The sequence below is a fragment of the Suricata suricatta genome, chromosome 4 (genome assembly GCF_006229205.1).
Source record: "Suricata suricatta isolate VVHF042 chromosome 4, meerkat_22Aug2017_6uvM2_HiC, whole genome shotgun sequence".
NCBI classification, from domain to species: domain Eukaryota; kingdom Metazoa; phylum Chordata; class Mammalia; order Carnivora; family Herpestidae; genus Suricata; species Suricata suricatta.
The window spans coordinates 30674759-30746847 of record NC_043703.1 but is presented as its reverse complement, the minus strand read 5'-3'; the positions used below and the strand labels follow the sequence as shown (position 1 = coordinate 30746847).

The window sequence follows — 72089 nt, the reverse complement described above, 5'->3', positions numbered from 1 at the left end:
GGGGCCGCCGGGCTCCGGCGCGATCAGCCCTGCTCAGGAAGGGCGGGCGGGAACTGTTCCGCTGGAAAATAACAAGACCAAAACGTGGCCACGCTGGGCCGCTCCCCCAGCGGTCGCCGCGGCCCAGCTCGCTGCTCGTCGCCCCGACTGCTCCCGTCCCTCTCGCTCCTTCCTTCCTTCCAGGCTGCGACTTTAATCGAGCTGCTACCCCGCCTCCCGTCCAGCGGGCAGAGAGCCCGGCCCGTGAAAGCTTTTCCGTGAAGTCACCTCTCCGCCTCCTCCTCCGTCCCTCCTCCGGCCCCTCCAGCCCGCCCCTCCAGTCCGTGCCCGGGGCAGCGACCCCGCTGCGGGCCCGACCGCTGCCCGAGCCACTCGGCCTCTCCCAAGCCGCCGACTTCTCGGTCCTCCCGCGCGTCTCTGCTGCCCCCTGGAGAGGGGGTCCTCCTCTCCAGAGGGCGTTGGGATTTGTTTGGTGTGTTTTGTTTTGTTTTGAACAGTATTTGTTTGCATGGTTTCAATTCTTTCTGAAGCCTGCATAATAATTTCTGCATCTTATTTCCAAACAATATCCAATAGAATCTTATTTTTTCATTCTGTATACCCAGTTCAGAGGTAGAGATTCCTCACTCTTTAATAGTAATACATATTTCCAACGAATTCAAAAGACACTTAAGGGATAATTTGATCACTCGAACTTTAAAACAGAAAGAGAAGTATTTTTTTTTCATTTTAGCAAATTAGATTCTCGTTATTTCTTACTCTTACTGAATTATAGTGAAGAATTCAGTAAGAGGTAAACAAAATAAATGGGAAACACTAAAAGTTCCCAACTTTCTCCAAAGTACTTATAGGAAGAATGAAAATCCAAAACCCAAAGGTTTCTGACTGTTTTTAGTTTACTGGTATTCTCACTTTCTATAAAGCCTTGGAACTATTTTTTAGCCTATTTATGTAAGATGACTATGTTCAAACGCCATTTTTCCTTAATTTCTGGATACATCCTAATGATTCTTGTGTAAATGAGCATCTGAGCTCCAAGTTGAAGACGTTATCAATTATTTAGGTTTAGTCATTTTATTTAACCACTCTACCACATCTTTATGCAAAATAGACCTAGGTCCTCAAGAAGCAGAAAAACTCTTGGAATGTGGATTGAAACCTTCCAGAACTTGACCAGTAACTCTCTTATACAGATCCCATTTTCCTAGGCAACATATCTGGGATCCATAAAAGAGAGAGGGTGGGAAACAAAGATCTGGGGAGAGCATGGTTCTCCCAAGTCAACCAGTTGGGATTGAATTTGAAGCCCCAGCAGAGCATTGCCTACTGGTCAAAGAAAGTGAAGCAATAAACTTTCACTCATTGATAGAAAAACAGAAGAATTAATTCTCTTTTATCACGTGACATCCTAACTGTGATTGCCTCCTGCTCTGAAAGCCTTTAGCCTTTTCTCTGTAACTTTTGTGTGATGCTTATCTTATACGCATCAAGTATTATTACTGCTTACCAGGATCTGATCCACACTGCATGCTGACACAAGAGAAGGCAGCTCTTCTCAGCCCCTTAAAGTAAGACGTGGTCATAAAACTTGTTTTGGCAGTGATGAATTGGGTCACATCTTAAGCAGAAGCATTTAATTGCCAGAAGGTCTGCTCCAGCCCACTCTTCCCCTCCAGAGGTCGTCATGGAAACGTGTCCATATGGAGGTTGCTTGTGATCAAAGCAGCCCAGAATGCTGCTATGGCACAAAAAGGAGAGCTGTACTGCAAGAAGTATCTCCTGAATAGTCTTAGAGGCACCACCCCCATGATATCCAAGAGTGAACCCTGATATTAAACCAAAAAAAAGTGTTCTTCTAACATCCTAATCCAAATTAATGAGAAGTGGTAAGATCCGGTCAAATCCTAGTTAAAAAACTTACACCCCCTGAGGAATGTGAGGTCCTGGGCTAGTGGGATGGTGTAAGATCTGAAAAGTTTGTTGCAATCGCTTAGCTGGGTTCCTTGCTGCTACACCCAGGTGTGCGCTCTGTCTCTCTGACTCTTTCTTCCACTTGGTGCCTCCACCCAACATCTACATTTCTTCCCTGCTTGCAAAAAAATCTTAGAATGAATATACATTTTCTGAAGCTCAAAAACAAATATTTCTAGTCTTATACCTGTGGCTCCCGTGTCCCCTGCCCCCACATCCAGACAGCAGACAGCACTCCGTCCCCAACGGCATATGGTCCTCACTCTCCACGGGGCTTCATAGGTGCCTTCCTCTCTATTGCTCTTCTTCCTGTCACCCCACAACTTGAACTTCCCTCATCCTTCACTACTTGAGTCTCCAATTATTAGACCTAACTCAAAAGTCCGTCTTCTGTGAAGATGTTTCTTACCAATCCAGTCAGAGTCCGTGGCCCTGTCTTTGCTCTTTTTCAATGCATTCCACTATTATAGCTCTTCACGCATTCTTTGTAATTTTCGAGTGACTCATCTGTGTCCCCCACCACAAACAGGACATCTTGAGAGAGGGATTATTTTTTGGTCTATATTTTTCTCCAGCAAGGTAGGTGACATGTAATGGGTTCTTAATAAATGTTGAATGAATGAATGAAGAGCAAATTCGAATTTAAGAACCCAACGATTAAAAAGAGAGTTTTAATATCATAGAGGTGCTATACCAAGTGGTTTAATTAGCTAATTTCATAAACATATTAAATGTATCTAGCAGCTAATTATAAAGTACTAGAAAATAATAAGATGCCTCCCAACAATTGTAATGGAGCTCTGAATGGAGTGCTGAATAGAGCACAGGCATTCGTGACTGAATAAAATTTTGAGATAATAATAGGGTTTTTCCTCTATTGTCCCTTTGTTCCCTGTGACCTTCCCTCAGCTCCGGCAGCCAGGGCACTGCATCTTCTGTGCTCCAGAGGAAGGATGACACAGCAGAATACAGATAACAAAAGAGTCCATTCTTAGTCTTCGGGGTTCAAAAACTAAAGACCTGGCAAAGGCAAAAGATTTAGAGTATCTGCTCGGAGTCAGTTTCTCTTGCTCTAGATACTTAGAAAAGTTTTCCCAAACTTGAAAGATGGAAATGAAGAAGGAATAAATAAGAAGTAACTACTAGGAAACCAAAATACAATGTATGACTTTCAAACCAGTAGAATATTTATCCATTTGGTAGAAAAGGAAAGAGAAGAAAAAGAAAAAAAAAAACAATGAAACAAAAATCAAGAGTGATAAATAGAAAATGTAAAATAGTATGGCTAAAGTAACTCCAAAGAGTAATTATAATGTAAATTAGTTAGTCTAACCCACCAAAAGATGACAACTTAAAGTTATCCAGGAATTGGTTGTTTACAGAATCACTTTTATTTTTGTTAATGTTTATTTATTTATTTTGAAAGAGAGCGCGAAGGGGGAGGGCAGAGAGAAAGGAGAGAGAATCTCAAGCAGGCTCCACTCTACCCCAAATTCAGGCATCATGAATCATGACAAAGCCAGAATCAATAGTTGGAAGCTTAATGGACAGAGCCATGCAGGTGCCCCCACGAAACCACTTTTAAAATACAATCATACAGAGAGATGCCTGGGTGGCTCAGGTGGTTAAACATGGGCCTCTTGATTATAGCTCAGGTCGTGATCTGAAGGACTAAGCCCTGCTAGGGGACTCTGTGCTGATGGCTGGAAGTCTGCTTGGTGTCTCTCCCTTCCTCTCTCTCTCTCTCTCTCTGTGTCTCTCAAAATAAATAATAAACATTAAAAATAATTAACAATCATATAGAAAGAGTACGATAAATAAATTGAAGAAAATATATGAGGCATAGATGAATGAAAAGAAAGCTGGGGTAGTGGTTTCAATATCAACTTAAATGAAAAGCAAGGCTAATGAGAAAACTGCCAGGAAAAGTTCTAAGAAGATATTATTTTTTTAATGCCTGTACACTAAGGAAATTGCTTCCAAATACATAAAACAACTTAAGAGTGACAGGAAAAATAAATACATCATTTTTAGTTGGTGACTTTAAAAAACCATTTTCAGATATGGTAAAATTAAATAAACTAAGAATAATCAAATCTATAAGTTTGATGAATAGAGAATGCAAAATTTTTATAGAGCACCTGTGAAAGAAACAAAATTGGCAGTGCACCGCGTCACACAGAAATCCATAAATTCCGAAGAATTGCTATCATATAGATCATGTTTTCTGACTATTATTCAAGGTAGATTAAAAACAAAAACATAGATTTAAAAACCATATGTCTGAAGATTAAAAACATAATGTTGAATAATTCTGATCAAAAAGAAAATTATGAAAGAAAATTTTATTACATGGAATTAAATGATAAAAGTAATTTTATGTCAACACTTGTCAAATACAAGTAAATGTATTGATTAAAATAAATAAAAATAAAACCAAAATTAAAAAGAAAATGAATGAAAGTAAATGAACTAAAAATTCAACCTAAAAAAAATAGAAAAATATCATGGAGAAGCCCAAAGAAATAATTAAGAAGAAAGTATTAGGGATCAATTTAGAAATTAGGCAAATAAAAAATGGGAAAGTAATAAAAATTAATAACAAATAATCTCTTTATGTCTATAAATCATCTGTATTTCTCCGTGAAGCATTTGGTGCTTATATCTTTGCCTTTTTTCTTAATGTTTTATTTGTATGTTTGTTTGTTTTTGAGAGAGAGAGAGCAGGGGAGGGGCAGAGAGAGAGTGAGAGACAGAGAATCCAAAGCAGGCTCCATACTATCAGCATAGAGCCCAACGTGGGTCTCGAACTCACAAAAGAACTCACAAACTGTGAGATCATGACCTGACCTGAAGTTGAACACTTAACTTACTGAGCCACCCAGGCCTTTTTTTTTAAGCTTCGGTCAAATTATAGAATTACCCTGTATGTGATATTAAGGATAATAACATTTTATCCAAAATATATTTCATGTGTTTTTCCCAATTTATCATTTATCTTTTTGGAACGTAACAAAAAGAAGGAATACAGATTTTTTTTTTCAAACACTCATGGAATATTCAAAGAAATTAACTACAACTTTCCTTTTGACATTAAGATGTCTTGACAAAAATTGAGACAATTATTCATTTATGTCAGCCCACACATCAAATATCAGCATTACTTATTAATACTCTTGACAGATAAATGGATGGTAAGAATTATAAAAGTGCCATTTTTTTTAAGTTAGGAAACTGAAGCACAAACTAAGTGGGAAATGAGAGTAATATGACAGAATATGAGTGGAGTGCATGGCAACTGACAGCTAACTACATGCACAGTCCTTTGCACACAGAAAGGGATTAATAAATGACTAGTGAAGGAAGGGTTTACAGCTCTCTCAAATGCCAAAGAACAGAATCAGTTAGTTCCAGAAGTTAAAAATTTCTACAGAGGCAACAGATTTTTCTTCTACCATAAGGCTGGGATAATTTTACAATAGCTATTTTTGTCTTACTGTCTAATTCAAAAGTGCCTCAAGTGGTCTGAAAAACGCTGTTGTCATAAAACCTGTTTGAAGAGTAAAAGGAAACAGGATTAAAAAGAACATTTATTTAGTGCACACTTTCAAGTCAGACAGCTTCACCTCAACCAAGCGTATGAAATGAACCACAGGTTTTGAAGTACTGTATATTTGAGTGAGGATATTACTGTAGCAAGATTAAACATTTTCCCCACTAAACACTCCTTTATCATAGAATGAAATTTCACATTTATGCTCTTCAGACTTATGTAGTTTATACTGGTATAATTGACTGTTTTGTTTTGGATTTAGTGTATTTTTTAATGTTTATTCATTTTTGAGAGACAGAGAGAGACTGAGTGCAAGTTGGGGAGGGAGAAGGGAGAGAGGGAGACACAGAATCTGAAGCAGGCTCCAGGCTCTGAGCTGTTAGCACAGAACCCGACGTGGGGCTTGAACTCATGAACCCTGAGATCATGACTTAGTGAATTTTTTTGTAAGCCAAAGGCTATTAATACTGAAATAAAACTATCTGCCCGTAAGAAGACTTCTTGTTTAATTACTATTTCTAATTGGACCTAAGCAGCTTAAAAGAAATCTATTTTAAATCTGTCATGAATGAATTTTGGTTCAGATAAGGGCCAGTGCTCATATTTGTATAGGTTGTATCAAATAGGTAGTAAATTAAAGAGAACAGTTAAGAAAAAACTAGCTGAATTAGAGTAACAGTTTATATGCTAATAGAGATTTGATAAAACTCACAATGATGCCCTAAAAGCATCTTTAGCAAATAAGAGTGACTTTATTTACTTATTAATATTTATTGAATACCTACTGTGGTCCAGACATTGGAGACATACTTGCCATCTCCATGGCATTTGTCCAGTGAAGGTTGCAGATGAGTGAAATGGGCACATGGGATGAAGCCATAACAAAACTCTAAAGTGTGTGACTTGATTCCAGGACGATGTGGCACATAGGAAGGAAACTGTTAGTGGAGGTTGGAAAAATACCAAGATAATTATTTTTGGAGACTGAAGAAATGGTGAGGAGACTGTGATAGAAGCTTAAAAAATAGTGATTCATGTTATGTAATGGTAAAGGCATCCCCTGTTGCATGTAACATGAGAGATAGTGTCTTGATGGACTTTGGAGTTGGAGCAAGGAGATTTCCAGGCAGAAAATTGAGAGTATTAGCCAGTTTATACTATCGGAAGTGTAAGGTCTCTATGAGTCCAGGCTGGCAGTACTTTTGCTTATACAATTCCCTTCAAGAAAAAGATGGACTTAGAAAAGAACTGGCCAGGGGCGCCTGGGTGGTGCAGTTGGTTAAGCGTCCAGCTTCAGCTCAGGTCATGATCTCATGGTTCGTGGGTTCTAGCCCCACATTGGGCTCTATGCTGACAGCTAGCTCAGAGCCTGGAGCCTGCTTCTGATTCTGTGTCTCCCTCTCTCTCTGACCCTCCCCTGCTCACACTGTGTGTGTCTCTCTTTCTCTCAAAAATAAATCAACCTTAAAAAATTAAAAAAGAAAAGAGCTGGCCAATTTTTAAGCAAAATCTAGAGATTACAGAGAGGCTAGAACCTGCCATTCTGGTATATAATTTGTCTCTTATTTACAGCTTCTCAAGCAAATAGGATTCTCAAATTAAGACAACCCCCAAGGATAAAGGTCAAATCAAAAGTATGGCTGTAAGACACATTTTTAAGGCTCCTATGGAATTAAAAATCTTTTTTTGAATGCTTATTCATTTTTTGAGAGCAAGAGAGAGACAGAGCATGAGTCGGGGAGGGGCAGAGAGAGAGAAGGAGACACAATCTGAAGCAGGCTCAGCACAGCTGAGCGGTCAGCGTCCAGAGCCTGATGTGGGGCTCCAACTCACAAACCGTGGTGAGATACCTGGCCAAAGTCTAATGCTTAATTGACTGAACCACCCAGGTGTCCTGAGGCTTCTAAGGAATTTAAATTGTTGTTTTCTCAGCTATCTTGAAAGATTAAAGATGTAATCCCATAGAAGCCTGATTCCAAAGTAGCAGTAAATCAGTCTAAAAGGAGAAAACTGTCTTGGAAACTATTGTGGCTTTGGCTTCTAGAGCATGGAGGGGGCTTTGATCTGTTATATAGAAAACCCCCAAAGTTCTTTAGGGAATTGTATAAGCAAAAGTACTGCCAGCTATTCAGATGGTAAAGAGGTTTCTGGGCCCCTAACTTTACACAGACAGGAACCAGGAACAGGCAGGGAAGCTGTTCAAAGGGCATTTGGGGAGATGCAATGGAATTTTAAGTAACTGTGGGATATTAGAGTAGAGAAATCAGAGGATATTAAAGAAGAGAAATCATATAGTTCAGAACCTTGAGAGACAGATCTGGGCTCCATATATAAATTTGAGAGTCATTAGCACATAGTAAAAACAAAAAAGTACAAACCAAGCTTTCAGCCTCAGTTGAAGTATAGGCAAAATCTGGGGACTCCAGATCACATTATTCAACGAGAATCTAATAGAAGCAGAACACGGCTGACACAAGTGAGAATGCAAGGCACTGGGCTGGTTTTACAACACAGTCATATCAGTCAGGTTCCTGGAAAGAAAAAAAATCACCCTAAGTGAGCCCAAAATAAGACTTGAATGAAAGGAGTAACAAAGGTGTGGGCAGATATGATGGAAAAAACAGAATTTCAAGGCATGGAGAGACTTGCAACTCTGGGAAACCATTATTACACCCAGGACCAAAAGGTCCTTTTATAAAATTCCACTCCTTTCTCAGCTACCCATTAGGATATTCCATTTTAAAGTAATTCTCCTTGGGACCCCTGGGTGGCTCAGTCAGTTAAGCTTCTGACTTCAGCTCAGGTCATGATATCGTAGTTTATGAGTTCAAGCCTCAGGTCAGGCTCTGTGCTGCCAGCTCAGTGCTTGGAGCCTGCTTCAGATTCTGTGTCTCCCTCTCTCTCTCTGCCCCTCCCTCGCTCATGCTCTGTGTCTCAAAAGTAAACATTAAAATAAATAAATAAAGTAATGCTCCTTTTCTAAGTAATCCATTGCTTTCCTCAAAAACAAACAAAAAAAAAAGGCAGTAAGAGGCAGGTCTCTAAAAGAGATCTTCCTCTTCTCCTTTTCCTTCTTTTTCTTGTTCCTCTTCCTCTTCTTCTTGTTACTTTGTAACAACAGAAGGATTCCTGGAATACGGATGCTAGAAAATCTATTTTTTTGAACTTCCCCCATTGTAAGAGTGTGTGAAAACTGATTTCATTTTCCAAACAAGCATTTTCCAAACAATTGCGGCCAAATTTCATCCAAAAAATTATAAGAAAAAAAAGGAATAAGGAGCCGAATAAAATCCCCACATGCTCTGATGAAAACTCTTCAGAAAGATATGCCAACACATTGTGAAACTGTAAAATCTAATATTTCCAAATAAGCTAAAACATTTTTTAAGAAAAATACAGAAGCCATTAAAAAAAACATAAATTAGCATTAGAAAGACTCAAAAACTGCAAAACAAGAACCTGGGGTTATAAAGCAAGGACACCGAGATTCCTGCTCCTGCTAAGCTTCTTTCACCTGGCCCTTCAAAGATCTGTTTGAGGTTATCTTCTCTAGGCTCGCCTGGCCTGTGCCTGCGATAGCAGATCAAGCACATGATAGCCTTCATTGAACAGGAAGTCAGTGAGAAAGCAGAAGGAAAAGAGGCAAAGGCAAAGGAAATGTAGAACATTAGAAAGCTGCAATCTTGTGCAAACAAAAGGACTGAACGTTGCCAACTATTATGAAAGGGAAAAATGGAGATTGTGTAGCAGGAGGGAATTTAAATGTCCAACTTGAATCAAGAAAATTTGGAAGTCCTCTGAGCCAGAAATGACCTTATTACGGACCTAAGAGAAGCGAAACAGATGCTCACTAAGGTGGCAGAAGGTACACGGCACCGCGTGCTGGAAGCGCTGGTCCTCAAGGATTTATACCAGTTGCTACAGCTTCTAGTGACTGTTCGCTGCAGAAATCGGGATCTCCTCCCTGTAAAGGCTGAAGTGCAAAAAATGATCCCTATACACAAAATTGCCCCCAGAAAGATGCTGAGGTCTAAACTGATCAGGAGGCCTGTGTGTCTGACTAAACAGCTGGCAGTGTTGAAATCCATGATGAGGTCACAAAATAAAGGTTTCCAATACCCTGAAAAGCCAGCTGGATCTCTTAGGTTCAGGAATGACGCCAGAAGTACGATGAGCCTTGTTGGGCATGAATAGCAACAGAAAGGTTTTGGATTGAGCCTTTGGGAGGTGGAGCTTCTCCACTGCATATGACTATCATAATAAAGCATCTGATATTTGAAAAAACAGGATTTTCTATGTCACTTCCTTTTTGATGTTCTGATACAGTTCGCTATTCGTTAGTGGAATACCTCTTTCATAGAGATTGCCTTTGTTCAGTCATTAACATGGGGAGAATGTGCCCATAAATAAACAGGAACATGCCTCCAATTCTAGAAGTGATGAAACTTTCAGGGGTTTTGAGCGTGAGATAGAGGAGATCAGACAATGGTTGTATGACTTTCATCCAGCGTTCTGCCCTTTGTCTACTTCCAGAGATCTAATTCAGAGAATTTTACATGAGACAGACCAGGGACGAGACTGGAGTCCCCTCTGTCCTGGCCACAAAACCCAGTGTTCCTGGAGAGCTGAAGCCCTATGCCTGTTGAGTAGCATGTTTGCAGAAATGCAGAAGCAGGGTGCTTACCAAAGAAGGGATTCCACTAGGAAGAGTGGCAAAGACCCAACCAGGCTGCGAGAGGGTGGACTCTAATGCTGACCTTTCAACTATTTGTTCCCTCATTACAATACTAAAAATCACACCCAGAGGTGGGATTTAATATGCTAAGAGACACGTGGTACTTGATGAAGCATGTTTGGTCCACTGTACCTGCATTCGGATCTTCCTGTATCTCCCCACCCCTACATGTTTAGACGTCACTCCTTTCCCTCCTCAGTCTCTAAAACCTTGACTCACCCTTGTTTAGAGAGCCAGCACGAAGGACCTTTGTGCTATCTCCTTTGCAGGGGAGAATGAGCCCCGATAAAAGCTGTGCCTGGAAATTCCAGCTTGGCCTCCAGTAAATTTCTATTGCCTTGGAGAGCCCAAGGTCTTGAGTAGACGACATCAGAACCTTTAAGTCTCTGCTCTTTTGACTTAAATGCACGTGGCAAGCATTCGTTGTAGCAGCAGTAGTAGCTTCACCGTTATTTGGGCCTAGTAGTTTTCCTCATAAGTAAATGTGAAACAAAAAGGTTTATGTGAGGAGAAAAATGAAAGAACTCAGGACTTTTTAAGGAGCATAAACAAGAAGGAACACAAGAGAAAAACAACAAACTATGTCTTAACAGAAATAGAACTGTAAGAGGAGGGAAATGTCAAAAATCAAATAGAAATGAAGAAAGAGGTGAAAAGGATTTGAGAGAAAGTAATAGATAAAGAAGACAAAGAAAGTTCCTACATACGTATGCCAGAAATACAGAAGAAAGAGAACCAGAGCAATAGAACAGAACAAATGTAAAAATAATGTAAGAAAAATTTCCTGGCCCACACAAAACAAACAACAACAAAAGTTTGAAAATATACTGAAAAGCAAACCATGTGCCTGAAAAAACTGACCCAAAAATGGCCAACATCAAGGATTACTCTAGTAAGACTAATGAATTTTAAATGTTTATTTATTTATTTTGAGAGAGAGAGTGAGCCACGAGGGGTGGGAGTGGGGGTCAGAGAGAGAGAGAGAGAGAGAGAGAGAGGAAGAGAGAAAGAATCCTAAGCAGGCTCTGCACTGTCAGCAAAAAGCCTGACACGGGGCTCAATCCCACAAACCATGAGATCATTACCTGAGCCCAAATCATATCAGATGCTTAACTTACTAAACCATCCATGCACCCCACTAATGAATTTTAAAGAATAACTTTAAATAAATTTTTGTATCAAGGCAAACCCCCCCCCCCAAAAAAACCAAAAATGCAGTCACTTATAAGAGAAATGATATCAATTGCCAGGTCTTTCTACCTCAACCCTTTATGCATTAAAGATAGTAGAATGACATTTTTATCACACTCAAGGCAAAAAATTATGACCCTAAGGGTTCTGTACCATGCAAACTTACATTCAAGTATAAAGACCATAGAGAAATTGTTATGAACAATTGTGAACTAAACAAATATTGTTTCCATGCCTGTTTCTAAGGTATCTACCAGAGAATAAGCTTCCAACAACCAAAATGACTAGACAGACATCAACATCAGGACTGGTGGGAAGCATTACATATATATTGATTTATGGAACTAAGACAGAATGGTGGATGTAAAGGACAGCATATAATATGTTATCGGTCACATGCTCTCATAAGGTGGAGAGTACAATTATCAAACATAGGAGCAGGGGGTGTGAAATGGGGAGAACATATGAGAAGTAGAACAGGCAAGCTGATTGTCTTATAGTTCTTACCTAGTAAGAAAATATTACTTCACATCAGATTCTGGGAGAGAGGAAGAGGAGGGACAGAGAAGAGGTGGTCCTCCAATTTTGATTATTTCTCATAGTAGAGAATAAATAGAAAATTACTGACAGTATGATATAATGGTATTAGTTTATGAGCAGCCATCCAAGCAAAAACACAAATTTTATCAGTAAAAGAAAAGCTGGGCGAGAGAGAGAGAGAGATGGAAGGAGAGAGGAAACAAAGATTATTTGTATAAAGCACTTAATATGTATCTATTAATAGAATATAAAGATAATATGGCAGTGTAAGAGCCCTTGGCAGGGCAATTAGGCAAGAAATAGAAATGAAAGTCATCAAAAAATTGGAAGGAAAGAAGTAAAGCTGTTATTATTTGCGGATGAAATGATATTATATCTAGAAAATCCTAAAGACTCCATCAAAAAACTATTTGAAATAATAAAATTCAGTAAAGTTGCAGGACACAAAAGTAATATACAAAACTCTGTTGCATTTTTATGCACTAGTAGTGAACTATCAGAAAGAGAAATTAAGAAAATAATCTCATTTGCAGTTGCATCAAAAAAAGAATCAAATACCTAGGGATAAATTTAACCAAGGAAGTGATAGACTTCTACACTGAAAAATATAAGACATTAATGAAAGAAGTTGAAGAAGGCACAAATAAATGGGAAGATGTTCTATGCTCATGGATTAGAATAATTAATATTGTTAAAATGTAATACTAACCAAAGCAACCTATAGATTCAGTGCAATTTTTATCAAAATTCCAACAGTATTTGTCACAGAAATAGAACAAACAATCCTAAAATTTGGTATGGAGCCACAAAAAACCCTGAATAGTCAAAACAATCTTGAGAAAAAATAAAGTTGGAGGCATCACACCCCTTGATTTCAAACTACAACAAAGCTATAGTAATCAAAACAGTGCAGGATTGGCATAAAAAGAGACGAGTAGATCAATGGAACAGAATAGGAACTACAGAAATAAACCCACATCCGCATGGTCAATTAACAAAGGAGGCAAGAATATAAAATGGGAAAGGGACAATCTCTTCAATATATGGTACTGGGAAAACTGGACAGTCACGTGAACAGGAATAAAGCTGGATCAGCACCTTATACCATACACAACAGTGAACTCATAATGGATTAAAGATTTGAACCTAAGGCTCATAACCATAAACCTAACAATCCTCTGCAGTTCTTTTCTTGATGGTAACAGTTTTTTAATGGCACATCTTAAATATTCCTTTGCCCTTCCCCTGGCACAAGAATGTAAAATCCAATAAGACATGGAAGCACTTTCCTTTCATCAGTGTTCTTCGTGTGCTGAAATAGTAACCAGCCAAAGATTAATAGCTTTCTTCTAGGGCACTTGTAATTCAAAAGAACATAAATCAAAATCAAGTTAATCAAGCTATGCAGTCCATTATATTTGGTATTTGTGTTATGAAATGGTGGTTAAATCCACAGCTGGAATATCCCCCTTATCACGTAAAGGCTCTGGTGAAATCCTCATAATTGAGAATGACACATTAAATTATAAAATTCCATTTAACCTATTTCATACATAAGAAGTTTCTTATTCAAATTCAAAACATAATATTGAAATTCCGAAGTTCTTGATTGGTGAGTTCTTAATCAGTATGGTAGAATATAGGCTAAATTTACACTAGTATCATTCATTACTTGAGAACGAATAAAATTAATATCAATGAACTAGCACTAAAGCAGGTGGATTTTTTCTTTAGGCGCTATATAGTTATCTCCAGAGTGTTTAGAGAAGTTTAATTATTTGGGTGTGGAAAAAAGTTAACATAGCAGTCCTAACCGCTTGTACTTTAAAAGTCCTCCTTGGGACGCCTGGGTGGCTCAGTCGGTTAAACATCAGACTTCGGCTCAGGGCATGATCTCACAGTTCATGAGTTTGAGCCCTGCATCAGGCTCTCTGCTGACAGCCCAGAGCCTGAAGCCTGCTCAGATTCTGTGTCTCCCTCTCTCTCCTCCTCTTCCCTGCTCACTCACTCTCTCTCTCCCCAAAATATATATGCATAATACATACATACATTAAAAAAATAAAAATCCTCCTTACAAGTTTGGCCCTTAGCTGGCATCTGGGCACATGGATGTCAGGAAGCTTCCGATCAGTAACCAGTAATAGTGGCTCACAGCGGCTAAACTATTTGCACAAATAAGATCGTTTCTGCTTGTCTTCTAAGAGATTGAAATTTAGGTACGTGCCAGATAGGGGGTAATATGATCAGACCCCAATAAAAACCCTGATTGTTCAGTCTCTAATGAGTTTCCCTGATTGGCAACATTTCCCACAGTTTGTCTCAACTTGTTGCTTGAGGAATTAAGCACATCCTGTGTGATTTCACTGGAAAGGGAATCTTGAAGTTTACACCTGGTTTACTTAGCCCCATGTCCCTTTTCTCTTTGCTGGTTATGCTCTCTATCCTTCCACTGTAATAAATCATAACCATGGTATGACTAGATGTTGAGTCCTGGGAGCTCTCCTAATGAGGTACCAAAACTCAGAAAGGTCTGGAGGACTCCCAACACAATGCCTAATCTACTTTTACAAGAATCATTCAATTTGAGGATTAGTTGTTTCTACCTCGACATAGTAAATTACTTCTACATGCATTATACGAATAAAAACGGAGGGATTCCCTAAGCACTACAAATCAAGAAATCTACACAATTGATTGTAACTGTAACTTATGAGTTTGGTTACAGTGGTGTAACCAATGTTAGGAACCATTGGTAAGAAATTCTCTTTCAGCTGTTGTCAGGATGTTATCTAAGATGACATCCTGACTTACTCTAGAGTACCCTCTGTATTAGGTGGGAGCCCTGGGAAAATTCACATCTCTTTTGACTAAATCATGCTTACCTTGAAATAATGTTTTGCTTTTACATTATAGTGACTCTAATAAGTGGTTGAGGGTTGTTTTTTTGTTTTTTTAAACTTTAAAAAAGTCAAATTGCAATCCAATCTAAACCACTGTACAAGATGGTATCCTATGTGTTTCTCCGCACTAAACTAAGCTATACTTTTTTTTTCTGACTTGTATTTTTTTAAGTGTGTTTACTTTGAGAGAGACAGACAGACAGACAGACAGACAGAGAATCCCAAGCAGATTCTACACTGCCAGCACAGAGCTTGATGTGGGGCTTGAAATCACAAATCATGAGATCATGACCTGAGCCGAAACCAAGAGTCAGATGCTTAACTGACTGAGCCACCCAGGCCCCTGTTTTCTGATCTGCATTTTTAATGTGACCTAAATTCCTCAGTATTTTTCTAACTCTCACTGTTTGTCTTACTGCCAGACATTCCAAAACTTTTCAGATGAGCCTTGCAGGAAGGAACTTTTCAGATAAGCCACACAGGAAGGAAGAAAAGGAGTTGAATCTGTAAAACATCCAAGGAAAGATTAGTGGAAAAAAACAGCAAGCAGTTAATCCTGGAAAATGGGAACCAAAGACTGAAAAGTCTAAGTGACTAAACACTTTTAAAATCAAGGCAGCATGTTGGAAGTTTCATTTTCCATATTCCATAAAATATTCCATATTCCAAGTTTCGTATTCCATAAAATAAATGTGACTACTTTACCTTCTTTACTCATAAATCGGACACTTATGCTAACTCGGCTCAGTAGCAGAATATATGAAAACACTTGTGTTTTGCCTGACAAGCTCAAGGGCAGTCAAGGGCAACATACTCCAACTTAAGAAAAAGTTTTCTTTTTCCCAAAAGTTTACATTTAAGAGCAAGTGTTTGAAACTTGAAACCCATTTTCCCACAGAAATGTTATTACAATCAGTGGTTAATTCCCAGGCCATCCCAGTGAACTCATTAAGCTCATAAAGAAAAAAGTAGACATTTGCAATGAAAATAGTGTAAAACTGTATTATGAGGAAAACCTTGCCTTTTAAATTCAAAAGTTAAATTTAAACATGCAATTTAAATTGAAAATGGTGTAGCCAATGTTACACAGTGAGCAGGGTCTCACTTCGGGCCTCTGCATGTCCTTAAACATCACTAGTGGGGAGGGAAGTGAAAGGTTTGAACTCAGGTGAGACCTGGAGAGACCCTATGTAGAGCCTGGGAAGGCAGGCAGGTTGCATTTACCCAGATCTGGGTGGGGGCAGTTTCTGCTCCGATTTCTGGGAGTACAATGATGTTGGCAGGCCATAGGAGAGTAAAAGGAATGGAAAGCGGGTTTTGGCTTCTCAGAATCCTAGAATCATCAATGTGCTAATATCTAGAGTGGGGGGAATAGGGAATTATCTGCAGGTAGCTGGTAAGCCTGAATGACCAGTGGGCGAACTCTTCAGACAGGTAGGACCTAAGTAGCCAGGTGGGTAGCCGCTGGCAGCGGACCCGGGCCTCTCTAGCAGAGGACACACACAGTGGATTCACACAGGGGACCTGTGAAAATGCTGACGGCGTGAAGAAGACCTAAATAACCAACATGGAAGATCAGAAGAGGAGACAAAGGTATAAAAGGTGTTTTCTGCATGGCACCAGCCAAGACGTTAGCCCCAGCTGGCCTCACCATTTCTAAAGCAGGGCTAGGCCCGGGTTCGTTGTATTTCAGGTTTGTCTATCCTGGTTTGGGGAGGCACTTTGGAGGTAATCCGCCTTGCAAACACTACACATTTGTTAATTTAAAATAAAATATTATACCATGAAAAGGATTATAAGAACTTTTCAAAAGCATATTTAAAACAAATATTTTTTAAAATCCTGTATTTTCAGGGCACCTGGGTGGCTCAGTTGGTTAAGCCTCTGACTCTTGATTTTGCCTCAGGTCATGCTCTCCTAGTTCATGAGTTCAAGCTCTGCATCAGGCTCTGTGTAGATAGCATGGAGCCTGTTTGGGATTCTGTGTCTCCCCCCACCCCCCAACCTCTCTTAAAATTAATAAACATTTTCTTAAAAATCCTGTTTTCAAGTACTTTTAAAATGTTTTTATGTTTGTTTTTGAGAGAGAGAGAGAGACTGAGCTGGAGAAAGGGAGAGGGGGAGACACAGAATCCAAAGCAGGCTCCAGGCTCTGAGCTGTCCACACAGAGCCTGACATGGGCTTGAACTCATGAACCGCAATATCATGACCTGAGCCCAAATCAGACACTTCACCAACTAAGCCATCCAGTTGCCCCTTAAGTATTTTTCTTAAAACCATACTTACTTATAATGAATAAATGTTTACCCTGCTCTCTCTCCCCCTCCCCAGACGCCCTCCACTAATGCTTACAAGCTGGCAGACATCTTTCCGAACACTTGTAATTTCCCACGAAGTATTCAAATACACGAGTGCAATTTTGTGCCATAAGACATAACCATATTACTGGTAATATCTTAAAGGCAAATCTTAGTAGATGTATGAGATTCTGCTGTTTATTCATTTGTTATGCTTTTTAGATTCCACATGAGTGAAATCATGTATTTGTGTTTTTCAGTCTTATTTCACTTAGCAGATTCCACTCTAGGTCCATCCATGTTGTCACAAATGGCATAACGTCCTATTTGATGGCTGCATAATATTTGCATACACATACTCACATACACACACACACACACACTTTTATCCATTTGTCTACTGACAGACACTTCAGTTGCTTCCATTTTTTGACTATTGTAAATCATGCTGCAATAAACAGAAGGGTGCATATATCTCTTCAAGTTAGTGTTTTAGTTTTCTTTGGGTAAATACCCAGTAGTAAAGTTATTGGATCATATGGTGTTCCTATCTTAAATTTTTGAGGAGTTTCCGTACTGTTTTCCACAGTGGCCATCCCACTTGGCATTTCTACCATCAGTGCATGGGAGTTCCTTGTCCACATCTTTGTCTCTTGTTATTTTTTGCCTTTCTGATGTGAGTCATTCTGACAGGTGTGATACTGTGATTTTGATCTGCATTTCTCTGATGATTAGTGATTTGAGCATTTTTTCATGTCTGTTGGCCAGAAGATGAGAAGGATTTATGACGAAAACTGGATGTGGCTTAGGATGCGTCTGCCCAGATTCCACTGGCTACAACCCAATCCTGAGATCCTAACTGCAAAGGGAAGCTGGAAAATGCAGTCTGCCTGTGGGCGCAGAGGAAATGGATGAGCATTCAACCACTTTTGCCAAGTACCTTTACATACTCGTAACTTTATTTCAAAGTTTATTTCTGGACTGACATCTCTGGACTATGAAATTTCTCTGTGGTCTGTGCGATCACTTTGCAAAAGGGCCGTAATAACTCCCACTTCTGTTGGCCGAGTAAAAGCACTCAGCACCATCCTTGCTGTTCTAAATCTCCCCTCTTTAGGTGCCAGAAGACTAGAAACTGAATTGGCCTGTTTCTTAGGTTAACAGGGTCCTGGTTTAACTTCTGCCAATAAAGGCATTCTCACTGTGAAATTAGGAAGGGCAAAGAAAGCAAGCAGCCTTTATTTCTTGGACATGTGACAGCAGAGATGGCACATACAGTGGCTTCCAGGTAATGTCCTGCATTGTGCAGAGATTATTGGCAATGGTTTTCCCTGAAATTCCTACACCACTGGATTTCTAGAAGCCAGCAGGAATTTCTACTGACTTGTTCCCTCAGTCTGACAGTTTAGGGGGCATCTCATATCTTGTATAATAGCTCTTCCTACTTGAAATATTTAAAGTAATTTCCTCTCCAGACCAAGAAGTAACTTCTACATTAAATCAGCACGTCCTTTGTCTTTAATGACCTTTTTTTCCCCACATGTAATTTTTTAATGCTTATATTTTAAATATATCTATATTGTATGTTATAGTTGTGGGGTTGCTTACTTTAGTTAACATACATATTCTGTAAAACTTCTAATTTTTATGGTCATTTAATCCATCTGGAATTTACTTTTGTCTACGTTGTAACTGCGAATATAATTCATTAAGTCAGTCACATTTTCCCATCCAACTGAAATACCATCCATGTCCCAAAGGTCTTGATCTCTTTCTAGGTCACCTAGTTCATTCTAATGACCTATTTGTTTATTCCTAAGCAAGGCCACACAGTGTTGACTGCTTTGGCTTTATGAAATATTTTCACATCTGGCTTACAAATTTATATTTAACAGAAATCATCTAACGCAGTAATTTGTGCTACCAGGCAGGTTAACTCAGTTTTATAGAGAGCTTACAATAAAGCTTCTTTTCCCTATGCCTCAGCATGTATTTGAACTTCCTACAAATGTTAGTAACAGAAACAACTGTTATAAGTCAGCAATGATCAGTCCTAACCTGATCTAAATGCTTGAGCAGGAGCAGGCTCACTTTCTCACTGATTGGTGTTGTTATAAGTGAAGGTGGAAAAATTGAATTTGTAATATTATAATAATCAAATAGTACCTTTTTAAAAACTTATATATGTTTTATATGTAGGACTCCACAAAAGATTGTTTATAAAATGGGTAGCATTATTAATAAAATTTAAAACAGTTGATCTAATACATAAACTTGTGTTGCCTTCAAAATCAATCATTCAACTCTTTGATTTTTTTATTGAGATATAGTTTTATAACACTTCAAAGTGTTCAACTGAGTAGCTTTTAGTACATTCACAAAGTTTTGCATTGATCACCACTATCTAATTCCTGTTTATATGATTTTTTATTAAAAAATGGAAAAACAAAAGTACAATTTTCATTCAATAAATATCATTTGATCCATATACAGTTTTGTTACAGAAAATGAAGTCCATGATTTTAGAATGATGGCCATAACTTATCAAGCATGTAATCAGTTTTCACACAGTTTCAATAACTGCAGCAATTTCCTTGAACTGTCTGTAGAAATTCTGCAGAGAAAAAGGAAAAATATTAACTTAGCTTTTAAAGGATAGGTAAGTAGTTCTTTTACTTACTTATATCTGACCACTAGGAACTATAGGACATATTAAGTTTATATGTTAATGTTTATATCACTATTATTATTAGAAAATTATAAAAAACAGATGCAATTTGGTACCACAGCCAAAATACTATTGTAGAGTTGGATAATTAGCTCATGATTAAACTTTTTAGAGGGGCACCTGGGAGGCCCCATCAGTTTAGTGTCAGACTTTTGATTTTCAGCTCAGGTCATGATCTTAGGGTCATGAGATTGAGCCCTGCCTTGGGTTCCATGCTAGGTAAGGAGCCTATTTAAGATTCTCTCTCTTTCTCTCTCTCTCTCAAAAATAATAAATAATAAAAATAAAGTGCAAAAGAAAAATCTTTTGAGATTATACCAGAAAGGGTTATTAAATACCAACACTGTAGTAGGCAATGAAGATAAAAACAAAAACGACAGTTTGGGGAGCACCTGGCTGGCTCAGTCAGTACAACATACAATTCCTGATCTCGGGGTTATAAGTCTGAGACCCAACACCATGTTGGGTATAGACATTATTTAAAAATAAAATCTTTTAAAAAAATGACAGTTTGGTTCCCAGGCTTCAAACCATTTTAAATCTGGTGAAAGCCTATATTTCAGAATGATAGGAGCCATCTTGTTTAAGATATGGGTTTAGTTACAATAAGAGAAACCCAACAATGACAATGGCTTAAATGGCAGAAGCATATTTCTATGGTTGTTCTATAAAGTCATCTTCTTTTTTCCATCCCCCAAATCTCCAATATGAGAGGAAGGAAGTAAATTCTCTTCTTTCTTCTCCTCTACCTGCCAGGAAGCTAGGAGCAAATATGAAACTTAACCTCAGCAATTAGGATGCTCTCTAGTGATTTACATATTTGCATTTTTCTTCTTATTCGGTGTATTTTAGTACTTGAGTATATATATATCATTTTAATTTATATGTAAAGTCATGGAAATAAGTTGGATGTCACTATTTTTTTAAGTTTATTCACTTATTTTGAGAGAGAGAGCGCAGGAGAGAAAGCAAGTAGGGAAGAGCGGAGAGACAGAGAGAGGGAGAAAGAGAATCCCAAGCAGGTGTGGAGCCTATTTCAAAGATAAGATTCATCTAAGCTTATCATTCTTGAACTTAAGTCTAGAAAGAATAAGAATAAAACAGTTAAGTGGAAAGTAAATATCCTGCCAGAGAAGATGAAAATTTTCTAAATATATTGTCAGGGGAGTACTGTGAAAGTGATCAAATGTGACAACACAAAAGTACTGAAATTTATCAAATTCCCAAAGAAAACAAATTTAGATCTTTTGTGTCTACTAATAAATACACATCAAAACAACTGGAAATAAAAGCAATTAAAAATTTCCCTTAAGAAGGACTTCATGTTCAAGTAGCAATTACAGAACCATGAACTACAAGTGAATGAGTGGAATTACAAACCTGAAACTGTGGAATTGTCATTTCAAAGGACTTGTTCTTCACTTGGCCTGAGGGATCCGCCACTTTCAGCAACACCGAGACATAAGGATACTTAAGAGATCTGCAGCTGTCTGAGCTCACAGCCATCCCCAGTTTCCACTGAAAATCTACAAGCTGTAATGAAACATTACAGAACAATACATTGGTAATCACAGTGCCATGAATGCAGATACTTATTCAATTTTACTGCGCTCACTTTGAACTTTTAGTTTCAGTGCTGGTCAGAGTAAAAGAAAATATCTTCATTTAATACTGTTATGGGAACAATAATCAAATGAAAATGGAGGAAGGCAATCAGGAATATAAAGAACTAGAAAACAATACTGTTATAATTACAACAGTAAACACACACATACACACACACACACACACACACACACACGCACACACAAATCTTCCCCAGATGTAAAATGGAAGTAGAAGGAAGATGTGGTATTCCTGGTTTTCCTTGCATTTTGCTCTGGCATTTAAGGAGACTACCAATGCTTTGTGGCCTCTCTTAGCTCACGCTCTCCTGCTCCATATACGCTTTCTCCCATTCCACAACTCAAAAGTCCTGAAATGGAAGATGAGTTATATGCCATCTCCTTATGTGACTGACACTCACATGGGAATCATTCCAGTTTCCTTCTTCACCAGGATCCTCAGCCTGCAGCCTTCCACTGGCATACACACTGGGTGATCGTGTGGTTTTAGATTTCATCAGTGTTGATGAAATCTGGATGATGAACACTTGTCAGGTGAGGTACTAGATAGTTTACATGTACTAAATGCCTCGCTGAATCATCATAATATGACACACTATTATTTCTATTTTGCAGATGACAAAACTGAATTTCTGAGAGCTTAGATAATGTGTGCAAGGTCACACACTTCTGTGATCAGAACTGAAACCAAAGTCTCTTTGACTCCAAAGATTACATGCTTATTGACTATTGGCTGTCTTTATGCTTTTAATCTAAGTTCTATCAACGACTGCTCAGTGCTGCTGTGGCATAAAACAAGATTAGATAAATGCCCCTAGATAAACTGACTCTAGGGGCACCTGGGTGGCTCAGTTGGTTGGGTGTCCAACTTCTGCTCAGGTCATGATCTCATAGTTCATGGGTTGGAGCCCCGCATTGGGCTCTGCATTGGGCTCTGTACTGATGACAGCTCAGAGCTTGGAGCCTGTTTCAGATTCTGTGTCTCCTCTCTCTGACCCTCCCCAACTCACCTCTGTCTCTCCTCAAAAATAAATAAACATTAAAAAAGTTAAAACAACAACAACAACAACTGATTCTAGAACAGTTTGAGTTGAGGAATTCTGTTTCCTGTTTTCAAAGCTTAGACAAGTAAATGGTACACAGCAGGCACTCACAAAAATACTTGGTGATTGACCGTTGGTTTTTTTTTTTTTTGTGAGAGAAGTTGAGTGTGCATGTGCACATGCACAAACACTCCCATGGGGGCGGCGGGGGGGGGGGGCAAAAGAAGAGGAAGACAGACATTTAAGCAGGCTCCATGCTCAGCACAGAGCCTGACGCAGGTCTCGATTTCGTCACCATGAGATCATGATATATGCTGAAATCAAGAATTGTATGCTTAGCCAACTAAACCACCAGGTACCCCTAAATGATACTTTTTGCTACCAAATTAATGCTGATAGGGCAAAAATCTTTCCTTGTCAATAAATCTCTTATAAAATTTGAGACCTTTTATATACAAGACTCATCTATATACCACCTACGAGAGACATTCTCTAGAGGTAAGAAGGCAAACAGACTGAAAATGAGGGGATGGAAAAAGATACTCCATGCAGATAGAAACCAAAGAAATCTGATAATATGATAATATATATGCATAATATAATATCAGACAAATACAAAAACAAAGATTGTAATAAGAAACAAAAAGGAAGTTACATAATGATAAAGCAATCAAACCAACAAGAATATATTTGTAAATATTTATGCACCCAACACAGGAATACCTAGATATACAAAGCAAATATTAACAGACATACAGGGAGAAATAGACAGCAATATAATAATAGGAGACTTTAATACCCTTCTTATATCAGTGGATAGAACATCCAGACAGAAAATCAATAAAGAAACATCAGCTTTAAATAACTTGTTAGACCAGATGGACTTAACAGTTATTTACAGAACAGTCCATCCAAAAGCAACAGAATACACATTCTTCTCAAGTGCACATGGAATATTTGCCAAGACAGATCATTTGTTAGGACATAAAAAAGTCTTAAATTTAGGAAGATTAAAATCCTCTGAAGGATCTTTTCCAACCACAATGGTATGAAACTAAACATTAATTACAAGAAAAAAACTAGAAAATCCACAAGTATGTGGAGACATAACAATATGCTACTGAATAATCAGTGGGTCAAAGAAGAAATGAAACAAAGAAAAATGAAAATGTAGCATACCAAAATTTGTGGGATGCAGCAAAAGCAGTTGTAAAATAGAAATTCACAGTGATAAATGCCTACATCAAGAAAAAAGAAGAATCTCAAATAAACAAGCTAAGTTTATATCTCAAGAAAATAAAACAAGAAGAGACACCTAAAGTTAGCAGAAGGAAGGATAAAACAAAGATTAGAATAGAAATAGAGACTAAAAAGACAATAGAAAAGAAGAAAACTAAAAACTGGTTCTGCAAAAAGATAAAATTTAACATTTAACTTAAAGATAAAAAAAATTAAGACTTTAGCTGGACTTACCAAGAAAAGAGAGGAAAATAAAATCCAAAATGAAAGAGATGTTACAACTGATTCAATAGAAATACATAGGCTCATAAGATACCACTATGAACAACTGCATACCAACAAACTGAATGACCCAGAATAAATGGAAAACTTCCTAAAAACATACAAACCACCAAGCATGAATCAGGATGAATTAGGAAATATGAATAGACCAACTACTAGCAAGGAGAGTCAATCAGTAATCAGACTTCCCAACAAAGGAAAGTCAGACACCAGATCACTCCACTGATGAATTGTACCAAACATTCAAATAAGAATTAATAAGAATCCTTCTTAAACTCTTACACACACACACACACACACACACACACACACCACCACCACCACCACCATCACCACCACCACCACCACCACCACCACCAACATAACAAAAAACCAGAGAGAACTTTTCCAAACAAATTTATGAGGCCAACATTACCCTGATACTAAGGAGACAGCTTTGCTACAAGAACAGAAAATTACAGGCCAATGTTCCTGATGAACATAAATACAAAAATCCTCAACAAAACATCAGCAAACTAAATTCAACAGTATATTTATTAATAGGATCACATGCCCTGATCAAGTCAGTTATTCCAGGGATGCAAGGATGGCTTAACATCTATAAACCAGTCAATGTGATACACATTTAAAATAATGAAAGATAAAAATCATATATAATCATCTCAATAGAAGCATAAAAAAGCCTCTGACAATATTCAATATCCATACATAATAAAACAAAACTCTAAACAAAGGAGCATGATAATGATGAAAAGCTAAAAGCTTTTCCTTTCAGATCAGGAACATGATGATCTCCATCCTCACCAACTTTACAAAATTAGAAGTCCTAGTCAGAGCAATTAGGCAAGAAAAAGAAATAAAAGACATCCAAATTGAAGGGAAAGAAGTAAAACTATCACTATTTGCAGATGACATACAAAGGAAACCTTAAGGATTTCATTAAAAAAAAAACACAGAACTAATAAACTCAGTAAAGTAGGATACAAAAGGAATCTATAAAAATATTTTTATACACTAATTTTATACACTAATAATGAATTATCTGAAAGAGAATTTTTTTTATGTTTTTCTCAATTTATTTTGAGAGCAAGAGAGACAGAGCATGAGTGGGAGAAGAGCAGAGAGAGGGAGACACAGAATCTGAAACAGGACTCAGGTTCTGAGCTGTCAGCACGGAACCCAATGCAAGGCAGGAACTCACATACTGTGAGATCATGACCTGAGCCAAAGTTGGACACTTAACCAACAGAGCCACCCAGGTGCCCCAAGAGAAATGTTTTCTTAATTTCTCTTTCAGATATCTCATTAGAAAACAATCCCATTTATGAGTGCATCAAAAAGAATAAAATACCTAGGAATAAATTTAACCAAGGAGGTGAAAGACCTATATACACTGAAAAATACAAGACATTAATGAAAGGAATTGTAGACACAAATAAATGGAAAGACATTCTGTGCTATGGACTGGAAGAAATAATATTGTTCTTTTTTTTTTTTAACAAAATTCACATTTTATTTAGGTTGAAATAAACTATACAAAATTGATTTTCTTCACCAAAAATAACAGTAATATTTTCTGGATTATTCCTAGATAAATCACAAAACACTTGTTTTTGTAGGTTTTCCAGGTTTTGTTTATAAATCAAGACAAGGCAGTAAATATAGTCATGGAAAAAGAGGGAAACAGACAAATCAGTTGTCAATATCCATGGCCTCTGATCCTGTCTTGACCATGAAACAGAGGTGTTCAACAAATACCTGCTAAAAATCTTATGGAGATGTAGGCTCAACAAAGGAATGTAAACAGCAACCACCCAATGTGCACTGACAATGGCAGGCTCGCCCATTTAAACAGTAACTGTAACTTGTTCCTTTAAGTTCATTTGATAAAGACAAAATCTACACTGAAATCCTTGCTTGGCAAGTTCACGGTTTCTGTTTTCTCTCTCTCTAGCTGTCTGATAACTCCCTTAACTGTCCGTTACAGATTTTTAACATATCTAACACTACAGGTCACTCATGAGCTTCACTGTAACATTTTATAAAATGTATTCCTTTTCACCACACCTCTTCAAAATCTATTTCTCCTAAGAACTGATAACTCAATACCCGACAATTGGATCCAGTGATAATAAATGTTATTTCTAAAATACCCTAACTAACTCAATTCCAAAGTGCCATTAGCAGGGCTTCCACAGAAATGTAATGCTGCACTTTCAATGCTATCTTCTGGAAGAACAGTTATGTCTCCAAAGTGTAAGAGTTCAAACAGGGGCCATTTAAATAGGCAGATTATCAATGGCTAATGTACTCAATGAAGAGGTCAACAGGTCAAGATACTCAGTGATTAAGTGGCCTACATACACCTGACAGCTTTTCTGTAAGATGTTTTAAAATTTCTTACAGATTTTTCCAAATATCAAACAAGAGAAATCCCACCATAAAAGTCTCCTAGGTATTTTCAATGGTTTCTGAGTTATCTGTAGGAAGCTCTGACTTAGTTGTATAGAGTTTGATATAGGTGTCCACCATTAAATCCAAATCATGTTTTATATCAAAATTTATGTTAAGCAAAGCCAAATTACTTGACCTTTGGTCTGTCAAAGTGTTCCATGGTATGCTTTGAGACCCTTTCGCCCATTTTCATAGCGTTCATTCTCAACCTTCATCACAGGAAGAATGCATAGGACTTTCAGCAATGCATAAACATTAGGAAAAACCTTGATGTCTGGCAGATGCAGGGCTTCATAAATGGTGGAAATCTGTGTTTCCACTTGATCCTCCAACAATGCAGCTCAGCTGACAGCGTGTCAGGATTGGGTAAGTCACTTCTGTACCTGTCAGCATGGTGCTCCTCCGATGTATTAAATTTAGCTGTCCCATGACAGAGGGTGCCAGAGATAAGCATTTAAGAGCTTTGAGGTGCTGTTCTGAGACTATATCTTTCAGTTCCTGAATACTGTGTTCCACTGTTGGGACACTTAGAGTTTCTTTATAGTAACTCTCAGAGGTTAGCTGAGACTCCAGGTTACCTTGCTGGGCTCTGCGGAACTTCCCAGGGAGTTTCATCTGAATATCAAGTTTAGTTGCCAAATTTGTTGCTTCTTCAAACCAAAACTCATGATAAACTTCAATATTTTCCATCACTTCATTTAGTGAATGCCGCACTGCAGTCAAGCTACTAGCTGCAAAGAAGACATCGGAGGTTTGCCTCTGGAGGTTTTTCCCAAAGGCTCTTGTAAAAGATAGGACATTTTTAAGAACACTGGTAATGATGAAATCAAAATCTGTTACTGCACTACAGAGTACAAACACTCTGCCGGCTATATAGTTATTCCATCTAATGACTGTGTCACTACTTATACCATCTAAACATAAAACAAGTGCTTGTAGGAGGTCCACTAAAATTTCAAAAGCATCATGCCTGCCTGTTCACTGAGAATGGCAAATTTCCTTGAGTTCTTTACTCTTTTCCTCACTGTTCTGAAAGAGGACAGAAATGACATTGTCAAGCTCTAAAAGCAGTTGTGGAGATCGATGGAAGAAAGAACAGACTTCCTCAATGGTTCCTAATGCAACAGATACTCCCACAACAGGCATGGATTTTGCCAACCATATATTTAAGGCACAGGAAGAGCAAAGTGTGTAGACAGCTTGGGGATATTTCTCTAAAGCCCAGAAGCAACAACTTTCATTTTGGAAGAAAATCCACTGGACACAATGTAAGCCTGGCCACAACAATACTCCATGTTCAATCCCCACTTCTCAGTTATTGTGGTGTGAAACTTCACAGCCAAAATTTCTGCATCAGCTTCATAAGGCAGGAATCCCACAAATTCCTCTCTCAGGTTATGAGACTCATCCACAAACCTCACCAACACAGGCAAGTGCTCCTCCCCCACTAGGTCCCCGACATCGTCAGTGATGATGGAGAAGTGGGAGTCTCTCACTTCCCTGAGGGTTTCCTCCTGAAGGCAGCTCTCGCAGATCTCTAGCATCTGCTTCTGCTGTGTTTTCGAGCAGAACAACGTGCTAACTGCTGTTGTCTCAAAGCGCTTTCTCAGAACCTCTTCGCCAGAACTGATCCGGCACTCCAGCAGTGCTTGGAAGTTATCAGGAATAGAGTCCCTCTGGGAGCCCATCAATTTCGTGCCCATCCAGAGGGATGTTTTGTTTTCCCATAAGAATCAAAATTTCAAATAAAGATTTTAAGTATTCTTTGCTTTCTTTCTCTTCAAGGGTCAAAGGTAAAATGTCTTCATCCTGTTCTTCACCCCCTTCTTCTGCACTGGTGTTCTGAGCGTTGCTGTTGTTGATTTCCTTATGTTTTTGTTCCTGTTCAGAAGTTTCATCAATTTTTTTCTGTTTCAGTGTCCTGATTTCATCTTCACTCAATTCTTTTATTCGTTTTCTGTGTCTACTATGTGGATTGTTCAAATGACTGGTAAGATCAAATATTGTTGGTATTGCATTATCTCAAAGAACTGTCCTATAAGGACTCTCCCAATTACTTCACAAGCATCTGCTTCAATTAATTTTGAGAAATAAAATAACCCAATCATTCTTTAGTTTTCTGATGCCTCTGATGCAAAATGTATAGTTCTGCAGATCATAGAGGTCTCAAAGTGTTTGGCACATAATCGATAATGTTTATTGAGTTGATCAGGTGTTTTATCTTCTAAGTCTGCTCTCCTACAATTCTCCACCCACTTCTGGCATCTGGCCTGATCCCGCGGGAACCTGAAGAAGGCCAGGTCCCACTGCGTGCTCTTCCTCGTGCAGTTGGGGGCAGCGCAGAAGTTAGGCATCGTCACCCACCTGCCGGCGGCCCAGCCCACCCCTCTCCGCCTCCTCAGGGCAGCCCACCCGTCTGGGCCGGGAAGGGGAGCCAGGCCTGCCAGCCGGCTCGCCATTGTTCTTAATACCCAAACCAATCTACAGATTCTATGCAATCCCTATTCTATTCAAAATTCTAATTCTATGCAAAAATTCCAATAATAATTTTCACAGAAATAGAAAAAACATCCTAAAACAAGTATGAAGCCACAGAAGACACCAAATAGCCAAAGCAATTTTAGAAAAAACAAAGCTGGAGGAATCATGCCTTCTGGTTTCAAACTATATTACAAAGGTATAATAGTTTTGAAAGTATGGTATTGGTGTGAAAACAGACACATAGTTGAGTGGAACATAATTGAGAGCTCACAGAAATAAACCCATGCATATAAGGTTAATTAGCTTATGACAAAGGAGGCAAGAATATAGAGCAGTGAAAAGACAGTGTCTTCAATAAATAATACTGGGAAAACTGGAGTCACATGCAAAAGAAGGAAACTTGGCCACTATCTTATACCATCCATAAAAATGTACTCTGAATGGATTAACAACTTGAAAATAAGACCTGAAACCATAAAATTCCTTGAAGAAAATGTAAGCAGTAAGCTCCCTGACATAGAAGTTTTGGCAACAGTATTTTGAGTTTGACACCAAAAGCAAAAGCAACAAAAGCAAAAGTATACAAGTGATACTACATTAAATTACAAAGCTTCTGCAGAGCAAAGGAAATAACCAACAAAATGAAAAAGTGCCTGGATGGCTCAGTTGAGTGCTGGACTTCAGCTCAGGTCATGATCTCATGGTTCCTGGGTTCGAGCCCTGCACTGGGTTCCTCACAGACAGTGTGGAGCCTGCTTGGGATTCTCTCTCTCTCTCTCTCTCTCTCTCTCTCTCTTTTTTCTCTCTCAATAAACAATCTTACCAAAAAAAAAAAAAAAAGGCAACCTATTGAATGGGAGAATATAACTGCAAATCATATAAATGACAAGGGGCTAATATCCAAAAAATGTAAGGGACTCATACAACTTGATAACAAACAAACAAACAAACAAACAAACATAAATTTGATTTAAAAATGAGCAGAAGAGGCTCCTGAGTAGTTCAGTCAGTTGACCAACTGACTCTTGGTTTCGGGCTCAGGTCATGACGTCACAGTTTGTAGATTCGAGCCCCATGTCAGTGTACAGCCTTGGGATTCTCTCTCTCCATCTCTCTGCCCCTCCCCTGTTCATTCTTCTCTGTCTCTAATTAAGTAAATAACAAAGATGAGCAGAAAGGCTAAATAGACATTTTTCCAAAGAAGACATACAAGTCACCAATAGGTACATGAAAAGATCCTCAACATCATTAATCGTCAGGGAAATACACATCAAAGTCATAATGAGATGTCACCCCACCTCTGTTAGAAATGCTATTATTAAAAAAGAAAACACAAGAAAGGCAGTATGAAGCTTCCTCAATAATTTAGAAATAGAACTACCAAATGATCTAGCATTTCCACCTCTGGGTAGTTATCTGAAGAAAATGAAAACACTAATTCAAAAAAAAATATCTGCACTCCCACGTTCATTGTAGCACTGTACACTAACCAAGATACGGAAACAGCCTAAGTGTCCAGATCAGTGGATACTGGATAAGGAAAATGTACTATATACAAACAGTGGAAGATTATTCAGCCATAAGAAATACTGCCAACTGCAACAAAATAGATAGATCTCGAGAACATTATGCTAGGTAAAGAAGTCAGAAAGAAAAAGACAACTATTGTATGATCTCGTATATGTGGAATCTAAAAAAGAAAACAAAACGACAACAAAGAAAACCCAAGCACATAAAAAAGGGAACAGGCTGGTGGTTGCAAGAGGGAGATGGGGGGAGTGGGAGAAATGGGTGAAATTTTTCATTAGTTTAAATAAACTGAACATTTAAAAATTTAGTTAAAATAAAAGGAGGGACTGGTGTGGGAGACCAAATTTTTTCCTGTTTCAGACGGACTTTGGGCTACTCTGCTACTACAGTAAAGACAGGCTAGTCCTATAGAAGGTTAACATCTTTGATAGGTAAAAAGATTGCGTAATTCCATTTTAAATAAAAGCTCTCGATATAAAAATAAAGAAGATAACAGAAGAACTACATATGGTTAATAAACTTATGGAAAGGTACTCACTTTCATTATGAAACAGGGAAATGCACATTTGACCTCAATAAGATACCACTACGCACCTACCAAAATGGCAAAAATCTTTAATCTGCCAGTTCTAAGTACTGACAACGAAGTATGTGTCACATGCTATTGATGGAAGTCTATATTGGGCCAATGTTGGGGCACCTGGGTGGCTCAGTTAAGCAGCCGACCTCAGCTTAGGTCATGATCCTGAACTTTGTGGGTTGGAGCCCCACATCAGGCTCTGTGCTGACAGCTCAGAACCTGCAGCCTGCTTGAGATACTGACTGTGTCTCCCTCTCTGTCTCTGCTCCTCCCCCACTCCTGCTCTGTCTCTCTCTCTCTCTCAAAAGTAAGTAAACATTAAAAAAATTTTTTAATAAAAAATTAATAAATTGGGCCAATGTTTTGGAAAACTGGTTTTATCTAGTAAAACCAAAGTTATGAATACCCTCTGATCCAACAATTCAATTACTAGAGATATAGCCTAGAAAAACTTGTGTATATGTACACAGAATACATGTATGTTCTGAGTAACTATATCCCTAATAGCCCAAAACTGAAACCACCCAGATATTCATCAGTAGTAATATGGATAAACGAAATATGTACAGCAATGAACTTCAGCTACCACTTAACACCAAAAATGTTGAAAAAAACAAGTCAAAACTTATGTGATTCCATTCACTTAAACTTGAGAAATAGGAAGTATAATATTGTTTAAGTTGCATACACAGGTGAGAAAACTATACAGAGACCAGAATATGATTACCACAAAAGGATCATCATTTGCTGTAGGGAGGAAGGACGGGAGAGGGCTGACTGGGGAAGGGCATGTGGTATTTTCTGGGACACTGGTAGTGCTCCATCTCTTGAACTTGATTGTAATCACGAAGGTGTTCACTTTAAAATTATTCATTAAGCTGTCCATGACAATGCACTTTTTTTGCCTATGTTATCTTGTAGGTATCAGGTGTAGGAAGTGAACATAAATCAGTGAGTTCCAAATTTCTGGAAAAGAAAAATTTACTGTAGGCTACAGTGACCAAGGGAATGCTTTACACAGAGCATAAGCTTTCAGCTCAGTTTTGAAGATTAAATAGAACTGAATGAGAGGAAAATGTGTCTTCTTTCTATATTCCATAAATATATACCTAACAAAGAATAAATGATTAATAATATTAAGCTGAACCAACTAGAGATGGAGATAGTATCCGTTGTAAGAGAGCATGTAACTGCCTTACATATGGAAGGCTCCTATGAGGAAGTATGGAACACAAAGCTCACAAAAGAGGTTGAGAAGCCAATAAATCTTTTCAAACTCTTGAGTTTTCAGAGGTTTTTCAAAGTATTCTCATATACTTTATCTCATGGAAAATATATTGGGTCATTTAAACATTTCCTGTATGCAGTGGGGACTCACTGACACTTCTTCAGTAAAGGGAATGATATGAAAGTACTGATTTAAAAAAATATTCAGCTGGTGGCAGCTGAATATAATGGAGGTATGAGGTTTTAACTGCCTGAGTTGAGGCAGTAAGAGGTAAGATTAAGCTGGCAAAGAGTGAATCAGTAGGCCTTGATGATGTTCCTCATAACTATGGGAGAGATCAAAGACAACTATGGAAAACCATGAGTGCAGATGATGGGGAGAATGCTGACATCACATATCAATCAGACTTTATATATTTTAAGTCCAAATATATTATCAAGTGCTGATAGAGGATATTTAAATATGAATGTTTAGTAAGTGGGTTAAAATCCAGGAACAGAATTTGAGTTCATGATTACAGTTTTTATATTGGATCAATGGTGATACCCATTCTTAAACTTACTAAGCCTGTACAATTCCTTGTTGCTTTACTGTCTACAGGAAAATGGTACAGAAAAATCATTACTTATTTGACTTTGTCCGAAATAAAACTCTGGATTATTTAGAACATTTCAAACCGAAAAGCAATTATAGAATATAATGTTAGAATCCACCAATCACTGCAACGGTGAAACTACAGGTTTCACCTGCTATCCAGACACGTATTGTGCAAAATGAGTATTCCTAAATAAAAGAAAATCTGGGGTTAGGTTTATGAGATGAGAATTTCTCAAATCCGAAACTGAACATTTAAATGCAAATTAAAAGCAAACGTTATAGGGGTACCTGGGTGGCTCAGCTGGTTAAGCATCCAACTTCAGCTCAGTTCATGATCTCATGGTTTGCATGTTCAAGTTCCACGTCCAGCTCTGTGCTGACAGCTCAGAGCCTGGAGCCAGCTTCAGATTCTGTGTCTCCTTCTCTCTCTGTCCCTCTGCTCTGCTCACACTCTCTCTCAAAAATTAATAAATGTAAAACGATAAAATTTTTTAAAAAGCAAGCCATCTAATAAATGTGGTTTAGCCTTAAATAGGAATTAACTATATTGGGGATTTTAATAAGAACAAAAGAGAAAAAAATCACAACAGAACATATTTGCCATCATGAAGAATATTAAGAATGAAGTCATAGAGCCCAAAAACTCTTATAGAAGAAAATGATTTAAAAAGGAAAATGTACAAACTAGTACATGATTAGTAAAAAAAAAGAAAAAGAAAAAGAAAACATCCCAAAGGAAAATGAATACAAAGAAAAAAAAATCACAAAACAAATATTAAAAAGGTAAAAAAGAAACTACCTCTAGTCAGTCACACTAAAAACTGATATGGCACCTGCAATTACTAACACAGAACATCACATAAAAACTGTCTATAAAGAAAAATAGTGATAAAGGCCACTTCAGTTTAAATTTAATTTTTATTTTTTCAAAATACAACATAGACTATTAGGAAAACAGTCATATACAACTCCATCCTAGAAACTGTTTTCTTATTCCTGGACCCCCATTTCTAGTCCTTGTATGTAATTTTACAGAGTTATAAAATACACATTTTATGGCCTCTCCTTTTTTAAGTGAAAGTTTACCAAAGGAAGGAATGCTAAGTATTCTGCACACATTCATCTCTCCCAAAAGTATTAAAAGGAAAAGACTGGTAAACACTCATCCAATGATCCAAACTAATATAGCTGTTATTCCAACCCTAATTTGTCTGATGCCATATCCTATGCAGTTTTCATTATACCTAGCTGCTACATGATTATTTGGAATTAAATTAAGTTATAGTGGGTCAAGAAAGCAAATAGCTCTAGGGTGGCATTGAGAACGTTTATCATCTTCTAAATATTAGACCTGAGCTGTTTAACATGGTGGGCATTACCCAAATGTGACTATTTAAATTAATAAAAAGAAAACATTTTCAGTTCCTCAGTTGTGCTAGTCATACATCAAGTGCTCCATAGCCACATGTGGCTACTGCTCCCATACTGGAGAGTGCCAACATAGAACATTTCCACCATCACAGAAAGTTCTATTGGACAGCACTATGCCACACCCTGTGTTTATATGTAGAAATTGATTAAGGCAGGAGTTAGCAAATTTCTACTTAAGAATTCATATTAGTCTAGTCAATGTATACATTTTCTAAAAAAATTTTTTTTTAAGTTTATTTATTTATTTAATTTCTTTAGCGAGTGCATACACACAAGCAGGGGAGAAACAGAGAGAGGGAGAGAGAGAATCCCAAGCAGGGACTGGGTTGCACTGACAGCACATAGCCTGAACCTGAACTGGGGCTGGATCTCACGAACCAGAAGGTCATGACATGAGCTGAAATCGAGAGTTTGACAGTTAACCGACTGAGCCACCCAGGCTTCCCCTTCCTCATCTTGTTCACAGGCACCTTCATCCATTCTCTTTTTAATGTTCTCAGCAGACTCATCATTATCTGAAATTACTATGGTTTCTTATTTATTACCTGTCTCCCTAAGTAAATGCAAACTTCCTAAGCACAAGAGCACTGTCGATCTAGTTAACTACTAAATCTACTAGAACAATATTTGGTACAAAGTGAATGTTCAAATAAGTATTTGTTGAACTAGTATGTCTGGAACTTCTCGGGCATGTGGTCACTGGTCTCTAAAGAGGGCTTCCAACAATTAGTGTCACCCCTCCCTGGATATACATGTCACTCCTCACACTGAGGGGAGCTTATTTTCCTCCTGTACCAATCTGAGCTGTCCCTGTGATTGCCTCGAGCAACAGAATATAACAGAAGGGCTTTCTGGAATCTTTGAGCCTAGGCCTTAGGAGAACTGGGATTATCTGCCTCCTTCTTCATGGAATGCTGGCTCTTGGGACTCTCCCTCTCGGAACCCGGCCTCCCTAATTCGAGTAGCCACGTAGGAAGAATCAAGTCACTCCACTTATTAACTCTAGCTGAGCTCTTAGCCGATGTTATCACTAGCTATGTGAGTGAGCATTTCCCACTCAATTACACTCCTAAATGACAGGAAGGAGAAGCTAGCTAAGCCCAGGTAACCCACAGAGTCCTGGAAAATCATTAAACTGTTGTTTCAAAGTCACTAAGTTTTGGTAGTTTGTTACGTAGCAATAGATAACTAAAGCAGTGTATACACAATCGACTGAGAATAACTTTGTCAATAAACTTAATGTAGGACATCAAAACTGTATTCTCATGGGCAGAAGACAGGAACAGGCATTTTCCCAAAGAAGACACCCAGATGGCTGACAGGCATGCTCAACCTCACTCACTGTCAGGGAAATACAAATCAAACCCACGAGGAGACTCCAGCTCACACCAGTCAGAATGGCTAAAATTAACAACACAATAAACAACAGATGTTGGCAACAGAAAAGGGAACCCTCTTGCACTGTTGGTGGGAATGCAAACTGGTGCAGCCACTCTGGAAAACAGTATGGAGGTTCCTCAAAAAGTTAAAAATAGAGCTACCCTACAATCCAGCAACTGCACTACCAGGTATTTACCCAAAGTATACCAAAATACAGAGTCAAAGGAGTACATGCACCCTGATGTTTATAGCAGCACTATCAACAATAGTCAAACTATGCAAAGAGTCCAAGTGTCCAATGACTAATAAATGGATAAAGAAGTTGTGGTATATATCTATGGATTATTAATCAGTCATCAAAAAGAATGAAATCTTGCCATGTGCCATGACATGGATGAAGACAGAGTGTATTATGATAAATGAAATAAGTCAGAGAAAGACAAATAGCATGTGATTTCACTCATATGTGGAATTAAAGAAACAAAACATATGAACATATGGGGGGAGAGTGGAAAACAAACCATAAGAGACTCTTAAAGACAGAGAACAAACTGAGGGTTGAGGGAGGGAGGCGGAGGTGGGGTGGGCTAGATAGGTGATGGGTATTAGGAGGGCACCTGTTGTGATGAGCACTGGGTGTTACATGCAAGTGATAGACAAGTCACTGACTTCTACTCCTGAAACTACCACTGCACTACATGTTAACTAACTAGAATTTAAGTAAAAATTGGAAAAAAATGTATTCTCATAATCATATAATCTGAAATATATTAGTTTCTAGAAATTCTGGCAAAAACAACTAAAAGATATTTCATATTTGGTTAGTGTAACCTGTTACTACCTCTGAGAGATGCTTATACCTCCAGTAAAAATAGTACAGAAAAATAGCGCCTTTCCCATTAAGCATGTTCTCTAATAAATTCATAGTACATGCACCTTCCACCACCAGACATACATCATCTTCCCTCAAAAATGTTTTTCATCCTCATTTCATTTCTACTAATGAATGCCATTCCCCGAGTGTCATAGATTTTAAAGAGTGGTCAACTGATTTTTCTCTCTTCCTTACTCAAAATATGTAAGAATTGATAGGCATTCAAGATTTTATTTCAGCTGATGCCAACATTTATTCCCATCTTCTGAGGCTCACTGCTATAGACCTACACAAAGGTTGTTTTTTTTGTTTTTTTTTTTAATTTTACTGCAGCCTCATAATTAGTTTCTTGCCTACAGTCTTTGTTGGCTCTAATCCAGATTAGAGTCTCTAAATACTGTTTATAGATGAACCAACTCTAATAGTACACCTCACAACCTGTAAAGTCTACTGCCTCGTGAGCTAGTTACCAACCGGGCACCTGAGTCATCACCTGACACAGTCCCAATTTTCCCACCCATACCCAGACTGGACTGCATCCCCTCTTCAGATTCTCATTTGGCCTTTACACTTGTGTCATACTGCTCATTCCTCCTGCAACAGAATTCTCAAACATCTACTTAAAACTCCTCTCTAAGGGCAGGCCTAGAAATAGAAGCTATAGGTAATCAGTTATTGCTTAAGGCTAGTTACACCCTATGTGAGGGTCCTGGGTCCTGGGTCTACTCTGTGATTGGTTAACACTCTAAATGTTGTAATTGGATAAACCTGCTGTCAATAATATTGTGTAATAATGATTGGACCACTGTACCTATGTCACAATTTCCTGTAACTCCCCCTTCCCAAACTCATAAAAGCCCTGCCCCACCTTTGTTCGGGGCTCTCAGCATGGATCCACCACACCAGTAAAGTCTGTGAGCCCAAGTTTAGGCCCCGGCGAGCCTAAACCCGTAATAAAGCCCTTTGCTTTTGCATGCATGAAAAAAAAAATAAAATAAAAAATAAATAAAATAAAATAAAACTCCTCTCAAAGTCTACCTGCTCCATGAAGTCTTGCCTGATTTAGTCAACCTTTCTATGAATATTCCCGTCATTTCTTACACTTGACCATCTAGAACATTCTACCTTGTACAGGAGTCATTTGTGGATTTGTCTCCCACCTCTCCATTCACTAGACTGCAAACTTGAGGGCGGTTCATACATCCAACACAATACACAGAAGAATAAAAAGTCATACATTTATGAGCCCCTATACAAAATGTACAATAGTTTAAGTCACTATGTCTCATATATGGGAAGAGGGAAAGTGGCACAAGATAGTTAGTGTCAATAAAATATTTTACCTTGATTTATACCATACAACTGCTAAGAAGGAAAGCAATAAAATGTGGAAGCAGTAGGAATAATCATCTATGAAGAAGAGTTCTAATTAGACATCTAAAGGAAAATCATGAACTACTTTGAAACACTATCAGAATTTATAGTAATGGATAATTTGAGACCTCTGGTGCTGGGTCATATATAGCACTATGGTTTGTTAAATTTAACAAGCTCAGATTCTGAAGTCAGACAGACTGGAGTTTGAATCCCAGCTCTGCTACCTTCTAACAATGTAGTTTTGGACAAGTTACTATATTGCTATTCTCTAATATTCAATAAGAATTTACTAAACAATACTATTTTCTAAGCACAGGGGATATGAAAAAGAATAAAACAAAGTTCCTGACCTCAAGACCTTAACTTCTAGTGGGGAAGGCAGACAATAAACAAATAAATATTAACAACAATAAATATAAGAAGTGTAAAAAAAATGCATACTAAAGGGACAGAATGACTAGGAAGGCTATTTAGGCAGAGCCTGGGGGAGATGAGGAGTGGCTTTTGAGTAGAAAGGGAAAGAAAAAGCACACAGACCTCTGGAAGAAAGAGCATTCTGGACAGAGGGAGAAGCATGCCTGACACGTCAGGGAACAACAATGTGGCCCACGAAGCCGGCGTGGCGTGAGCTAGAAGAGGTGAAAGATCAGTTTTTGAATGGCCCCACATGCCATGGTCAATGCAGAAGACTTTTTTTCTGCTGTGACAGGAATCACTTAAAAGACTGAGCAGGGGAAAGACCTGGTCTAACTTAAATTGCAAAAGGCTCACCCAAATTGCTGGACAGAGCAATATAAGAAGGAAAGCAAGAACCTAATTTGGAGCCCACTCTAGTAGTCGAGGCAAGAAGATGGAGGCTTGGACTTAGGTGGCGGCAGGGGAAGATGAATTTAGAGTATATTTTAAAGGTGGAGAGAACAGTTGCTGATGGTTGATAGACAGTACTGGGGGGCGGGGGGGGTGAACTCTCACTGGAGGTACGATCCCAATTAACCTGGTTAATTCATACACGAGTGAGAAATATTTAAAGAACAAGAGAAGGCATTATAGCTCAAGCCTAAATATTAGCTATATCTGGTACATTTTAAAAAGTATATGCTATAAACATAAATGACTTATGGCTGGGTAATAGATTTTTCCTTCAATGATATTTTTGAATAGTCTTTTTCCCCCTAGCATTATATTTAGAACCACATCATCAACTATGAATTAAAATGTTTAACTTAGGAATTCCTGGAGATAAAACTCGCATAAGTATGAGGGTGCCTGAGATTCTAATTCTCAGACTTGTCCACACTGAGCCTCTAGCAATTTATCAATTACAGTCTGGATTTTCCTACCCAGGCACTGGTTTCCACAGAGATTTTCACTCCAGCACGTTATAATTCTCTGTATTCACCTCTCTCTCCAATTTGGGGGCAGCAGTCTGCCCTGTGATCTCACTTCTCTGACGGATCCAAGGCTTGTTCATCCTTCAGTTTGTTCAGCTTCTTACTCACTTTTAGGATGAAGTGACATCTCCCATATTCCAAGGTCCACACGTGCCAAACTAGAAACCAGCAGCTTAGTTCCCATCATGATTTTCCTCATAAAGATTTTAAACATCTTTTGTTAGATTTATTGCAAAGTATTTTATAATTTGTTATAAATGATGTCTCTTAAAACATATTTTTCAGCTCTGTGTCTGAATTAAACAAATAGAATCACTTTGCTAAAGTCTCATAATAATTCTAATGTTTGTAAGTTATCTTGGCTTTTTCTATGTAAACAATCATGGAACTCATGAACGATTGCACGGAAGGAATGAGTAGTAGGCTGAAAACAGCCCACCTCCCCGACCAAACGGTTTCATTCCAATCCCAGAAACCTGGGAATATGTCATCTTATATGGCAAAACAGACTCTGCAGATAGGACGAAATTAAGGATCTTGAGGTTGGGATAGTTTCCTGAATTATCCAGGTGAGCCCAATATAGTCATAAGGAGGCAAAAGGTTCAAAGTCACAGGAAAGAGTTGTGGTGATGGCAGCAGAGTTTGGAATGCTGTGCTTTGAAGGCAGGAATAAAGGCCACAAGCCAAGGAGTGCAGACAGCCTCTAGAAGCCAGAAAAGGAAAGGAAAGAAAATCTTCCCCAGAGCTCCCAAAATAAATACAGCCCAGCCAGCACTGGGACTTTAGCCCCACAAAACTCATTTCAGACTTCCACCTTCCAGAACCGTTATAAATCTGTGTTGTTTTAAACACCAACCCCTCCCCCAAAAGGTTCAATTTATTAAAGCTCTATAATCAATATAATTCTGTTTCAGGACATCTTACTCAACTAAACATGTGATTTGGTGTAAGTGATAGGATACAATGATTTATGAGAGACTGAATCAAAGTGCACTAACTCAAAAACTTGGAGCAAAGCCAGATAAGGGGGTTGATTAATCTTTCTGAGTGCCCCCCACTTCCCGGGAATCCTCAAAAGCAATAGCAGTTGGAGACAGAAGACAGAGAGCAGTCAATGGGCATCCCTCTGCCCTTGTACTCTCATTATTTCTTATCTCACCTCTTTCTTATATTTTGTTTGGGCCTGGGAAACTCCTGAACTAAAATGCACTAGTTTTATTACTGGTCCTCTGGAAAATGTGTTATGAAGTTATCTGTCTAAAAATGATTTCTTACCTGAAACGGGACGGGAACACTTAGAACAAAGAGGCATAAGATATACTTAAAAACTCAAATTCTTATTTCTGGCATAAAAAAGGCAGACATTGAAAGGTTAAGAGGTATACTTTCCATCTTTGAAATAACTTTTCTAAAGACTATGACCATGTGTGCAGCGCTATCTTTGTAAATTTTAACAATTTCTTCTCTTTATATATCACACGCTACAATACTGTGTACCTGGCTTTGAATAAACGCTCAGCAAGAATAGTAATTGCTCTGTCCTCTTTGGGCTTGAGTGGGTGGCGCAGGTTCAGCACCCAACGACAGCAGCTACCGCGTCCGGTGCAAAGTGGAAAGAGCAATTCTGGGTGGCGGGACGAAAGTCAAAGACTCCCAGACACAGGCCTTGGACTGGGGAGACAGGGGGAAAGGCTCAGGGGGGCTTGGTCCCCAGGCTGCTGGAGGCAGGAGGAGGGCCAGGTGCTACCGCCCGCCGCTGGCCCAGCTGACGCCAGCTGAGGGCGGGGCGGCCATTCACTCACCTGGCTGGTGACCTGAAATGGAAGCAGAGAACACAATTTAGGGAAAGATCTCTCTAACTCCAGAGCCCCGCTGTCCCAGCTCCTCTCAGGACAGGCCTTACCTTGGACTTGGCATCCAGCTGCGGCTCACTACAGCCCTCCATTCCTAGCCGTTAGGGCTCACACCACCGCCCGATCAGGTGGTCCGTCCCCGGCCGCCAGCACTTCCGCTTCCTCCTCCCGCCCCTCGCGGACCGGCGCACGCAGCGGATGGAGGGGGAGCTGAAACAAACATATTTGTGTAACTCATCCTGAGTGTAATTAAATATTGGTTTCAAGGAAACACTCAGCAATAAGGAAATTTCTGTGGGAGAAAGGGTCTGAAGATTTTGGAGATACCTTGTGAGGGACAGATTAACTTCAATATGCCTCCTTCCCCTTCTGACTTGTACTCGTGGACTCTTCCCTGCGGGGCCCGCTGCGCGAGCGGAGTGCGGGAGCGGGGCCGCGCTCGTACTTGATCCCCACCAAGTTTGAAAACAGTTGGGCCATCACCCTTTTCTGCATAAGAGTCGTTGGGCAGGGAGATGCCAATGGGATCTACACTTACATATATAGTTGTATGATTATCTCTTGTAACTCAGATTGACTGCACTCGCCCAGGTGCGTGTGGGGTGAGAAAGGTTTTCTTTATTACGCTGCCCCTGTCCTACTCCAGCCCTCAACCTGACCACGGGGATAACTTCTCAGCTGGTGTTCTTTCCCCCTACGCAACTCACATTCATTTTGCACAGTATCTAAAGCGGTTTATTTCCTCGCCAAGTTATTTTTAAAAAACGAGTTTTTGAGAAAAGTTGCAAAAGCAGTTCAGTGAACATCTGTATACCCTTAATCCAGATTCACCAACTTAACATTTTACCCATTTGCTTTACCCCTAGCTACATAGACAGTAATGATGGCGTTTCATCTCTAAATACTTGTGCATGTCACGCATTTCCTAAGGGATCACAACAGTACCACACTTGGGAGATTTAACACTGACAAAATACTGCGATCTAACACATGGAGCAAGTTCAAATTTCTCCAGTGGTCTCAACAGCATTCTTCAAAACTACCCTACCCACCCCCAGAATCTAATCAAGAACCACTCATTGAATTTAGTTATTGTGTCTGCTTAGTCTCTTCAAATCTAGAAGCACACTAGCGAAGGGCCCGTGGTACTGCAATGGTTCTTCAGTGGAGACGCTGAGGGAGAATCTGTTCCCGGTTGTTGTCAGAACTCAGTTCTAAGTAGGCTCCACTTCCTTGCTAGCTTTTGGGTGGGGGTTCACAGTGTCTAAAGGACATCAGCATTCTTTGGCTTGTGGTCCTTTCCCTCCGTCTTCAAAGCCATTAATGGTAGGTCAAGTCCTCCCCGCACTTTGACTCATTCTGACCTCCTCTTCTGCATCGTCTGTCCTCTGTTGTCTTCTTTCACCAATCTCTGACTCCAGCTTGAGTAACTTCTGTCTTTAAGGTCTCAAATGATTAGATTGAGCATAGTCAAATAATCCAGGATAATCGCTGTATCGCAAGGTCCATGACCTTAAATAATATCTGCACAATCCTTTCGGAGCAGTACCCAGATTAGTGTCAGATGGAATAACCAGGGGAGGAGACTCTTAGGGGGAGGAGCATCTTTAAAATTCTAACTACTGCAAACACTGTCATAGGATCGTGGGAGAATGACATTAAAGCATGTAAAACCCCTAGAATTGGGCCTGGCATGTAACACTGAGAATCTGTGCCAAACAGCCACTGACTCAAGGTCATTGGACATAATTAAAAGTACTAACCTGTTTGGGAACATAGTCCCTGAATTAATCCAGTGATTTCTTTCCTATGAAAGAAACTCTGGAAAGATAGGATACTGCTGACGCATCCCACTGGTATGTGCATCAATTCTTTTTGGCAGGGAATATGTCTCTGAAGTTCTTGGTTGCCATCAGATTATGATCTGTGTTGGGATTATGCTCCTTGAAGGGCTGCATGCCTGCACACGCACATGCACCCACACGCACACACACTCGCACACTACTTAATTACACAAAAATGCTTCCAAAAGATGAAAAGATGACATAAATGAAAAAGTTAATTTTTGTGTTTTTCACACAAGACAAGTTTCCTTGTTTTGTTTTTTAGACATAAATGTCCGTTTTCAATAATCTATTGATAAGACTTGGGGGAAGTAAGATGTCAGTAGTGTTCAGGCCAATCTTGGTAATCTTATTCTTATACTCCTGACACTTCACCAGCACATATGATAAACTTTATTTTTAAGATCTCCATCTTATAAAAGATCAGAATTTATGCAAGTTTCAGACTTGGAAAATATAGATTTTATGAATATAGTCAAGAAAAATGCCAAAATTAAAGATGTATAGGCATACATTTTTTTTGTGATTATGTGTAAGTAAGACATATAAATAAGAAAGCATTTTTTTGAAGCTCTTTTTTTTTTTTTTCAGAGACACGCCTCTGTAATGCAAGGGCCCAAGTTCTGTTTCTCAACTGTGATCTGAACTTTAGTTTGTCTGTTGGCTCATTCTTTCAGGTTTCTCCATATGTTGTAGGATAGGGTATCTGCCTATAGATACATGACTGTTAGCATCTCTGAGCTCATAACCTGTGGTTCACAATCCAAAGGGTTCACAATCTCAATTCTTAAAAAAGGAGAACAATTGCTTACTCCTTGGACCACTACTGGGTGTGGGGTGATGCACTACTATTCTTTCCCTAAGCCTCCTACCTTGTGGTCACAAGAGATAGAATTGTATGATTGACAGAGTCACTAGCAACAAAAGGGATAAGAAGATGTCCTCTAGGAGATGGAGACGTGGAAAATATAGCAAAACTTAGATGAAAAGATACTGAAGGAACAAAAACAACAGATACCCACTAAATACATTTACTAATTACTGAATTATTCTACACAGCCAGTGGATGTGGTATGCAGAATAATGGGCCCCCCAAGATGTGTGAAAAGGTAAACTGAAGCCTATTAAAATTTTTAAGAGTTTATTTTAGCAAAAATCGATTCCAATGGGGCAGAGCCAAACCAGAAGTTGGTTAGGAACACTCCACTGACAGGAACTCAGGCAGAGATTTTATAGAGAAATGGTGGAAGCAAAGTTAGGAAAATAGTGATTGGCGATAGTTTAAAGCTAGTTGGCTAGTTATGATTTGGTTGTCCTTCGTGCTTTGATCCCATAACCTTGAGGCAGATTTTGGTTTGCTTACATAGGCCACCACAGCATTAGAGCTACCCTGGTCTAATAGCCTCTGTGTCTAATTAATTTAACATATATTCACTTCCAAATCCCCAGAATCTATGAAAATATTGTGTTACATAGCAAGGGAGGATTAAATTTACATGGAATTAAGTTTGCTAATCAGAGAATCTTTATAAAAAGAATTTTTTAAAATTTATTCATTTATTTTGAGAGAGAATGTGCAAGTGGGGGAGGGGCAGAGAGAAGTGAGAGTGACAATCTCAGGCAGGCTCCCTGCTGCCAGCACAGAGCCTGACGCGGGGCTTGAACCCACAAACTGTGAGATCATGACCTGAGCCAAACTTGGATGCTTAACCAACTGGCTCCTCAAGAGAATCTTAAAATAAGGACATGTTCCCGGATTACTGAGGTGGGTCCAATGTAATCACAATGGCCCTTATATGTAGAAGATGGTGACAGAGGAGTTAGAGTCAGAGAGAAAGTGTCAGTGGTGGGGGACAAGGGCCAAAGAAGGCAGGCAGATTCTTGAAGCTGGAAAAGGAATGAAAATAGATTCTCTCTTCCAGGAGCAGAGAGAGCCCTGATAACACCTTGACCTTAGCCCAGTGAGACCCAGTTTAGACTTCTGACCTTCAGTCTGTAAAAGAACAAATTTCTGTTGTTTTAAGCCACAGAGTTTGTGGAAACTTGTTCCAGCAGTGATAGGAAATGCTGACAGTGCTGGAAGCTTTGGCGTCACATAGGCCTGAATCTAAATCTAAATCTGTCTTCTCACACTCAGCTGTGCGACTTCAGTAAAGGTGGCCTTCCTGAACAACAGCTTTCTAATCTGTAAAACTGAGGCTATTCACATTTGACTTACACGGTTTTGATTAAAGGTTAAATGAGATCACATATGTAAAGCCCATATGTATTGGTTCCTATTGTCACCATTATGCTATTCAGTCCTCGAAAGAAACCTGTAAGTTATCTATAGCATGCATTATCTCCATTTTAAAGAAGAAAAAACAAGTTTAAGAATCTTAAGCAACATCACCTAGCTAATAGGGAAAACTTCCAACTCCACTTTCAATTTACAGTCTGCAATCTAATTTCAGAGAACTCCAGAGGGATGCAGAACTCACAGAGTAGGTGCTGAAATCCTTCCCAGATGCCTTGTGCTAACTGAATGTTCTACTTGTTCTCCAGGCTATTCAAGAATATAAGTGATGGTGTGTCTCACACACACACACACACACACACACACACACACACACACACACACACACACGTTATGGTGGGGGTGGGGCGGTGGGAGATAGCAGAGGTCATCAATGGGCAACATAATCAAAGATGCAGAATTGAGAATAAACCATGATCACTGCTCCTAGACTCATCGAGATTTTAGAGTTTAAGGGAGATTACACAAATTCTTAGCCTTTCGGCCAGCCTGGCCTACTCATGTATTTAAAACCAAACAAACAAAACAAAACAAACTATATCAAAAACTGAGTAAGAATGCATTTAGATAGGTTTTACATTCCTCTTCCTTTCATCTGCCCAGTTGGCACATTTATCTGAAACTTGTAAGACAGAGGTTTCAACTTTTGGCTGAAAGTGACCTTATGGAGTCTCTTATTTAAAATGAGACATAAGTAGGTTAAGTACCTGGCTTATAGAAATATAGCTAGATTATGGTAGTCATGACTTCTGGTCAAGTGGAGAGAATTATTAAGCTGTCCCACAGGCAGATGAGGCCAAATAACATTAAGATTAGGATATGTTCTTAAGGGGCGCCTGGGTGGCTCAGTCGGTTAAGCCTCCGACTTCAGCCCAGGTCATGATCTCACATTCGTGGGTTTGAGCCCCACGTTGGGCTCTTGTGCTGACAGCTCAGAGCCTGGAGCCTGTTTCTGATTCTGTGTCTCCCTCTCTCTCTCTGCCCCTGCCCACTCATGCTCTGTCTTTCTCTGTCTCAAAAATAAATAAAAAACATTAAAAAAAAAAAGGATATGTTCTTAAGTACTGCAAACAGCCTATGTTTTGCGAATTGGTTTGGCAATGCAGGCTCAAGGCAGGTGATGACAGGATCCATCACCACGCAGTAGGAAGACAGCTAGAGGTATTCCTATTCAGATAAATAGTATGAGGCAGTGAGTAGTCACAGTGGTCACCAGGAATGAGTCGCAAGTATACAGAGACATTGATCCCCATAGTTCTAGAGAAAACTGGGTGGGCCTGGGCCTGGAAGATTCCCTGAGCTGGCTAACACTGTAATGACAAGCTTATTTGATTGTCAGGTGTTATACAAACGCTGCATTTAATCCACTGTTAGATTCTTATTTTTTCACATTTAACATCTCAGCAATCATAATGCACATTGCATCAAATGGCTTCTTATAGGGACAGGTAGCCATGCAGCACTCATGACTCCGTTGTTTTTTCAAGTGCATGCATGAAATTGGTCATAGCTGATCAGCACTTCTATGGAGTTATGGATCTTGTTGGCTGTATACTTACTATGTTTAACTGCCATTTAAAATGTCTTTAAAAAGATGACGCTTTGATTTGGCATAACAAAAAGTTACTAGGTATGGAAACAGAACAATGGGTGTAAACTTGTATCAGTAAGGCAACTATGGCTCATTGGGGTAAGGACCAAAATTTAATGTTTTCTTACAAAACAACCCAATAGTTTACAGTTCCTAAAAAAAAAAGGTAGATAGCTTTGAGTAGATAAAACAAAAAGGTAGCTTATTCCAGTTTAAGGTTGGATAAGTTGCCAAATCCCTCAGAATATGAAAATGAAACCTATAAGAACGAGAGAGGAGGTTTTGAGTCACAAGTACTTTTGTTAAGACATCAAGCATCACTTTGTCAGAAATACCCTGCTGTTTTTGAATAGAAGTTATTGAATTTTCATCAATGGCTGAGAAAATGAATCCATGAGTTTAGTCTAGTAGGAAATGGTAACAAACCTTGATATTCTTTGACAACCATTGAAATCATTCTGTCAGTGTTAAAGTCAATAAAAGTGCATGGATTATATGATATTGCTGATCTGGATCATGTGGGGGAAGAGGTTGGGAAGCACCGGAATACATCATAGATGCTGCAAGAACTTTAAGAATTTTAGGGTGGATCAAGGATGAAAAGATGTGAAGTTATAGCCAAAAACAACTTGAAAAATATCAAAACTCATTCATGACCAATGAAAATAAAACGAGATATCCTGCAATGCACTAAATTCTAGGATTTTTCTCTCTTATGGTCCTCTCTCATGCTCCTCCTTTTTTTCTTTTCATTCCCCTCCTTCTCATCCTCTCTTTCTTATTCTCCCCTTTCTTCCTTCTCCAGCCCTCCTCGCACTCTTCTCCCAGGAAAAGACATGTAGTGATGATCACTGTTGCTTGTCTTCCTGCTGGCTTGGATGTCCCTGGGTCTCAGTCTCCAACCTAAGTGCTTCATCAGGGGTGTGAATTTTTTCTGAATGGACAGTTCAGAGGATTCTGGCACCTGCTGTTGCAACAATACTTTGTAGCCTCCTCCAATCCCCAGCCTATCTTCCGAGTACCCTTCTCTAACTTGTCAGCATGTTCACTTCTCTTGTCTCTTTCCTGGTTTGAAAAGAATTTTCTAGTCTAGCTGCAGGAAATCTAGGTTGAAGTCCCATTCTGCCACCTGTGAAACAACTTAAACTCTCCAAGCCATAGCTACTGTGTTTGTAATGTGGTGACATCTCTCCCTCTCTCTCTCTCTCTCTCTCTCTCTCTCCCCTTCTTGTCAGACGGTAGTGAGAATCAAACAAATGTATAAAAAATGTCAAAGTTTCTATCAAGAGTAGAGCCTGGATCAAGTCCGAATATATATTATTGTTTCATTGCGATAATAACATCTCGCTTAGTTGACTCAGTTGAACAGGTCACAAACAAAGGTGTATTAACATATACATTTAAAAAATCTCTGGAGGTAAAACTATACATCTTAATCTGGCTATTAGAATTTGGGGTGAGTGTATCAATTACCTAGGTATTCCTTTGAATTTGATGATTTAACGTTTTGGCAGGTATAGTAATTAGTTGCTGCTAATTAGTTTGTAAAAACAAACTAACGACCCCCTCCCCAACTACACACAAATTCCCAATGTCATGCTACAAGCAAATATTTATTTAGCATAAGTTTCTCAAGAGGTAGCAGTGGGTCGGCCAGTCTAGGCTGGGCTCAGCCGAGGTGGTGCTCCAGGTGTCCTTTGCCGTGTTTGCGGCACCAGCAGGCTAGCCCAAGCACATTCTCCTAGAGGCAATGGCAGCAGTGCAAGCCAGAGCTCGTGAAGGCCTAGCTTGGAACAGGCACACCATTATGTCTGCCCTACTTTATTGACCAAAGCAAGTTACATGGCTGAACTAAGTGCCAAGGAATGGAGAAATAACACAGCTGATTCTCATTATTTGTGGTAGTTATGGTCTATAAAGTCACCACGAACACGGCTTTAGAAAATACAGAACCACAGCTCCCAGGGGAAGTACAGGTTAGGTTCCTGTGAGCCTCTGATAACATTTTCATCAACAGATCAATACATAACCTTGTTTTATGTGTTTCTGTTTAAAGTCACCTCACTTAATATAAACTTGAATCATTAACATCAAACTCCTGGCCAACAGCACCATAAGTCATGCCTGAAGGAGCAAATCTAACATATGTATTTTCTGTATAAGGCACATCACAGCCCTCTCGTGTTTGGGAACACCAAACAGAACATCTGCACAATAGTTGGGGCCTTATATACACTGAGATTATCAATAAAAAGTGCAAAAATGCAGAAAGAAATATGGCACTAAACTGACTACAAAAAAGACACTTGTTTCTCAGATAAGCTCTGAAACAAGAAGGCAGAATATTGCCTGTTCAACCTCAGCTGGGAACTCAAGGGTTTTTGGTTGTTGTTGTTTTGCCACTGCACATGTCTGCAGATAACTGCAGGGGTGACATGAATATTAATTTGGGGCCTACGAATAATGTTAGCAGGTAGGCAGATTCAAAGTACAGTATCCATAGATAATGGGGATCAACACTACTTTGTCCCTTAGTGAAAACATTTTAAAGGAGATGAATGGAGGGAGAGTTTAAAAAGTGGGGCCTATAATGTATAATCGTAAGATCCATCTCAGATGTATTGAATCAAATCTGCATTTCAGATTCCCCAGATGTTTGTATGCACGTTCAAGTTTGAAAAGTACTTCCCTTTCATATGATAGGGTACATTCATGCCAGAGAGTAGAAGTTAAACCCTACAAAGATTAGGGGCCTAGTGCAGCGTTTTTATGAGTCTAAACCTTTGGGGCATACAGGGACAACCTCTTTAAGGTGCAGAATAACTTACTTCATCTTGCAACTCCTCTAACGGAAAAGAGGCAGAGTAAATTGGGCCTCTCTGGCTTTTGGGGAACAGCACATGCCACCCTGGAAATTACAGCTGCAACACACTTATTGGGTTACATGGATGGGTGCCGGTTTGAGTGGGTCCCCGAGCAAGACAGTGCTCTGCAGCCAGTCCGTGTGAAAGGCAAGCCGCCTTGCTGTTTGGCCCTGTGTCTCAGCAGATCCAGTGGTACTAGAGATGTCCATAGTGAGTAAGGGTGTTATGTGGACCCTTAGGTAACCCTAACAGGAGAATCACAGGGCAGAAGCTCAGGGCTCTGGAGCAAGGCCATTCATTGACAGCAGGCCATTCGAAAAGCAGCCCCTGGCATGTCCCTAAAAGCCTCGCCATAAAACTCAAGTATAATGCAAACTATGGCTGCTGTTCACGAGGGACCCATTTCAGATTTACCAGCTCACTCTGGGGGAGGGGGGGGGGTTTAACAGCAATCTATCATATAGGTAAGGAGAAAGAGGAGTCAAAAAATTGGAAATTCCTTGGAAGTCAAACAACAGTGTCCAGAAGAACATGAGAGGGAAAGTGGAAGTTCTTTGAGAAAGGCAAACTCAGCATAATAAAATTATCTTTTTTTTGTTTCACTTGTAAAAGCTCCCCTCCCTGAATGCCCTCTATTGGGGGCAGAGCGGTAACATGCCCTCTACCCCAGGTCAGATTATCATTGACAATTTTGGCTCTCCAAAGGGATATCCCCTTAAAACAATTTCTCTTTAATCTATGCCTCCCTCTCCATCTCCATGGTTTATTACCTTAATTCTCTCATCATTTCACTCTTGCAAATATTCTACATTATTGACATATTAAGTTTCTGCATATCTGATGATTCTCTTCATTCTTCAAGTATTTATCAAGCCTCTACCATGTATCAGGCACTCGGTTAGGCTTTAGGGAACCAATGTGAAGAATTTAAAAAAATACTCCTGCAGGCTTCATGGAATTAATAGTCTGGTGGCGGAGAGATATAAAAACCTGCTTAAAATCCTTCAGTGGCTCCCTGGTGTTTTCAGAGTCTTGATGGGACTGTCCCTCTTTACCCCAGTATCACCTCCAACCAAAGCCCTTCAATCTTGCAGGCTCTGCACCACGATGCACACTTCCTTCTTCAGGGCATGATCAGATATGCAGACACTGAATTTGTCAATAATGTAGGATATTGCAAGAGTGAAATCTTCAAAGAATTAAGGCGATAACAATGGAGATGCAGAGGGAGGCACAGATTAAACAGAAACCGTTTTAAGAGGATATCCCTTTGGTCAGCCGAAATTGTCAATACTAACTCCAGAGACTTGACCTGGGGTAGAGTGCATGTTATGTTTCAAGGGTTTGCTCCAGTTATACATCTTCTGCAGGGAACCTCTGGACACACCCTCCCCTCTTTGGCTGCGTATCTCTGCAGTTCTACATCTCATGCCACCACTATAACATATGTATCATACTTCGTTGTGATTTTTCATTCTTCTGTCCACCTCTCCTATTCTGTGGTGAGTGCAGCGACTGATTCATAATAGGTGCTTGACATTTTTTTCCACACATAACTGAATAGGTATATAGAGAGTACCCCTCCCCCACATTGACACACACACACACACACACACACACACACACACACACACACACACTGCAATAGCACATAAGGCTATCACCTATGCACCGTGGTAAAGGAGCTTTTGGGACTTGACTCCTGGGTATCCACTGGCCTTCAGGCCTCCTAATGCATGGCAATTGGTCGCTCACTCTCAGAATAGGACTCAGTGGGGCGCCCCCTAGCGCCTCCAGCGGAAGCAATTGGAACGGGAGGGCGCCAGCGAGCACGAGGTCCCAGGCCCGCGCAAGGCGCAGGCGTAGCACGCGAGCTCTAGGCTCTGATAGGAACAGTCCAAGTGAGAGGGGGGCTAGGTGTGGATTCAGATTATTTTTCCTTTTGCAGTAGCGAAGTGGCTTCTCTTCTTCTCTTCTATGGTTGTATCTTAATTTAAAATGTAATACTTGAGTGTGGTTTTGCAGGGAATGAGAAGTGTACTAGATTGTTGCCAGGCTCTTTTTCGTTCTTCAGCACCCCTCACTGGGGAGGGGGAAGGTTGGACGGTCCCAGGTCAGGGCGCGCGGGGGCGGAAGCGGCGGCGGCGGCGGCGACCGCGGCTGCTGTCAGAGCTGGAGAGGGGCCGGGAGGAGAGGCTATGGAGGGTCAGCGTTGGCTGCCGCTGGAGGCCAACCCCGAGGTGTGCGCGGCTCGGATCTCGGCCTGAGGCCGCGGGCATGGGCGGAGGGAAGCGGGATGCCGCGGCCAGTCCAGAGCAGTTCGTTTCTATAAATTGTGTTCTCTGTTTCGTTTTCAGGTCACCAACCAGGTGAGTGAGGTGTCTGTCGCTTGGGACCCCGGAGCCCTCCCTGCCTGCATCTCTACTCTTCATAGACATCTAGAATTAGATTCAGTGAGGGCCCCTCTTGCTCTGCTTCAGACGGCTGTGCCCCCTTTACTGTCGTATCCCTCCCACCTGGTTCCTGGAGATGCTCCCAGCTGTCTCAGCCTTTCCTCTGGTGCCATTCCCCTGTCATCCTGGGGTCTCGGGGTCTGAAGCTTGTGGTACATTGACCCTGTATTTCCATTCCTCTTCCCTCTTCGTTTTGCCTCCTGCTAGTGCCGATTCCATAATTTCCCAACTCCTGTACCTTCTGGGTGACTAATTTGTCTACACTACCTGACTCCAAGCTTTGAAAACTCGCCCACCCAGTCCTTGTAATTTCATCCACCGCCTGCACTATGAAATCATCTTCCAATCATCTTCTCTTGCGCCATCAAGTCACTTCTCTTCCCCGCCACGCCCCCTTTCTCTTCCAGGCCCTTAAAACTGGAATTCGGTTGCTTTAATACCATAGAAAGCTCAGTATAATAGTTCCCACGCCATTCTTTGCCCACCTACAAACGCTTAAGTTTGGGGATTGAAGGTTCAAGTTTGGGGAGGGAAAAGGGAATATCTCTCAGCCACTCTATGAGAAGAACAGTAAGTGCTACCAGGTATAAACTTTTGATTTGCTCAGGTGTATTTTACCTTAACCTGTTTTAAATTCTAATCAGCTTATTTACTTTTTACGGTCTTCTCAGCTTGTCATCTGATACACATTTCCACCCCCCCCCATAAACTTCTTTTTCACCATCAAGAATAATGATTCATCATGTACTTAATTGTTTTTTGCCTTTCAAAACTTGTAGAAAAGTCTTTATATACAGAAAGTAGATAGAAACGCTTTATCTTAATGTTGACAGTAAATCTTTCATCTTATGCAGTTTATTTTATGTTTTTGAAATGACTGCGGAACGTTCGTCTCTTTAGTAATCTAGAAATGTACAAAGCTTATATCTTTTATATTAACGTTCTTAAATGGCATTCCCTATGTATGTTAATTTTCTTTTGTTTCCCTCTGTGATAGTTTCTGTTCATTTGTCCTTAAAACAGTTTCACCCTTTGTAAAGAGAGAAAAATCCTTAGGCCGAAGAAATCAGTATTTGAAACTTCTGATTTAGTCCATAGGAAAGACTTAATCCAAAACTATTTTTTGACCTTTTGTGAAAAATCAATTTACCATATATCTGAACTTCATTCTTTTCCATTGATCTATGTGTCTGTTCTTTTCCTGATACCACACTGTTTTGATTACTGTAGTTTTGTAGTAAATCTTGAAATCAGATAGTATGAATCCTCCCACTTTGTTCATTTTTGAAATTGTTTTATTTTAGTTACTTTGCCACACCGTATTTTAGAATCGACTTGCAAAGTTCTACAAAAAAAAAAAATCATGACTTTGATGGTGAATGTGTCTAAATATATAGATTTAGTTTGGGGAAAATTAACATCTTAACAATAGTGAGTCTTGTAGTCCGTTAAGATGGTATATCTCATCATTTGCTTGGGTCTTCTTTAATTTCACTCAACAGTGCTCTGTAGTTTCAGCATCTAGATCTTGCATGTATTTTGTTAGATTTATACCTAAATATTTAATGGTTCTTGGTACTATTGTAAGTGATACCGTTTTAAAATTTCAATGCCTCATTGTCCATTGCTATGTGTAGAAATATAGTCGATTTTTATATGATGACTTGTATCCTACTGCCTTTCTCAATGCACTTATTCTGGTGACTTTTTTGTAGATGTTTTGGGATTTTTCTATATAGACCATCATATTCTGTGTGAATAGACTGTTGTTTACTTTTTCTGGGTCAATCTGTGTGCTTTTTATGTATTTTTCTTTTTGCATTTGTTAGGACCTTCAATACAAAGTTTTCCACCTTGGGTGGAAAACATTTGATCTTTCATCATTAGATGTTTTAATTGTAGGGCTTTAGTAAATGCTTTTTGTCAGATAAAGAAGTTTCCTTCTTTTCCTAGTTTACTGAGAGTTTTTATCATGAATCTGTGTTTAGTTTTCTATTTTTTTTTAATTTTTGACGTTTTTATTTATTATTGAGATACAGAGAGAGACAGAGAATGAGCATGGGAGGGGCAGAGAAGGGGGGGAAACACTGACTCTGAAGCAGGCCCCAGGCTCTGAGCTGTCAGCACAGAACCCAACGCAGGACTCGAAGTCACAAACTGTGAGATCATGACCTGAGCCAAAGTCGAATGCTTAACCGATTGAGCCACCCAGGCGCCCCTCTGTGTTTAATTTACTTAAATGGTTTTTCTGCATCCCTGGAGATGATCATTTAAGGAAGAGATAATGCCAACTGTACATAAATATAGAAGAGGAGGGACACTTACCAATTCATTTTATGGCATTTCCAGACAAGCCATAATAAGAGTAACTGCAGACCAGTATCCTTCATGAGATCTAAAAATCTTCAGCAAAATACTAGCAAATAGAGTGTAGCAATGTATAAAAAGAATACTATTTCATGACTGAGAGCAGTTTATCCAGGTATTGCAAAGCTGGTTCACCATTCAAAAGTCAATCAATGTAATCAGCCATATCAAGAGACAAAACTATTTTTGATGATATTGGTTAATAATATATAAATTTATTTAACTGGAAACTTACATATTGTGATCCAGCTGCTATTGGACCTTGTTCCTAGGTAATCTTAATGAACTGTAAAACACATTCACTTTAAAAAAAAGAACCCCCCCCCCCCCCGACACATACATATTTACTTGTTCTCGTTGATTAAATGTTCTGTGGAGCACCTTTATAATGCTGGGTGTCTGAGAAGGAGCTGGTTAGTCTTTGGTGATTAAAATACTCATGGTTTTCTGCTTTTCAGTGGGAAGATAGACAATAAACAAGTAAGCAAACAATTAGCAATTGTTACAAGTGCAATGAAAAAAATTAATAGGGCACTGTGATCGAAACCGTCAGGAGAAACATAATAGGTTAGATGGTGACAGGAGGCCATTCTGAGGTGACATAAACGGGAAAAGATGTTACTTAGTGGATGATTCAACACTATTTCTGGCTTGCTTTAGCAGGGTTCAGTTTCTTTTAACTTTATTAAAGAAGTAATGTGATTTTAGGGGAGAATGAGCAAATATTTAAGAAGTGGTTGCTTTTAACCAAAATTTTTGTGGTTTTTTATTCTCTATGTATTAGTGACAAAACTGAGACTAAAAATTGAATAGAAATTGATAACTGACTTAGAATTTGGAGAATTAACACATTAAACCACAGATCGACCCAAACAATATCCATCCCCACACTCTTAATTTCCTCAATTTAATAGAATCATAGATATTTTACTTGTTACAGTTTGGTAGTTGTATATGTTATTATTGTACTCTTAGTTTTATGTTCCAATGTTTTATTTTCTAATGATACCTAGATAATAGGAAAATGATCGACACATATCTACTACATGGAGATCATTTTTAAGTGTTAGATATTAACTATTCACCATGTGTAGATGTGGTAAGCAGTGATTTTTCTTGTTGATTAATATGCTGCCAATCCCTTCTAAGGATATTTTATCATGTTACAGGTAGGACTTACCTGGAATAAAATCAGTTAAATGGTAGAAGAAATTTTTCTCATTTAACTGCTAGTCATTTTCCTACTTCTTCTAGCAGTTGTTACTACTATGTGTTTATTAGTAGTAATATCAAGTACCAAATAAGTATAATTTCAGTTACAATCTAAATCATTAACAAATTAGTAATAAGGTAGAGTCTTGCTGCCCTGAGTAGGTCATTAAAGACCAGAGAAAGTGGCTTAAAACAGATTTGAAAGGAGTGTGAATGTCATTTTTCTGTTTTTTTAAATTTATAAAATCAGAGTTTTTGTTATTTGACTGTCACCTAAAGACGGAGGAGGAATTCATTATAAGTTAGGGGCAGAGGGTAACAGTTTTTCAGGTAAAGTCTAGTTGGTGTGCAAAAACCTAGAGGGAAGAGGTGGTTGTAGACCCCTTGTTAATTGTGGCTAAAGTTAGAGAACAAGGTACAAAAGAAGATACTCAGAGAGTGAAAGAAAAGGAAATAAATCGGGATGAGAGCAGCCTGGAGCTTTGCATGTGGGTCCTGGCAGTGTGAGCTTGAAAAATCATGTCATCTCCCAGACTCCGTTTTCTCATTGGTAAAAGGATCTAATGAAAGCTACCTTCCTTGCCCATTGCAGTAAAGGTGAAGTGTATTAAAACTTCTAGCATGCTTTCTGACACATGATACTTCTTAAAGATATTTACAAATAATTTTCAATGGTGTTTATTTGGTGGAAAATTTTATCATGGGACTGTAGAATAAAAAAAAATTTTTTTAAGTTGCCTTATGGGCACATATCCTAAATTACTCATTTTTTTGATTGGCCAAAATTATAGTGGCATTGTGAAAACATAGTGGGCTAATCATTCAAAATTTTGTTATTTTATTACCCAATGTTTAGAAAAGCCAGAAGATTGGTATTAGGTTTTAAGTCCTTTTATTTCACGTATGCAAACTGCATGCTTCTAATTGTGTAGAGATGGCTTTGCAAATGCATATATAGAATACTCTGTGGGTAGTCTGGAGAAATTTTTTTGGAATAGTTTTAAGATCGTTACTTTGAATTTTTTCCCAGTTTTGTAAATTTAACTTAAACACATATGTGTATCAGTTCTATATAGATTTTTATAACTCACAAACTACATATAACTATTGTTAAAATAACACATTTTTTTAAACTGGAAAATAAAAAGTTGAGTTCACATCACTCAACCTAACGGCAGTCAATATTGTTATTTATTTATTTTTAAGCAGCCAGCATTTTAGAGAATTTCCTTCCAGTCTTTCTCTATTTACATAAGATAATTTTAAACACAGATGTGTTTGTAGGGCAGCTCATGGTTTAAAAAAAAGTGAAGGTAAAAGTTGAAGACCCTCTTCCCCACCCTTTTTTCACTTCCCAGAGGTAGTTACTATTAATAGCTGCTTTTGTTCTTTTTATTTGTATGATGACCCCCTGTGTGAGTCTTAACAGCAATAGAGTCAGAGGATTCAACAAAGGTATTTGATAGATATCAACTCAACTTTTTATATCAATCTCATGTGAGATTAGTAATATGAGTAAAAATTTAAGTGTGATTCCAGTTCAAATTTAGCCATTTTTATGTTAATGCAGTCATTTATTCCTCAGTTTGTTACTAATCAGTCTCTCTCCTGTAGCTGCCTTGGATCTTAGTACTTTTCATCCTTAACAGCTTTGGCTGACATGGAGTAAGATTGTCACTAAAATGTTTTGCCGTCACATGCAGTTGGCAGCACAGATGTGAAATTCCTCTGTTATGTGTATTATCCTGCTTTATACTTTTATGACAGTATGACTTTGTGGTATATAAAATTAACAAATAAATTTAAATCCTCTTATCAGGAAAAATGATATTTCAATTTATGAGCTTTCAATCCTGGGCAGATAGTATTCTCCCATCCAAGTACTAACCAGGCCCGCCCCTGCTTAGCTTCCAAGCTCAGAGGAGATCAGGGCACATTCAGGGTGATATGGCTGTAGACTGGGCAGGCAGTGTTCTGTGTTGATTACATGAATGCCTGGTTTTCGATTAGGAGCCATATATATCTTTCCTCCTGATGTAACATGACACAAATAATAATGACTATATATAGAAGTTTTAAAAAATGTTTATTTATATTTTGAGAGAGAGTGCAAGCAGGGTGGGGGCAGAGAGAGAGGGGGACAGAGAATCCAAAGCATGCTGGAGCTAACAGCCGCGAGCCTGATGCAGGGCTTGAACTGATGAACTGTGAGATCATGACCTAAGCAGAAGTTGGACATTCAACCGACTGAGCCACCCAGCTGCCCCCAAAATGAATATATTTTAAATATTCATGATAAATATAGCTTAATGGACACCCATAAACATACAGATGGAAAGACTGTTGAAATTAGGGACATACTCTTCAGTTCAACAAATAAAACTTGAGTGTCTTTGGTTTAGCCAGGTACAGTGTTAGGTGATAGGATTAAAAAGATGATTAAGACATAGTTCCTTCCCTGGACTTTGTGGTCTACTTTAATACTTTTTGGTTTCTGGATCAAATTGAATATTGAGAAGAACATAGACTAAAGATTTTGGAGAAGGTGAGAATAGAGAAGTAGTTTGGAGTACTGCAGTGAACTTACTCAAGTGTGGAATCATGAGTGGGAATCAGGTGAAGAATAGGTATGATATAGAAGAATCCATTGATTTCTGTGGCCCAGGACTGTTGGAAAGCATGTGACTTAAAGAACCTAATAGGTATTGAGCACATTCTGCCAAGAGAAGCTTTTAAATTCAATATATTTCTTATTAAACCTATCTAGCACTGTATTTTTGACAGCCATATTATCATTAGACTTTCTTTCCCAGGCCGAGAAGTAGAGAGAGATGGGAAGTAGCCCTTTAATTAGGAAAGTCTTTTCTTACAGAACCTGTGTGAGATGAATGACATTGTTCATGGGACATAGAATGCTTTCTGTTAGTTTTGCAAGATCTCAATTGATGGTTCAAGTACATGTGATCATTCTTGAGGGAGAAGTACTCAGGGCACCTGATTTTCAAATTTCAGATAATGTTAGACCAGTAGATTAATATATTCTTGAGATAAGAAATAATGATGTATTTTTAACATGATTTTTTTTCTCTCTTTTTTTCTGTCACCTAAAACTTACTTTGTGATGGTGTACTTTCGTAAATCATCAGTTTCACTCAACACAAACATTTATTAAGACGTTATTGGGAAATTGCCATTATTCACATTACTTTTTCTTTTTCTCTCAGCAGTAGATTAGGGTCTGACATTTTATTTTCCTGTGAAATCTAAAGAGTTTTAAAAAACACTAATCTTTTGTTATAGTCATTTTGCCAGGTGTCTCACTGTGTACTAGAAGTCAGGAAGCCAGGCAGTAACTTCTTATAGCAAGTATTTTCTGGTGTTCATATAGTCAGTTGGAGTCTTTTGGCTTTATGTACTTTTTGCTCATTGATATAATTTGTGATATCTGTTTATCTTTAAACCTCAGGAATCAGTTTTGGTAAGTGGATAAACTGTGTTGATCGTGTAATATAACTGTTTATTTGAGAGAACTTATATACATCTTAAAAAAAAAAAAGTCACGTACTAAAAATGAGTTTAACATCTCAACCAAGCTAAGTTGTATGTATTTGTTGAAGTCCTGGCTTATTATGTCTAATCCTAAAGTAATGAGTTTTGAAAAAAGGAATTTTCTTTAATATAAACTTTTAAAGTGTGTTTATTGTAAAAAGTAAATTGCTATCTCTTCTCACCCTATTCATAGAAAACATGCTTTACTTTTCTTACTGAACATCAGTAATAAGTGTACCTTGCATTCCCTTTTATTTATTAGATATGCAGCAATACATGTTATTTCCCTGTTAATGTTACCATGTTTGTTTGTTTTCAACTTTTACCAGTTTCTCAAACAATTAGGTCTACATCCTAACTGGCAGTTTGTTGATGTATATGGAATGGATCCTGAACTTCTCAGCATGGTACCAAGACCGGTGTGCGCAGTGTTACTTCTCTTCCCTATTACAGAAAAGGTAATTGTTAACTAAGCCGAAGTTTCTGGTAAATGTAATGTTCTTTTTCAATGTTGAGTTAAAAACATGCTCTTCTTTAAGAATAAACGACTCCCTTTTTGCATAAAATGAGGAAATCTAGGCGCTCCTAGGTGACTCAGTCGGTTGAGCCTCTGACTTCAGATCATGTCATGATCTCACGGTTTGTGAATTCGAGCCCCACGCCGGGCTCTGTCTGATAGCTCAGAGCCTGGAGCCTGCTTGGGATTCTGTGTCTCTGTCTGTCTCTGCCCCTTCCCTGCTCAGGCTCTGTCTCTCTCTCTCAAAATACACATTAAAAATTTTTTTCTTTAAATGAGGAAATCTGAAAGACATCTTAGGGGCATTTGGGTGGCTCAGTCGGTTGAACGTCCAGCTCTTGGTTTCAGCTCAGGTCATGATCTCAGGATCCTTGGATCGAGCCCCACATCAGGCTGAGTGTGGAGCCTGCTTGGGATATTCTCTCTCTCTCTCTCTTTCTCTCTCTCTCTCTCTCTCTCTCCCTCTCCCTCTCCCTCTCTCCCTCTCTCCCCTTCTGCCCCTCTCCCCTACTTGCAGCTCTCTCTCTCTCAAATTAAAAAATAAGGGACATCTTAGAAACTTAGTTTTATTAAAGAGATGATATTTAGATTTTTAGTTATAGATTTACAATAAAGCCCTGAATTAGATTTTTAAACTTAGGTAGTTTTCTTTTATAAAATATGATTAGTTTGCCTCAGTGTATTTTGATATCATATTTAATCACATTTTGATGTATATACCTCATAAATGTTAAGTACTAGAATAATCTTACATTTGTCTTAGAGAATGTATAAATAAAGAATATGCAGGGGTGCCTGGGTGGCTCAGTCTGTTAAGCGTCCGGCTTCGGCTCAGGTCATGATCTCATGGTTCATGGGTTTGAGCCCTGTGTCGGGCTCTGTGTTGACCTAGCTCAGAGCCTGGGGCCTGTCTTCAGATCCCGTGACTCCTTCTCTCTCTGACCCTCCCCTGCTCACGCTGTCTCTCTCTTTCTCTCCCAAAAATATATAAAAACATTTAAAAAAAAGATATCTTTAAAGAATATTCACATTTTAAGTATATACATAATTGTTTCCAATATATATATAAAAACAAGTCTTTAAGGAGGTAGATATAAGTCATGTTAGGGTTTTCATTATTTTCAGAATAAACTTGATATGTGTGGAAATCATCAAGTTTAACTATAGCTTAGTTGGCATATTTAGGGTATGTTGGGGATCATAATTAGCTATTCTTATAGTTCTGTATTTAATTTCAAATCTTTGTATTTCAGGCTTTTCTTCTAGAATGTATATATAGACATATATACATTATGACGCCAGCACTTTTAAGTTCATTGTAAAACAGATTTTGAGTCTATATCCTTCTGATTTCTATTTTTAAACTTACAAACAACAGGATGAACTCAGTAGTTGTGGAAAATGAAGAAGTGAATGTTTGGGCAGTTGTGGGAGAAGTGAAGTACTGATGACTTGGCATTTTATTTTTCAGGGATAAATGGAGCCAAGTCTCACAGAAATTAAGAATTAGGCTTTGTTCGGTCCTAGAAATTCCTGGATAATTTTCTTCATGCCATAACCAAGTAGCCTTGTTTCAGTATAAATAAAAAACACTGAAATATTTCTCTTTCCTGCCTAAAGTTCTACAAAAATTATTTAATTAAATAAGGGATATTTCTTGGGGCACCTGGGCAGCTCAGCCCGTTAAGCGACCAGCTCTTGGTTTCCACTCATGTTGTGATCTCATGGTTTCATGAGTTTGAGCGCCACGCCCTGTCAGGCTCTGGGCTGTGGCATGGGGTCTGCTTGGGATTCTCTCTTCCTCTCTCTGCCCCTCCCCCACTCACGCTATCTCTGTCTCTCTCTCTCTAAATAAATAAAAATTTTTTAAATGTAAAATAAGGGGTACTCATATTTGCGATTAGTAATATAGAAATTCAGAGTTAGAAATATCTTAGTGATTATTCCTTCTTAGACTAAACTACTTTTAATGGTGAAATTATTCCGAAATTTGAGGAGGAGTTAGGACATTTAAATGTACTCTTAGTCCAATATTATTCTCATTTTTTTGTTTTGTTTTGTTTTTTGATTACTAAAGTAAACCAATAGATAGCTATCCCAGGGCCCCAAATGTAAAGAATAATAAAATGAAAAGAAAAAATAAAGCTTAAAGCCTAGGCTTTTTAGTTGGTCTGATACAAATATGAGTTTATGGTTCAAGTTGGAAATTTCCCAAAACATTAAGATATATAACCTACCTTTTTTTTTTAATTAAGTAATAAGTTGGGATTTGGTCTCCTTCATTTAGTGGGTCATCAGTTTTTTAAAAAGCATGTTGTCCTTATCAATAGGACTCTTCATTTAGTGGATAACCAGTACTGAAAAGGTCATCGGGCCCATTGCTAGAAAAAAACACAATTCTAAAATATCAAAGTGGAGAATACAATGGCATCTCGTATTTGGATGTCTCTTACAATTTGGTATATTTCCATTTCAGTTCATAAGGGACATATTAAAGTCACTCAGTAGATATCTAGTGTATCTTTTAGAAGATACAAAGTGTCTTTGTCTTCTATGTTCTGATTTAGAAACTGATTATGTAGTTGCAAATGGCTAAAGCATACTAATACCAAAATAACTGTCATGGATACTTCATTATTCTTTAAATAAAGCCAATTATGGTATTTTGAATGTGTGCTTAATTGTAGTGTTTACTAACCAATGAGTTGCAAGGGAAGAGGCTATACATTTATTTCTCTCTAGGACTGTTGTTGTCTCTTGACCATGTGTTTTCACTTTAGTCTGGTGTTAATAACTTTTTCTTCTACACACGCTCTGTATCATTTTAGGATTTTTCTTCTTAAATGTCAAATCTTGAGAAGTTGCCAAACCTCATTTTTCTTTGTCAGCAAAGAAGAGCACTGATATTACACAACAGCGAACTAAACTGTAGGATCGTAAAAACGTTTCAGCATAAGCTTACTACATTGAATCTTGTATAGTTTTTATCAGTTAAAGTTGTATGAATGAATTAATGATTCAGAATTTATTCTGAAAATGTAACTTAAAAATTTGATTTAGAAGCAAATTCATGAAAATTATTATTTTTTACTACTTAGTTTTAGTATTTCTTGAGAGCATGAGCAGAAGAGGGACAGAGAGAATAGGAGACACAGAATCTGAAACAGGCTCCAGGCTCTGAGTTATCAGCACAAAGCCTGATACGGGCTCAAACTCATGAGCTGTGGGATCACAACCTGAGCCGAAGTCAGGTGCTTAACCAACTGAGTCACCCAGGCACCCCTATAAAAATTATTTTTTAAGGCATATATACATTTGTTGTCAGAAGCAGTTCCTGAATTATGGGTCTACTATAGACGCCATTTGTTTCCTTAATTGCAAGCATCAGCCAACTTTTTCTGTGGAGGGCCAGATAATGAAGATTTTCAACTTTGCAGGCCTACAGAGTCTGTGGTATAACTATTGTACTTTGCTTTCTAGTGTGAAAACAGACACAGACAATACAAAAATAAAACTGTTCTTATGAGAACAGGCAGTGGGCCAGATTTGGCCTGTAGACTGTAGTTTGTGGATTTCCTACTCTATTGGATTCTGAATGTTAGAGAACAAAACAATAAAACCATCTTTCTACTGTCTCCGTCCTTCTCGTCACTCATATTTTATCCTCTTTATTATTTTATAACCTTTTTTTTACAATTAGGAAACTAAGGCACAGAGACATAAAGTAACTTGTCAAGTAATAATAATCACACAGCAAATAATAATGGAGCCAGGATGTGGGCTTGGGAAGTCATGTGTAGAGCCCACACTTCTGACATTATACCCACATTGTTTTTAAATTTGTTATGACAGATAATGTGAATGTTTGTTATGAATATAATATGCTAATAAATCTAGTGTGAATTTCATTAATATAGTATGATTTAACAATATGGAAATATAAAAAAGGAGTATTTTATTAAAAAAACCAAATAAAAATCCTCCAGTAATCTATGGTCCCAGAGATAGCCTTTGTTAAATATTTGTATACTCTTTCAGATTTTTCAATGCATATATAAAGTAGATATTTTAAAAACATAGTGAGAATCATATTAATATGTATTGACCTAGAACAACCCTATAATCATGGACAGATTTCTGAGTCAGAAATAAATAAAAATCTATTTTATTCTTAAGTCCTTCATAGAATCCCATTAAGATCTACCATAGTATGTTAACCAAATGTCCAGTAATGGATATTTAGAAGTTTCCTAGTTTCATGTTTGAGTACTTTTTGATGTATTGTTTTCACAAGTAGACTATTGACTTCTTTTTAATAGTATGAAGTATTCAGAACGGAGGAGGAGGAAAAAATAAAATCTCAGGGACAAGATGTTACGTCATCAGTATATTTCATGAAGCAAACAATCAGCAATGCCTGTGGAACAATTGGACTGATCCATGCTATTGCCAACAATAAAGACAAGATGCACTTTGGTAAATAATTTTTTATTACTGCTCTTCTCTCAGTCTCACGCACACACACACGCACCCCCCCCCCCCCCGCTGGAAGTTATGAGTTAACTTATTGAGCAGTAGGTGGTGCTGTCATTCTTTCTTTTAAAGTATCAAATAAAGAATTTTCCTTTCTTCTTCTCCCCCCACTCCATGGGACTGTATATACTGTTAGAAGAAATAGTAATCTTTCCCATTCTTTTATAATGTTGATAAACAGAGGTTTAACATTTTCTAGTCCCAACTTAGCAGTGAAAGGGTTTTTATCTGAAAGAAGAGCATGCCTCCGAGTATTTTCACATATCAGTGTCTTTCAGATAACAAACCGGCTCAATTTTATCTTCTTTAATCTTCTCAGAATCTGGATCAACCTTGAAAAAATTCTTGGAGGAGTCTGTGTCAATGAGCCCTGAAGAACGAGCCAGATACCTAGAGAACTATGACGTCGGTACCTTCTTTCTGTCTCGATCTCATTTATGGACAAAGTCTTGTGGGATTGTACATACTTTTGGGGTGTTTGTCTTGAAACTGTAGTTTGAGCCATTATAGATTTTATTATGTCTGTTAAAAAAGATCGGTACTTCATGTAACATAACCGTAAATGTCCACAAATGTTGATAAATTGCCACTTCTTTTCTACATATAGACCTGAATGAGAGGGAAAAAAGTTTGATTTGCCAATTTTTAAAATATTTTATGATAGACTATTCTTTACCATTCCCTCCCCATGGTAAATAGATGCCTGCCAATACCCTGTGTGTCTTTCACTGGGAATTTGGAACAAGGCAGAGGACCAATGGAAAAATCAAAGGCTAGATGTCAGATCCTATGTTTGCTATTTATTCTGTCAGCTTAGTAACATTTTTGCATGTGTGAAGACACTGACCACACAATCTGCTTGTACCATTTCACAGAATTGTTTTAGAATGGCGTTTAAATTTTACTGGTTTTGAAGTCTTTTAAATGTCTTTTTACATTTTAGTAACACTACTAGGTAGATTTTAAGTTCTTTGGGATTAGGAGCAGTACAGTGTACCTGTTATTTGGCCAGAAAAATGCCTTATACAGAGTCTGTGCCCAACAGATTCATTGATTTTATTATGCTGTTTTAGCATTCTTATCTACTTTGACTATCTTAAATTGTTTTTTCTTTAAGAAAACCTGCAGATCTCATAAAACATCTTTATTTTACACAGAAGTAAATTAAATAACATAAAATTCACCGGTAATCCTACCAATAAGAGGTAGCCACCATTATTAATATTTTTTATAGGGAGTATATAGGTATATACGCAACTTTTTAAAACAAAAATTTGATCACACTGTAATACTGTTTTATAACTTGCTTTTTTCACTTAACTTATCACAAACGTATTCCATACCAGTAAGTATATATTTGACATCATCATTTAATGGCTGCATAGCTTTCCATTGTACAGTATTTTATTTCACCAATAAATTATTGTTGGGAATTTAATACTTTTACCCTTTATTCATTATTTAAAGAAATACTACGAGGTATATCATTGTAGCTAAATCTTTGAAAATATCCTTAATTATATATACTTTTATATACAGTTATATGTAAATACATAAACTCCCGGAAGAGAAATTGCTGGACCAAACAGTTTGCATGTTTTTAAGGCTTTGATACTTATGCCAAATTGCGATTCATAAAGGTTGTACTTTTCACCTGAAATGGACTACTTTTGCCCATTTTCTTCATGTTTGCTAATAGTGGGTATTGTAAGGGCATTTTTTTTTTAAGCTCAGAAAACTAAAATCTCTAGCTTCTGATAAATGCATGCTTTTTGCTCCACATTTTTGAAGTGCTGACTGAAGCTGCATGATTAAGCATAACTACAGCCAGAGCTGCAGAGGAGCATGTAACCTGGAGAAACAGATGAGATCAGCTTTTTCCGTCTCTATCTGTGAGATGCTTACTTTATTCTAGTCCCAGTTGAATAAAGTGTTAAATGTTAGTTCTAACAAATAATTTAAATGACTCCCACGTAACACCTGGAAAATACAAGTAATCAGATATTCAGCTTCCTAAGTTTTCAGGGATTTGTGGGTTGGAAAGTACAGCAATTCATTTGGTTACTCAGAAATCATTCTTAAATATGCAATACTCAACTGTTCCTAAACTTCCTCCAATTTGTTATTTCTTAACAAAGCTTTAGATGTTAAAGTTTAGCATTGTTATTTTCTTTTAAATGGTTGGATATAGTCATTTTTCCCTGTTAATTCCTGTGTTCTCATTGCAGGCTATCCGAGTCACTCATGAGACCAGTGCCCACGAAGGTCAGACTGAGGTATTTCCCATTTTTCAAAACTTTTCTTGCCATGTGTAAGTTTAACCACAGTGTTCTCATATGGCATGTAGTTTTAGGAAATTACTTGGACTTTTTTTTCCCCTCCTTTTAAGGAATCTGCTTGTGTTAAATTCATCATGAAGTAGCTCAAGAACATATATTAATAAGCAATTAATAGACACTTTGATATTGGCCAACTCAGTTTGTCTAATCATTTAAACAGATTGCCTGTTGTGGGCTGTTTGCTTTCCCTAATAGAGTCCTCGGACTTGTGCAGGTGTTTTGAGAAAAATACCTGTGGTGTGGCCCGAGTAGATGTACCTGTACGATTTTCAGTCTCTGTATCATGCCCAGCCTCTGGCCAAAGGCTGCATCGTTCTCTTTGCTCGATAAATCTGTTCTAGGACGATATGATGGCTTTTACCATTTTCTCGCCAGTAGCTAGTTCTTCACCTGGCTCATCTCTCCTCTCCTCTCGCCCTTTTTTCATTCTCTTGTTTGTCTTCATTCCCTCTTCCATTTCCTTCCCTTCCCTCTAAGCCTCCTGCTCCAGCTCTTGTGGGAAGTTTGTCAAAAGATGTTTCAGCCAAGTTGAATTAGAATTCAATTAAAGTTCTTTGTTAAATTTATAGCACATTTAAGTGTTAATGCCACAGTTATAGATTTTCTTCTTTCGTATTCATGTGGGACTTGAAACCATGTTTTTTTCATGTACTAACATCATATGACCTTTATGCATTAAAAGTTCTTAAAAAAACACCTGAAAAAGACCTGACTTAAAAATACTGGTCTTAAATATTTTCACAAACTCCAAACAAGATTTTTTAAGGGTAAAACAATTTGATACTATGGTATGCATGACTGCAGTTTTCTTAGATTGAACTGGATAACTGAGTGTTTAAAGCCATCTAGGAAGTTTAAACACTAATTTCCCCTATAATTCTGTCATCCTGGTTGCTCTTAGGTGAGATATGGACTGTTGCTTTTTGACCAAGTTTTCACAAATACACACACACACACACACACACACACACACACACACACACCCCATCTCTAGATGGCTGTAACACCAGATTGGAGATTAATTGAAACACTCCCCTTTTGTTAATTGCTTTGTATGATCTTAAGCATGTTAATCTTCACTATGCTTTGCTGTTTTGTTTGTACATTTTTGGTGTTAGAATTAGCAATGATGATGATCAGCATGAGATTATTATAAAATATGAAGATAGTTATTTATAATAATGCAATTAAATGCTTTAATACACATTTACTTTAAAAAATTTGTCTTTGCATTACCTTATTTTGCCTTCTTTTTGGTGGCTTTATCCATATTATGTATGGCTTCAGTAACTCTTCTTATTTCATTTCATTAAATTTTTTTTAAATGTTTGTTTAGTTTTGAGAGAGAGAGAGTTAAAGAGCGAGCAGGGAAGGGGCAGAGAGAGAGGGAGACACAGAATCTGAAGCAGGCTCCAGCTCCAAGCTGTCAGCACAGAGCCCGACGCGGGGCTTGAACCCACAAACCACAAGATCATGACCTGAGCTAAAGTCAGAGGCTTAACCAACTGAGCCGCCCAGGCGCCCCCTCAATAACTCCATTTAGATGATGTTCACAGCTCTTTCCAGACCTGACTCCACTTCTTGGATGTCTTTTTGACACTACCTGAATGACCCCCAGTATTTTGGAATACACTTGTCCTTGTGTGAGCTTATTATGTGGTATTTTAAACTTTCTTTTTCTTTTATTTTCTCTGTTTCTTATAATAATTTCATCATACATTTTCCCCACTATCACTAATATAATAGAAATTTGTTTAACTTCTCTCTGGAAGATCAGCTTCTTATGTAGATTCTCAGTCCTTAAGCTTTATTCTAATACTCATTCATTTTTACACAGTTTTCCTGGATTACCTTTCCTGAAATGTAACTTGAATTATTTTGGGTACTCAGGTTTTTCTGAGCTGTTTTAGTGTACAGAAAACAGTGATTTCAAGGTGAGGTAGAGGTAGAAATTAGGATTTTCTGAATAGCTTTTTCTAAGTTTACTCTCAGAAGAATTAATCGCTTTTGCTCATTTTGCATCTCTCATAGTGGAGAATGCTTGCTAGAATAAACCCTAGATTTTATGTGTGTTATAGCCCTAAAGTATATCAGGGTAAAAATACAATGTTTGAGAGCCGCTCCCCAGGCATACACAATAAATGTCAGCCTCTTTAGCCTTGCTGTATTCAAGCTTTTCCTAACCCTTGTCTTTCTAACTTTTCAACAGTGTTTTCTCATTAAATATTTGTCTCTTGCCATCTCTTACTGTACTGTTGCTAAGCTTTACCTCTTGGCAGTTGGCTTTTCTAAAAATATTCCTTCTGTTCGTCTCTGCTCTTCCCAAGTCTACCTGTCCTTCAAGACCTGGCTTAGATGCTACCTTCTGCATGAAGCAATCCATGCTCTCTGTGGACTCTTTTATATGACTTTGTTATTTGCATTTAGCTACTTTCATCTTCTTTTTCATTTATTTAAATGTGTATATTTTCACCTCATAACAGCTCTGAAATTAGGATGTAAATTGCAGTTAATGTCACAATTTACTTTATAGTTTCCTGATAAGTCTTGTATAAGGGGACACATCTTATAACCACTGGTCCCTTAGATTTGTTGAAATGTGGTGTCAAATCTACCTTCCTGTGGCTCTGAGACCTAGGATTGGTGTCTGATTCGTTTGGACATGTTCAAAATATCTTGCACTATTCCTTGCACATGAGCACAGTACATATTTGTTATCTTACCAGAATTTCCTCGGAACTATCCTTAGTGGTGGAAGAACTTGAAAAGAAAGAAATGTTTTTTTCCGTGGCCCCTAGGTAAACAGGACATACCCATTAGCCATTATTCTTCAACAGGACACTATTAACGTTTTGGGAAGGGTTCAGTTCTTTGTTGTGTGGGGCTGTTTTGTGCACTCCCGGGTGGAATATAAATTACTATAATCCGGGGCACCTGGGTGGCTCAGTCGATTAAGTGTCCAACTCTTGATTTCAGCTCAGGTTGTGGTCTCACAGTCATAGGATTAAGCTCCGCATCAGGCTCTGTGCTGAGCAAGGAGCCTGCTTGGGATTCTCTCTTTATTCTCTCTGTTCTTCCCTAGTTCGCACTCTTTCTCTTTCTCTCAATTTTACTGATTCTCAGTCACTGAGAGAACAGCACCTAATAGTGTACATTTTCAAATCCAGTATGAACCAGCTTAAAACTTTAGCACCAGGTACTGTTTTTAGGATTCTCCCATTTCAGGTTCATCTACCATCTATGGGTTGAAGAGTCTTTGACATATGATTACTTCTGTTGCTCTCTGTATTCTCGCACGCTGGTTTTTGTCAGTTCCTGGGAAACACCTGAGTGTTTCCGGTTTATTTTTGTTTGCTTGGGCCGCCCTAACAAAGTATCATAGATCGGAGAACTTGAAGAACAGAAAATTATTCTCTCACAGTTATGGAGGCTAGAAGTCAATATCATGGTGCCATCAGGGTTGGTCTCTGGTGAGCCTCTCTTCCCGGCTTGTAGATGGGTGCTTTCTCACTGTGTCCTCACATGGCCTTTCCTCTGTGAGCATGTGGTGGGGGAGAGAGAGAGGGAGGGAGTGATCAGTCGATCAATATCTTGTATCTTCTCTTCTCATGAGGACACCAGTTCTATCCAAGTAGAGCCTTACCATTATTAACCTTAATTACCTCCTTGAAGACCCTGTCTCCAAATATAGTCACATTGGGAGTCAGGGCTCCAACGTTAGAGTTTGAGGGGAACACAGTTCAATCTATAACACCAGTGTTGTGATTTCTAACGAGTCAGTGCTCTCTGAATATGTCCTTCCTGTTTGCATAGACCTCTCATCTATGAGGTCACTCCTTAAAAGTCATTTTTTTCAGAGGCTTTTCTTTTATCCCTCTCATGTATATCCACCTGTGTGACTTTTCTGTCACAAGATCCTGTTTATTTTTTTCCTGGCACTTTTAAATGATTTATAATAAGGTTTTTTGCTTGTTTGTTTCTTCTGTTTACTAGACTGTAATTCCCATGAGCTTTGTCCCATTCACCTTGACTCCCTGGGACAGTGCTTGGCATGTGTAGGAATTTATAAGAAATTACATATATAAAGGTAAGGAGCACAGGATGTAGGTTTGTATGTTGACTCCACTACTTAGCAGCTTAGGCAAGATACCTTCCTCAGTGTAAAATGGAGATAGCAGCATCTACCTTATGGGATTGTTGTGAAGATTGATGAGTTAATCATATAAAGCACTTGGAATAGTCCCTGGCATATAATGGACCTTCAATAAATTTTAGGTGGTAATTTTATTTTATAGGCCTTCAGAAAAATGAATATGAATGGCAGAGCATGAGGCAGAACAGGAAGTAACAGGTGAAGCCAGTCAAGGAGGGGGCCTGGGTTTCATAGGCAACAGGAAGTTTTAGTTCACAGGTCACCTGTGGGGAAGTTGGAGATGGAGTCTCAAGCTGTGGGGAGATAGCTGAAATCTTTTTATTTGGGTAGTTGTTAGACCCCCTGAGAATTCTAGAGAGGGGGAGTAGTGGTGGGCCACAGTAAACCCCGGGGCATGTCGGTGCTCAAAGAGTGCTTAGAGGAAGGGGAGCCGGTAATACCAGCATCATAGCCATGGCAGTCGTCAGGGACCGCTGGTTACTCGTCAGAACCCGTCCCTGAGAGTAGAGCAGGCAGGAGCCTTAGTGCATACGGAGATTTATGGACTAAGTGAGAAATCAGTAAGCTGAGGCACCCAGACACCGAAGTATTTTCGGAAGACTGGCTTACTTAATATGCTTCCACACACCAGTTTTCCGCTCTGTGCTTTTCCCATCCCATCATCCCACCATGAGCGGCAGGCAGACTTTGGCTAATCCAGAAATTTGGACAGTAGCCCCACTTTACTTAAGTTTCGCTAACCTGCACTGAAAACTATTGCTTTCATTCTTCACTTAAGATAAAAGAACAGTGGGATATGAGGAACTTATACTATGTGTTGTTAAAATTGCGAACAAGTATCAGTGATACAGTAATGGAAGCAGTCTGCAAGTCCAATGTGAAGAAAAGAAAAAAATCCAGAAAGGTATTTAATTTGCCTTTAAACTCTACTTTTATTTCATCGAGGCTTATGTAAAAAGCCATCTCTCCCAAAATGTCTGAAAAAATTTTTTTTAAAAAAGCAAAAATAATTTTTAAAGTTTGTCTTTTGTCCATATTAGTCTAGGAGCCAGTCCAGATAGGAGTAGAGCTCTCCTGATGACTTACTGT

The 72089-nt window shown here is 38.5% G+C and overlaps 2 protein-coding genes, 1 long non-coding RNA gene and 1 pseudogene across 9 annotated transcripts in view; 1 reads left to right on the top strand and 3 right to left on the bottom strand.

Annotated features, from left to right (window-relative positions):
- Positions 1-19483: 19483 nt before the first annotated feature.
- Positions 19484-41441, bottom strand: COMMD6 (COMM domain containing 6). 3 transcript variants are annotated; one of them, XM_029936606.1, is made up of 4 exons: positions 41333-41441; positions 41232-41243; positions 21297-21449; positions 19484-19802 (listed from the first exon to the last, which is right to left on the bottom strand). In XM_029936606.1, the coding sequence occupies exons 1-4, from the start codon at positions 41372-41374 to the stop codon at positions 19752-19754; spliced, it is 258 nt and encodes an 85-aa protein (XP_029792466.1). In that variant the 5' UTR covers positions 41375-41441; the 3' UTR covers positions 19484-19751. The 3 variants fall into 3 exon arrangements, with proteins under 3 accessions (XP_029792466.1, XP_029792465.1, XP_029792468.1); XM_029936605.1 differs by lacking the exons at positions 41232-41243; positions 41333-41441 and adding an exon at positions 39437-39608; XM_029936608.1 differs by lacking the exons at positions 41232-41243; positions 41333-41441 and adding an exon at positions 33264-33287.
- LOC115289422 lies at positions 27458-29372 on the bottom strand (annotated as a pseudogene).
- Positions 41442-52000: 10559 nt separating the features above from the next.
- UCHL3 (ubiquitin C-terminal hydrolase L3) overlaps positions 52001-72089 on the top strand; it is a 42714-nt gene continuing 22625 nt past the window's right edge. Inside the window, exons 1-6 of one of the 3 annotated variants that reach the window (XM_029936598.1) lie at positions 52001-52117; positions 52235-52241; positions 59783-59916; positions 64295-64451; positions 64828-64913; positions 66737-66784. In XM_029936598.1, the coding sequence (XP_029792458.1) occupies positions 52076-52117; positions 52235-52241; positions 59783-59916; positions 64295-64451; positions 64828-64913; positions 66737-66784 (474 nt within the window). In that variant the 5' untranslated portion in view covers positions 52001-52075. Of the gene's footprint in view, positions 52118-52234; positions 52247-59782; positions 59917-64294; positions 64452-64827; positions 64914-66736; positions 66785-72089 lie in introns of all 3 variants that reach the window. The other 2 variants (XM_029936597.1, XM_029936600.1) reach the window with 2 other exon arrangements.
- LOC115289419 overlaps positions 64528-72089 on the bottom strand; it is a 49266-nt gene continuing 41704 nt past the window's right edge. For 2 of the 3 annotated variants that reach the window (XR_003907620.1, XR_003907619.1), the window contains one exon: positions 70156-70381. This is a non-coding gene — a long non-coding RNA (uncharacterized LOC115289419). Of the gene's footprint in view, positions 65118-70155; positions 70382-72089 lie in introns of those variants that run through there. The other variant, XR_003907621.1, reaches the window with a different exon arrangement.

Excerpts from the sequence above, each read along its gene's own strand:
- COMMD6 (XM_029936605.1), bottom strand. The coding sequence starts at position 39,508 with ATGAACAAGCCTTGGATCCGTCAGAGAAGTGAGATCACAGGGCAGACT. Across the intron at positions 21,450-39,436 it reads CCCCCAAATTGGAGAGAGAG|CTTGTAGATTTTCAGTGGAA; the intron begins GTGAATACAGAG and ends GTTTCATTACAG. Across the intron at positions 19,803-21,296 it reads TGACAATTCCACAGTTTCAG|AATTTCTACAGACAGTTCAA; the intron begins GTTTGTAATTCC and ends TTTTCTCTGCAG.